Source organism: Protomyctophum parallelum (genome assembly GCF_964188405.1).
Source record: "Protomyctophum parallelum genome assembly, chromosome: 5".
NCBI lineage: Eukaryota > Metazoa > Chordata > Actinopteri > Myctophiformes > Myctophidae > Protomyctophum > Protomyctophum parallelum.
This window is the reverse complement of record NC_139702.1, coordinates 53,553,334-53,625,422: the sequence shown is the minus strand read 5'-3', so window position 1 is coordinate 53,625,422 and position 72,089 is coordinate 53,553,334. Positions and strand designations below refer to the sequence as shown.

General features: G+C 42.3%; 4 protein-coding genes across 5 annotated transcripts in view; 1 reads left to right on the top strand and 3 right to left on the bottom strand.

The window, feature by feature from the left end:
* Positions 1 to 18,551: 18,551 nt before the first annotated feature.
* Positions 18,552 to 20,283, top strand: foxe1 (forkhead box E1). The gene has a single exon (XM_083764751.1). It carries the CDS (start codon positions 18,956 to 18,958, stop codon positions 20,105 to 20,107), a length of 1,152 nt encoding a protein of 383 aa, XP_083620877.1. The 5' UTR covers positions 18,552 to 18,955; the 3' UTR covers positions 20,108 to 20,283.
* A 7,979-nt stretch (positions 20,284 to 28,262) lies between these two features.
* Positions 28,263 to 56,595, bottom strand: spag5 (sperm associated antigen 5). The gene is made up of 24 exons (XM_083764537.1): positions 56,505 to 56,595; positions 55,358 to 55,428; positions 55,151 to 55,270; positions 45,893 to 48,200; positions 45,068 to 45,203; positions 44,584 to 44,779; positions 42,895 to 43,011; positions 42,106 to 42,198; positions 40,992 to 41,126; positions 40,597 to 40,716; positions 40,277 to 40,369; positions 40,053 to 40,187; positions 39,854 to 39,947; positions 36,305 to 36,452; positions 34,215 to 34,265; positions 32,542 to 32,716; positions 32,152 to 32,285; positions 31,497 to 31,665; positions 31,157 to 31,307; positions 30,758 to 30,959; positions 30,265 to 30,397; positions 29,342 to 29,422; positions 28,986 to 29,135; positions 28,263 to 28,388 (listed from the first exon to the last, which is right to left on the bottom strand). Exons 2-24 carry the CDS (start codon positions 55,394 to 55,396, stop codon positions 28,305 to 28,307), a joined length of 5,064 nt encoding a protein of 1,687 aa, XP_083620663.1. The 5' UTR covers positions 55,397 to 55,428; positions 56,505 to 56,595; the 3' UTR covers positions 28,263 to 28,304.
* A 2,334-nt stretch (positions 56,596 to 58,929) lies between these two features.
* Positions 58,930 to 62,259, bottom strand: trmo (tRNA methyltransferase O). The gene is made up of 7 exons (XM_083765127.1): positions 62,020 to 62,259; positions 61,693 to 61,847; positions 61,312 to 61,486; positions 60,759 to 60,919; positions 60,060 to 60,556; positions 59,774 to 59,942; positions 58,930 to 59,205 (listed from the first exon to the last, which is right to left on the bottom strand). Exons 1-7 carry the CDS (start codon positions 62,106 to 62,108, stop codon positions 58,973 to 58,975), a joined length of 1,479 nt encoding a protein of 492 aa, XP_083621253.1. The 5' UTR covers positions 62,109 to 62,259; the 3' UTR covers positions 58,930 to 58,972.
* Positions 62,260 to 69,680: 7,421 nt separating this feature from the next.
* The window catches only part of hemgn (hemogen), a 5,619-nt gene continuing 3,210 nt past the window's right edge, over positions 69,681 to 72,089 (bottom strand). For both annotated transcript variants that reach the window (XM_083764811.1, XM_083764812.1), the window contains exons 4-5: positions 70,946 to 71,667; positions 69,681 to 70,777 (exon numbers count right to left, since the gene is read on the bottom strand). In XM_083764811.1, the coding sequence (XP_083620937.1) occupies positions 70,662 to 70,777; positions 70,946 to 71,667 (838 nt within the window). In that variant the 3' untranslated portion in view covers positions 69,681 to 70,661. The remainder of the gene's footprint in view (positions 70,778 to 70,945; positions 71,668 to 72,089) is intronic.

Genomic DNA, 72,089 nt, shown 5'->3' with positions numbered 1-72,089 from the left:
AGGATTTAAAAAAAATTGTCTCGAGTGATTTTTTCCGTATGCTGCCCGAGATGGCCTATAGCTCATGGTCAGAAATTATGAAAAACGAGGATTTGAAAAAAAGACGAAAATCACTCCGAGTCCATTGTCTCGAATGATTTTCGTCTTTTTTTCAAAAATGATGAAAAACGGCATGCTATAGTATGCCGTCCGAGATGGGCTATAGCCCATGGTATATAATGATGAAAAAATGACGGGGCTATAGTCCATTGTCTCGAGTGATTTTCGTCTCTTTTTAAATCCTCAAAAAATATAATAAACGGCGTGCTATAGTATGCTGTCCGATATGGGCTATAGCCCATGGTCAGAAATTATGAAAAACGAGGATTTGAAAAAAAGACGAAAATCACTCCGAGACCATGGGCTATAGTCCATTGTCTCGAGTGATTTTCGACTTTTTTTCAAAAATGATGAAAAACGGCATGCTATAGTATGCCGTCCGAGATGGGCTATAGCCCATGGTAAATAATGATGAAAAACAAGGATTTGAAAAAAAGACGGGGCTATAGTCCATTGTCTCGAGTGATTTTCGTCTCTTTTTAAATACTATTTTTTTTTTATAAACGGCGTGCTATAGTATGCTGTCCGATATGAGCTATAGCCCATGGTCAAAAATGATGAAAAACGAGGATTTGAAAAAAAGACAAAAATCACTCCGAGACCATGGGCTATAGTCCATTGTCTCGAGTGATTTTCGTCTCTTTTTAAATCATCAAAAATGTAAATAAACGCGTGCTATAGTATGCTGTCCGATATGGGCTATAGCCCATGGTCAAAAATGATGAAAAACAAGGATTTGAAATAAAGACGGGGTTATAGTCCATTGTCTCGAGTGATTTTCGTCTTTAGCAGTTCATGTAAGAATTTTACAATTTGATTAGATTCCAGCATTTGTTTTGTGGTGGTTAAGTAAACTTATATTTGAATTTATTTCAAGATTATAGCCCACTTTAAATAACTTTAAAGTGCTAATGCCATGCATTATTTTTGTATTATGTGCAATTCATGGGTGCCTGTGTCTGACCATTAGTTGCTCTCTGCTGCCATCTCCTGGTGACAGCATGGAATAAAGTGGTACCACCAAAGACGTGGTACCAGGGAGGCGCCAGGGAGGCACCACTAGTGACACTTTGGAGTGCTCACCACTGTATGCCAGCCAAGTCTATGCTGCTTGTTAATGTTGCTTTAGAGCACTTATGACGTGAATCGTATGTCAGCCAAGTCTATGGACTTTTAATGTTTGTTTATAACAAAAAAGCATCGCATGGATGCACCTGGGACGTATCCTCAGTGATGTATCCTGAGGTCAACGGGGTTTCGGGTCTCGCAACATCATACCCCTCACTCAGGCGACCCAGCCGGGAGTGATCAAGTCCCGACTTACGTCCCAGTAGCTACCCTCAATCAGCCCCATTAGGGAAAAACCAGGGGCACACAATCCGTTGGAACTACTCCAGAACTACTCTGCCAGGGCTGGGAGGTACACTTCTGGCACATGGAGGGACTAGACTCTGTGGGTTGTCTCCTGTCCGGGCCCCTCCTACGTCTCACCAGGTCCACTCCTCTCACCAGAGCGAGGACCTGTGCGTTGCACCAGAGTCCCAGCACCAGACAGTTCATTCAGGAGTGGTGGGCAATGGTTCCGCAGGGTCATGGTACTGCGGTTCCGCTTGCTGCTTGCATGGCCCTCCTAAAGGCCTCACCGAGGGTTGTTGGGCTTCCTCCTCGCGGAGGACACAGGCTGGGGCGCTAACCCATACTGCTCACCCGGTTGCCGTCTACAATTCCGGCTGTCACCCGTCTCTCCGGTGGTCACCAGACTATACCTGGTTGTCTATTCCTATGAGTCACTATAAATAGAAGAACTATAACAAAAAACATCGCATGGATGTACCTGGGACCTATCCTCAGTGATGTATCCTGAGGTCAACAGGGTTTCGGGTCTCGCAACATCATACCCCTCACTCAGGCGACCCAGCCGGGAGTGATCAAGTCCCGACTTACGTCCCAGTAGCTACCCTCAATCAGTCCCATTAGGGAAAAACCAGGGGCACACAATCCGTTGGAACTACTCCAGAACTACTCTGCCAGGGCTGGGAGGTACACTTCTGGCACATGTTTAGAGTACTTATGACGTGAATCGAATGTCGAATGTCAACCAAAACATCAACGTGAAACGTCATGTGGCCAATATCAATACAGTGGACACAACATACTTCACACAAGTTTGATTTTTGAGGAGCGCTAGCCCCTCCTATTTCCAGCTTTTAGTGTATGTTCACAAACATTTAATTCTCATTGACAATGAATGGACAATTTTATGTCATAGTGTCTATTTTACGTCATGATGATAAGAGTGCAGTGAAATGTCTGACTTATCAGTGATAAGTCAGAGGTTCTCAAACATTTTGATCTTTAAATTAAATTGATATGTATTTGGCTACGGACCTCCATATTTGATGCCAGGGATGCGCATAACAGGGGATTTGCCAAAACCTTTTGGACAATAGTAGATCTACAAGCTCACAACACGTCACATTGTGATACATTATGAACTTGTAGATCAGCTCGTTTCGAATTATGATTTGAAAAATCACAACCGTGTGAAATGAGGGGTACTTCATCATCAAGGACGGTGGTCCCTTATTGGCCAAGGGTTCCCACCGACATACCCAAGCCGATTTGCTTAGACACATATGACGTAAATTCTCCATTCATTGTCAATGAAAATTTTAATGTTTGTTCAGACAACACTAAACCCTATAGCTGTTTATAGGAGGTACTAGGCCCTCAAAAATGAAATAGACCATAACTGTTCCAAAATTGTCTGTGGACCCCCTAGAACATCTTTAACCCATTCTGAACGGGCACCCATTTTGGTGTCAGCATCGTGTCGTGCTTTAGCTATTTAAAAATAGCAGATCTACAAGCTCATATCGCGCCACCGAGTGGCGCGATACGAGCTTGTAGGTCTGCTATTTTTGAAAAAAATCGAAGAACGACTGACATTTCTAGAATCTGATCTCAGGTCAGAATGGGTTCATCAGACCAGTGTGTGTCCGGTGGAAACCTCGTATGAATCTGATCTCGGGTCAGAATGGGTTAACCCATTCTGAGAACCAGTGATCCAAAGAGTGCTCATACTGTTCTTCATTTTGCTAGGGAGCCCTCTGGAACCCCCTGAGGGATCCCTCTGGAACCCCCTGCCTCCATGCACGCACGCACACACGCACGAACGAACGAACGCACGCACACAAACACACACACACACACATGCACATCAACTGCAGTACAGTTGAGGTGCAGGGCGGAGGAGACGAGGACGGGTCTTGCAGACAAGACAAGCAATCTGGTAAAAAGCATTCCACAGCCCCTTCTGTCCTGGTGGGTGGCCTCCGCCATCAACACGGCAACTCCTTTTCTAAAAGTCTGTCTTGATCCCCATGCAGGTCTGCATGTGACATGGACAATAGGCACTCTCAGTCGTTGAAAAAGCCTAAAAACAGCCAAAACAGTTCATGAAACCATTGAACATATTTGTTCAGCACGTCTCCTTGAGACATATTCTCGGGACAAAGCGTCAATTAAATGTTTGCCAGTCAATGTAATGTGTACAATGTGTTGAAGTAATGATTATGCCTATTAGTCATAACAAAGAAATCTACTGAGATGAAGAGTAACGCTCATGTTGGCATCTTACAGAGGTTTAGGCTGAGGTTGCATCATTGATATCTATACAATATATTGTTTACAATATTTCCTTTTATTCAGACCAACAAATTAAATGTTCTGCAATGTGGTAAAACTAAAGTGGCTGCAGAGTTCATACACCATATATAGGCCTTTTGTCCACATCATGATTCGTTTGATTTGTATATGTACATGTATGTATATATTAAAAACAACACTCACTGAGCCAGTCAGTCAGTCATTCAGCCATCCAGCCATGGCAGGCTGAAGCTGGCACGGTACTGTAGGCCACTCCATCATTCTTGACACTTGAATCATCCACAGAACTGAATGCATGAATGGCAGTCTACTGGCCAAACCCACACAACGCTGCAGACCGCAAGATACCCAAACACATATTTCCACAGGTATAGGGCTGTTGGAATATTTTAGTAACATTCTACATAAGGTGGTTTGTAAGGCATTCTAAGTTCATTTTACTATGGATATTAGTAGGGTAATACAATAGTTCTCGTCTGAATATTTGCTACTACCACCAAGATCTGCACACACTGTTTTGACATAATCATAACAAGAGTTACAATATATGTTAGGTAAGTTATTGCCACAACTGACTAAAGCTGTGTTAAGTTTTGAGAATATACTGTACATAATAGGCTTTGTGTGTGCCCCCCGTGACGTCATGTGGCAGCTCAGTCTATGGACTTTACGGAACCTCCGTATGAACTTTTTAGGCCAAGTCAATGGCAAAATACAATTACTATTTGTGCCACAGTGGCTCCCACATGACCGTGACGTCACGTGGCAGCCAAGTCTATTGACTTTTTACGGAACTTTCTATTCCGCGATGTATGATGACTTCATCATCATATGACTTCATCATGATCATCATGATAAAAAAAGGTGCCGCTCACTTCACACAAGTGTGATTTTTATCATCATGATAATAATAGTAGGAATCAGCCTACTAGGGAACTATTCGAGAACGATGAAAATTGGAAACGGATGCCACATTGAGTTATGCCATACCCGTTAGTGAGCCTGTACCCGTATGTACCCGTCTGTCGAGGTCTATGTATTATAGATTATGAGTTCCCTGTCAAGCCTGCCCAAATACGGAGTCTAGGTCAGTCTATTAGTTCTATTGATAACTTGGAGATCTGCTGATCCGTCCAACTTGGTGGATTACGGCCTTGGGTCCGGGAAAACTACCGGTAAATGTTTGGAAGCGTTCGGAAAAAACTGTAAAAATACAATACATATGAACAATTCTATGCACATGATGAATGAATGAATGAATGAATGAATGAATGAATGACAGACCTTAGACTTACTTTAATGTGTACTTTGCAGCTTTGCATATTTCCACATGCTCCACAACACACACACACGCACGCACGCACGCACGCACGCACGCACGCACGCACGCACGCACGCACGCACGCACACACACACACACACACACACACACACACACGCTCATTCTCTCTCTCCGTCATTCTCACTGTATTACTCTGCTCTCTCTGTCAGTCACACACACACACGCACCCCCACACAACCCCCCCCCCCCCACACACACACACACACACACACACACACAAACACCCACACACACACACACACAGTATGAAAGGATCAGATAAAGTATGTGAAAATTCAGGTGGAGCGGAGAGAGAATTTAGAGCCATACAAAGAAAATTAATAAATCAAGATAATAGTTGAATTCACACACACACACACACACACACACGCACATTCAATGACGCACGCACAGCTGTTGCTGGGAGTGTGTCAGTGTGTGTCTTTACATGCTTTCCCGTGGCGTTCCTGCATAGTTTCTCTATTGAGCAGGAAGGCCCAGCTCTCAACACCAGACAGAGGCAGCTAATACCCCTGTCTGTCAGACACGCTCAAACACTAAGTGATTGGAGATGACAAACGAGGCAGCAAGACAGGTCAGACGGCTATAGGAAGGGCGGGAGAGGAGAGAGGGAAAGCCTGATTTATACACCATTTATAACTATCATACGACAGAGTATAAATTAATCATGGAAAGCTGTGGGGGGGGATCGCCAGGTAGAAGGCATATTGTGTAGCAGTAGACATGTGTCGAGGTTCAAGGTTCAAGGTCTTTATTAATGTCCCAGAAGGGCAATTAGGTTTACAGCAAGAGTAGTGGTTCAAAACATACAAACAATACAGGACAACAACAGACATGAGACACCATAGCATAAACAGATGTCTGGGCGCATCTAGGTATAGAATCAAAGATAGAAAATAAGAAAGGCTACATTCAGAAAAAGTGCTAGGATATAAAGTGCCGGCATAAAGTGGTTGTTTCAACATATCATCACCACATTACATGTAACTCGATTATCGTAAATCAATAAAAATGTATTCAAACTGGTGACGAATTAGATCGATTTAATAAGAACTTTATCGCGATGCAAAAAGCAGTGGGTGCGTAAAAAAGGAAAGAAAACTCAGTATCATTAAAAAAAATACTGGATTTGTGTAAAAAATATATATATATTTTGTTTTGTCTGGAAAACAAATTTGTGTTAAAATGGGGATAAAAACCATATGGTGAACCAAGTAGTGTTGTAGGCCTAGTACTTGAATCCTTGACGCGTCTCCAGTCCATATTTCCATTTACTCGGTCTCTTCTCGGTCTCGCCCATTCTGACCTGAGATCAGATTCTAAAAATGTTTTCTACATCTTGACAGTTTTCTGAAAAAGCTATGTTTCTGTCAGTGGTTCTTCGATCTTTCAAAAATAGCAGACCTACAAGCTCGTAGCGCGCCACTCGGTGGCGCGCTATGAGCTTGTAGATCTGCTATTTTTCAATAGCTAAAGCATAGCATGATGCTGACACCAAAAGGGGTTCCCCGCCCAAAATGGGTTAATTTGACTTGGACTTGACTCGATCTACAATTCTCTGACCAAGGGACTTGGGACTCTTCACCCCACGAGTCCACCCGAGTCACGACAATGCAATGAAATAAATGTATTATACCCATATTATGAGGAGCCGTCTGGCGCGTATAGACAGCTATCTTGACAGAGTAACAGAGTATATAGTCTTTCCAGTGTGACAAAGGCACGTACATGCGTGTGTGAATGTGTAGGTATTATGGTGAGGTCTGACGTCATGCTTGTCCATCAGAACGTCAGAGTGAACGGAAGGCTGAGTGTGTTTCCGGATCTGAGCTCCCATCTACTCTCTCCTTGGAGGGTCTCTGTCACTCAGGCTTATAATGCACCCGAGGGGGACAAGAGGAGTGTGTGTGTGTGTGTGTGTGTGTGTGTGTGTGTGTGTGTGTGTGTGTGTGTGTGTGTGTGTGTGTGTGTGTGTGTGTGTGTGTGTGTGTGTGTGTCCGTGTCCAGTGGCAAAGTACATCACAGTGAAGGACTGAACAGTGGGCAATGGGCATAGTATGTTAGTATGGTATTTTGAGCTGCAGCAGGCCCGTCCAAAATCACATATACTAACATATTAAGTGTGCCAAATAACTTTTTAGTATGTTCAATTTGTTCATATTTTGGCTTTTGAGGGATGTGTACTTTTATGTGTTAAAGATTGTTTAGAAACATTTCCGCTGCATTGTAACAAAAACTGCGCTAAAAAAACTTAAAATATTAGAATAGTTTCATTCAGCTTAAAGTGGATAAAATATTCAATATTTCATATTTTCATATGGTTTCCACATTTTTACATTTTCAGGCACATTCTATAATTTTCATTGTAAAAATGACAAATTATACTGTTTAGCACTGTTAAGAACCTTAACTATTCTACATGATACTGTTAAGCACTGTTAAGAACCTTAACTATTCTCAAGCATTGTACATTTGTGGTAACAATCCTTTACAGTGGTTTAGCACCCAATGGGTCTTTAAGTGTGAGCCAACAGTGAACCAAACACAGGGCTTTCATGACAAAGGGTGCTGGGTTAAGGAGCAGCCGCACAGCATGCAAAACAAGCAAAATGGACAACATTTGGTGTGCAAATCCACCAGTCCATTCAAATGTGCCCCCCTCCAACAAAAATAGATGCACAATACACGCACAAGTTATGTCTGACTTGCTAAAATGCACCTGGCATCAATTTAGGGTCATTAAGCTTATAAAGTATAGATCTGTGTGGCAGTGAAAACTTTGCATCAGGGGAGCAAAAACTCATGCATTAAACAAACACACTATCATCGTGAGGATACCATGAACAAGGCTGTCCACACACTTTAACTATATAACTCCCCACTGTCGTTGTTATAGTTGTGGTGTGGACTCTGACATCCAGATAATATATTTAAAAATATATATTTTTGTTATACTGTAAAAGCCCATTTAGTCCCACGTAAAACAAGTAAGTTTGTGTAAAATAAATAAATAAATAATAGTAATAGTAATAATAATAACTAGAAAAAGTGCCCTTCTGGGCACAGGTCTCCACCAGGATAGGAATGTAGGACATTGCAGCTTGCCTTCATCTGGTGGTTGGATAAAAGGGCAACAAAAGTAAATAATCCACAGATCCGTGCAGTTAGAGGTAAAAACACTTTTCGGCCAGTTATAGCGCCACCTTGAGGCTGAGTTGAAATTGTTCATGTGGCATTTCGTCCTCGGCCTAGTGGGAATGTGGGTGCACAATTTCACGGAAATCACGTGATGTGTTCATGATTTGCAGCATTTTGTTTGAAACTGAGCACCCCTGTGAACTTTGGAAGCCAATCTTAACCAATCAGGATGGAGTCTGAGAAATCTGAAAGACACGTTTCGTTGAATGGCTCTAGAGAGACTGGTGGAGACAATAACTAGAACTGCACTCTGTCGAGTGCATACTTGCTTGTTGCACACTAGTAGGCCATTTATGGCCTAGTATTACGCGTCCTTGGGTTTCTTGAAAGGCGCTATATAAATCCAAGTTATTATTATTATTATTATTACTAGTGCGCAAGCAGAGTGCGCAAGTACTTTCGACCGCTACAAACTGTCAAATCTCAGTTTCTCTGTGAAGGAACGTTTGAAATGTTGAATTATTATGTTTAACTATTTGCTACCTACCTACTTTATGCATGTAAAAAATTACTTTGCGCCACTTTTCATGCGTATGCACCGTCCCAGCATATTCGATGCGTATGCACCGTCCCAGCAAATCACGTGTGCCTGATACGGCAGTGGTGCCAGATTACATACATGTATGCATAAAACATTACCTTTAATCCTCCCAACACTAAAACATATTGTCATTACGTCACCATAAAAAAACAATTACACTCTGTCATTGGGTCCTTTAATCCACATCTTTATTACGTCATCATTGAGAGCTAATTATACCAGCTAGTTATACCAGTGCCGGGTGGATTAAAGGAACTGCCTCTATGTATATGTATTATGTAATTTGTAAGTTGATTAGCGGTATACTGTGGTTACTTTGCGCCGTATGCACCGTCCCAGCATTTTCGATGCGTATGCACCGTCCCAGCAAATGACTGCTGACTTTGACCGTGGTGGGATGTTTAATGCTGATGTTGTAGTGAAATGTCACAGGAATTTATAATGTTTAATTTCTCAGTATTTAGCTGATACTCTTACACCAAGCATGCAGATCTGAGTTAACTGACATACACATTTGGCTATAATTCTCTTAGAATTCACATAGAAACCTAAACGCAATGACCAGATGCACCCACAATGTTGTTGATAGATATCACGTCTGGGGGATCAAACCCGTAATCTTTTGGCTACAAGACGGGCATGGCTGATCACTAGGTGACCCTGCCTGTCATTCATCCCAGAGGAGAGGTTTCTGTGAACTGCTGCCATAGAAGCCAGTGGAACAGGTCTGTACATTCTGGATCTATTCTGACTGTAATCCCAGATACAGGCACACCCATGCAGAACCATTGTACTACTATAGCCTGTCTATGTGTGACAGGCACTGGATGCATGAGAGCTTATGCACGCGCCTGCAACTGAGCTGGCATAGTCCACGTCATCACACACACACACACACACACACACACACACACACACACACAGACAGACACACACACACACGTGCACGTACTCTCGCGCTCGCCCGCTCCCTAAAAAATACTAAGTACCAGCATACACATGCACCAGCATACACAAATGCATATTATGCTTAATTTGTTGTGCTTGCTGATCCCCTTCTACAATCTCCATTGTGAATGGTACATTATGTCGTTTGTAGTAAATATATACAGTGGATGGATGGATAATTTCCCTGAGAATTGTCACCTATATTGACATTCCAAAAATAGGGACTCCATGCTGGTTTAAAGTGGTTAAGGACACTATCTTCCATACCTCCTGCTGGCCCGGGATGAAATGCAGTTAAGAAAATAAATCACACCCGTGAGAAGTGAGGGGCGCTCATATCATCATCATACATCATCTCATTCCGGCTAATCACAATTTGCTTCACTTTTCTGCCCTCACGGTCCTTTTTATCCTCAATACGTACTTTGCTCAGCCAATCAAATCATCTCAATTCCGTGCTCAGCCAATCAAATCATCGCTATGATTCACACAAACACACAAAGCTGGGCATAGGAGAGGCTAGCGCCCCTCAAAAATAAAGTGGAGTGGACATTCTCCTAATGGCCCACCATCATGTCTGTGAGGATGTGTTTTAACATGTAGGATGTGCTTTAAATAAATTTGATTTGATTTGTTTATGTTTAGTTTACCTACCGGAACTTTTAAATCTTTTTGAACGCAGGCCTGTCAGTGGAGAGTGGAGACACTGCTGGAGTATGCCCATTTTCAAATAAACTCCCTGAGCTCCAAATTGTTCACTTTGTTCATGACAATAGAGCGATTATGCAAGTTAGTGCAAACATGCTTACATCATAAACCACAAACAGACCAGGACAAAAACCATAAAAGCCGAATAAAGAAAAGGGGGGGGTCATGAAAAAGGAAGTGTTCCCTTCGGATCAGAGTTCCACCTGCACCTGCAATAAAGAGTAATCCAGGTGAGTAGACATCTGTTGAGGGAGATTATCAACATTGTTCAGCATCATTTCCTGCTCTCTCTGGATATCATTTACTCTATACAGTATGCATATTGTTATGCACAATGTTTGTGTGTGTGCGAATGTGCGTTGTGTAGTGTACAGTATGTATGTATGTATGTATTTGGTTAAAAGGTTAGGGTTTAAAAAAAGGCAAAAGCATGCATGTGTATGTATGTATGTATGTATGTGTATACTATACATACAATATTGTGATACTGTGTGTATATATACAGTATCTCTACATCTCTACGTTCTCTCTATCCACCTCCTTTCTTTCAACTTTCAACTCACCTTTTAACCTGAATGCACCTGAGTTTGTAGCTGCCTACCAAGTACCAGCCTAGGGCACTGCATGGGCTCTGTCAACAAGCTACATGGCCAACTTACAGTGTCAGTGGAGTCAAGTATTATGTCACTGCATAACAATTCTTTTTTAACAACACTCTCACTTCTGTGTGTGTGCTCACATGTGGGCGTGTATATGTTCGTGGTCGTGTGTACAACTTTGTATTTTAGAACTTGTGTGATTTTAACACAAAAATTACAGGTGTAATTGCCACGATTGTAGCTGACGATCTCGACACAGATCTTTCTACAATGGAAGATATGTTGCATCTGAGTGCCTGATTGCTCGCGCACAAGATGTGGCTTGTATTGGCTCTTTGCCTTAAGAACAGGTAATCCGCATGTGTCAGTGATTGAGGAGGTACAAATCCCAGAGCAACAGACATGCAGGTGGCACTGGAAACAAATGGCATACCAGACTCCTTCCTCTTTCTCAGTGGCGTAAGGTATCAACATTATGTAGTAACTAATGTACTCAAGTACTGTACTTTTGAGGAGTATTTCTGATTTTCAGATAATTGTAGTGGAGTGGAATAATATATTTTATTTATTTATTTTATATAATTATTTAGTTAGGCTACTTTAGAGAATTTGATTATTATTACAAAACATACATTATTAACTCCAGCACTATACATTTCCAGCCATTTAAAAATAGCTGATCTACGAGCTCACAATAAATGCGTCGCTATGAGATGCATTGTGAGCTTGTAGATATGTTATTTTCAAAATACTTTCATACATTTGAAAACTTGTGAAATGATACATTCTGAGCACTTTCTATTTTTGGATACTTTTTTACTTTTATTTGTAACAGTATTTCTATAATGCAGTATTAGTACTATTTCTCTCATCACTTCCTCCTCCGTTGTGGGGCTGACAGAGAGAGAGAGAGAGACAAACTACAGTGCACAGCCCAGCTGGAGGTGTGGTTGACGTTTGTTGTTTTCGTTTGTTACTTTGGTTTGTTTGTTTTGAGGTTAAATTATTTTTATTTATTTCATTGCGCCTGTCATAGACATGCGCAGAGCATGTTCAGTCAGGAAACTCAGTGCCGTTGCTGCCGGCCGTTCATTGGGATACCTCAGCATCACGTTCTCATTCACATGATTCACTTCATCCAATCACGACACACTCATTCCATCTTCATACCGGCTATTTAAACTGGAAGTTTGCACTGCTCAATCTACTTGCTTGTTTGCTGCTGCTGCACACACTGATACTGCGTTGCTGTCTGCTTAAACTTTTGCTGCTCACCCTCCTCCACCCCAGCTACCACCTGTCGTTTTGGATCTGCTGTTTAAGTATGGGGGATTCGTAGTCCCTATGGTTGGGACTGATGCGCTTGATCTGAGTACCTAAAAAGCAGTTCCAATTCATCGCCAAATCATAATAAATATATATTTATATTCAATAAATATATATTCCATCCATTCATGAGTCCTGACTGAAGATTCATTATAGGTAGTGCAGAAGTCAAGCTGTTTATTTATGCTTTAGTTTAGAGTACTGTTTCCCAAACAATGGTTCAGTGCCCATGAGTGGCCATGGTAAGAAATGATCTTGATATTATCTAAGATATTATCTCGTTTGAACAAGATATTATCTCGTTCGAACAAGATATTAGCTAAGATATTATCTTGTTTGAATAACATATTATCTTGTTTAAACAAGATATTGTCTCGTTCGAACAAGATATTATCTCGTTCGAAAAAGATAATATCTCTTTTAAACAAAATAATATCTCATTCGAACGAGATAATATCTCGTTTAAACAAGATAAAAAAAAATCTTACCATGGCCACTCAGGGGCTCCGTCCCACTAGAGACAACATATTTATCTTTTGTGTTTCGAGCTAAAAGGTTTGGAAAAACTAGAGAATCTATTGCATACCAATCGACCGTAAAATAAAGAGTATACAATGACCCCATGGTTATTTTAGACAGCCTCTGAATCAGTCAGTAAAGTACAGGATTTTGTCTTGATGACATTGGTGGTGAAACATATCAACACTCAGGTGATGACATAAGAACATAAGAACATAAAATAGCCTATGGTGCATGAAATTCAGAACATAGTTTCTGCCAAACAACAAAGAATATTCTGATTCTACAGAGATGACACGTTTTAATAAGATGTATATATATACATGCATATTGCATGCTATGGTTGCAGAAACATATGGTTAACACACCAGGGATTATGCTAGAGGCCGGGTTGATATAACTAAATATCTAATCAACTTTGATGGTTCAGTTATGCACCAACTTATATGAACTAGAACTGCTAATGTATTCACCTTTAAGTGCCTGTTTGGATACTCACACAGTATTTACACTCAAACATGTTTTCATATCAAATAATTTAAACGGTTCAACATGGTATAATGACAGACAAGCACCTACAGGGCCACGCAAGGCAACTTTCCACCCCCTTCAAGAGAGAAAGAGAAAATAAAGACACATCAGGTCATTTGACAGCTGAGAAAACACATCACTGTGCTCCAGGCTTTCAGTGGAAGCTGGAAGAACGCCTGTGTCTTCCTGCTTAGGATTTAGACAGTGGTGATCATTCTATGACACTCAAAAAAGGGCCTTGTAGGATTGAACCCAGTGACAAACAGTTGCAACAGTCTTTAAGGGCACAGTAGCAATTACAATCAAATTAAAAAGGGATATCCTTGATTATAATGATAGTTTGAGTGATTGGTGTTTGTTTGCCTTTCCACAACGTTGCTATATCATTAATAGATCTGTATTTTGATCCATAGTAAAGATACAGCAGGTGGCTTGATTCATTTATTTTTTCTCTCCTTGATGCACTAGCACCTCACATGTGGCTTGAAGTGCGTGCCACGCCAAAACACGCCTACATCCACTGCATAGGTTCCATGCATGTGTAGCTGCACACAACAAAGGCCAGACTTCATGGGAAATACCTTGCCAAAACCACTCTCTCCTCCAACTAGGTCACCTCTAGCCCCCCCAACTCCTCCTCTGTCTCCCTTTCAGACATCCCACAGACACAGTGGGAGATGGAGAGAGAGAGGGGGAGAAACTGGGAGACAGATGAATCCTTGGTAATGAAGTAGAACAAAAATGCAGAGCGTAGCGCTTTAGCGCTGTAACCAATCTTATCGTGCCTTCCTATTGTGCAACACGGTGGCTCCATTCAGGTGCAGGTAAGGGTAAAAATGCTGAGGTGTGTAGCGGCCGTGGCCCTGGCAGGCTGAGACATCTGCGAGGTGTTGACACGCAGATCCTAGCAGAGCTTCATCTCACAGAGATGCACTGACATTTGCAGTCAGGCGTGGCTATAATTGTGGGCTACGGTTTGGTTAAGAGATACTGTCAGTTAAGGGTGGGGACGTTATACAGTGTGTATAGCTATATATATATATATATATATATATATATGGCTCAATATTTACAAATCACTGATTAAACATGGGCTGAAGATGCACAGTACAGGTACAGTGAGGTAAAACAAAACTTGTAAAAGACGAGCGCGCGCACACACACACAAACACACACACACACACACACACACACACACACACACACACACACACACACACACACACACACACACACACACACACACACACACACACACACACACACACACACACACACACACACAGTGATTTAACGGCAGCCCCCATGGGCAGTGCTTCAGTTATGTAAACTGGTCCAGGTTGGGAGCAAGTCAACCGTCAGGACTTTGCATCTTTACCAGGCTCCTGCAGCTGCTAATGCAAACAAGAGGCCTGTCTCTCTGGCTCTTACACTGGCCAACCAGAATTGCTGCCTGAGGAAGAGTTAACATTCAATAAATGCCACATTTTAAGGCTATTCAAGAATTCAGGTTTTGGGGTATTATGCATTCTAATATCTTTTGGGGCTTTTGGGCCAAAGTATGTTATTTAAAAAAAAGAATTTGCAGAAGATCCTAGTTTAATTCACAAACAGACAAACACACACACGCATGCGCGTGCACGCACGCGCACAACCAGCATGTCTCTGTGTGATGTGTTTAACCTGCAGCACTCCTGATGTGGCATCCCCCACCTGTCTGTCTGCCTGCGTGCAACAATAAAATGGTTAGTCAAGTGTTCAAATTCAAATCGCTCATTTGTTTGTCTTTGTTTGTATAGAGAGCCGTTTCTCTCAGGCACATCCAGAAGTGTATGCCTGACACAAATCAAAGTGCCCTTCATTTGCCTTGACTCCTGCTGCTCCTTTTGTAATGTGAGCAACTGCATGTTCCACACACACACATACACACACGCGCGCGCGCGCACACACACACGCACACACACACGCACACACACCAGTCTTGTCAATTTGTGTGTCTCAAGGCTACACAGGAGTGTGTAAAGACAGGCCTCTTGAACTGGCAGCAATGCATGGCTCCAGGGTCCTCACATCATAGGAGCACTAGTGTCACCAGTGATGCTGAACCAAGGAACATTTCAAAGAGGAGACTTAGCTTCATTTAAAGGGGTTCAGTCAGTCTACACTGAACTAGATCAACTGTGGCATAAAATGCATGTGTGCCATTCTTTCATCTTTGTTTCAAAGATGCCGATTTTTACACCCATCCCAGAAATAGTGGCATGAGACCGGGAATAATTGTTTTAGATTTTCCAATTTTGTAACTCTGGGCCGAATGACAACTTGTTCAACAACATAACTTAAAGTTGCACTATGTAACTTTCCTCTTCTACTCCAGATTAAACCTGGTTTCCTGCACAAGTGCTGAAATGTTTACTACCATTGAGCTAATAGAGCCTGCATGCCTGCTTGCTCAGGGGATACATTGAATCTAGACCATCAGGTCCAAATTAGTGTCAGATCCTGTCTAAAGCCTAAATACTAGAGACTAAATACAACCACCCAAACACAAAAATAAAATCTATCCAAAAAGAAGAAAGACAGCTATTACTTTGAGTCAGACCAGTAAGCGATAAAACATCAGATGAATGACAGCAACATTAGGGTTCAGCGATTTAAGAAAAGTAGCTAAAGTGACTACACATTTCATTTCACATTTAAGAGCTTGAGAGCATTAAAGATAATTTTCACAGAGCTAAACATTCTGGTATTATCCAAGAACTTGTTTCACCCTTTAACACCGCACAAGATTTCTTTAATCATTTCTCCATTTGATCCATGCTGGATCCTAGTTGATCACAGCTATCGTCATGCCACACAACATGTTGACAAAAGAATCCCTTTTCATCGAATTCAAATCCAGCAGCATAAACACAGCAATGAAGAGATCACAAGAAGCAAATATTAGACATATCAATGCTACTGTACAAAGGCAAAGCGATGATGCGTGAGCTTGAAGTTTGAGCTCTAGCAATGACAACTGCACATCTGAGCAATTAGTCAGCGTAATTGTTCTCAGCCATAAAGCATGACAAGCTGTCTTGCGCAGGGTGGGATTTCACAAAACCTTTGTGCCTAACACATCTGTCATCATCAGCAAGAGTCAACAGACGTTGTAATTAACCACTCAAATCATTGTGGGCAATTATAATTTGAATGCAATTATTAAATGCTTTCTTTTTTATTTACTTTGCATAATAAAAGGTGGAGGATTTAGCCATCCCGCAAACAAAGTGAATCCATAAAATCTAAAGAATAAATACTTATTTGTCACTCCTATTTTCTAAACCAAACTAGTGATAACACCAAAAATAATGTTAAGAATTAATCAGCAGCAAAGCCAAATTTGCAAACTAACTAAACAAGATAAGACATGCCTGGAAACATCCTTGGATCCAATGTCTGTGGTATTTGCATGTTCCAATCCCTTCCCACTGGAGACTATGGATGTCCAGACAGAGGTGTCCGCAGGTTTGCATTCAGAAGAAACACACAAACACATTCATACAGTCTACTGTATAGACTAGACAATGACGGCCAGAGACACAGTTGCAAAACTAATACTTACTAAGTGGCATATCACAACAACCTAGATTATCAGGCTCCCTGGAAGCCTGGTTTGCAGTCAAACTGACACAAGATTCTAAACAAATACAAATTTAATTTCGTCTCATTAATTTGTATCTATTACTGGTAAATAAACAGGGCACAGGGCATCTCATAGGTTCGAGAATCTCATTCTTAAAGTTTGAGGATTTCCACCTCAGTATGACACCTCGTGCCCCCCCCCCCCCCACACACACACACACACACACACACACACACAGCAGTAAACCTTTCATCAGGTTGTTTTCTGATGAACCCCACCTCCTCCTCCTCTCTCCTCTCCCGGTTTCCCTCACCACGGTGCTTTCTGCCCTAACGCTGGCCTCGCTGTGCTGTGTTTTACCCGATGTGGAGTGTTGAGCGCTGGGAGTGTGCTGCCGCATTTTCCCCCTGCTTCTGTGTTTGTTTAAGAGCTTAAACTAGTTAACCCTGGCCCTCTGGAGTGCAGACGACTCCCATTCCACAAGTTACCGCTGACAGGAGGGCTTCAGCTGAGCCTCAATCTCTGGCGCCCAAGGAATTCATTTCAGTTCACAACTCTGTCTCTGGAGGGGGGGGGGGGGGGGCAATTTAGAATACATGTGTTTTAGGTCTATTGTATATTGGGGACACAAGGTTATTATAACGACCTCTTTCCCATTATGGTTTGTCTTTTAGAAGTCACTCTGGTCCTGGTGATCAAGTGAAATGTCAGTAAACAATTCGTGACCCATATCTTCTAGTTTGCTATTCCTGTCTCTCTGGTTGTATCCAGGGATTGATGGTGATGGCCAATATTTTGCATGGTGCAAGCACAGGGACAAGCCCTCCTCTGGACAACATTTACATAGCTTAACACAGCTGGCTCCTCCAACCACTGGCACAAAACAAACAAGGAAGTGAGGTAGAAAAACAATCCACCACAGGTTACATTACCACTAAGGAGGCCTTTTAGTGTTAAACGTCAAAACAACCAGGCTCATTTTGGACATTTTAAAATAAGCTCGAGGTCGACTTTATAAGCAGATTTGAATAGTACAGTAAGACGAAAAGAGGTTTGTTTTGACTGTTCTGGTCAATGGAAACGATAAGTGTCTGAATAGAATAAATCAGATGGTACATTAGGTGTAACATGGTACATTAGGTGTAAGGTATAAGACATTGGTTAATGTAATGGCATTTTAGTCCATTTATTGATCATTTTCAATTCAAAGAACTAAAACAAAATCTTCTCAGAGAAGACATTATTTTTTATCCACTTGCAATCCACAGAGCAAAACATGTTAAGACACTTGAAATAGAAAATATCAATCACAAATAGCTTGTGCACTTTGTAGAACATGGAACAATAGACCCTTATAAGCGCTGCTGAGATGGTATGTCAAGAGCATGTGATGTTTTGGGGAGGTGTGGCCCTCAGGTGTGCTCCGCACAGCTATTACAGTCTTCAGGTAACTCAACATGAGTCATTATCACAGACACATACACCTCGGATACACATGGTGCATGTATTCTTACCTGAGCTCCTCGACCTGAGCTCCCTGACTTTACTGGAATAAATAAATAAGCATTAAATAGCTTGGAAATAGCATTACATTACGTGGAAAGGACTGCTGAATTTACAGCTCTCAAGGGACTGCTTTTTTTTGACTGAAAGACAGTGAGTTGATCATTTAAAAAAAGTACTGTAATCTGTCATTCTGTCTGTAGAATGATTGTTTGCTGGGCAGATCTCTTGTTTTGTTTATTTCCTTCCAGTCTAAAGTCTGTTTTCAAGGGCATTGTATCCTGCAGCACTTAGTGACTTTTATGTGATTGTCTTGTTTTTGGTCGGATATTTGAAACCATTCCATGATGACGCCAGTGGTCAAACTGGAGAAAGACTCTCCATCGGAGATCTCCTTGCCTGCCTCCGACCCTCCTCCACCTCCTCAGACCGATGAGCAGCCGCGTGCGGGTCGACGGAGGAAGAGACCACTCCAACGAGGTAAACCCCCCTACAGCTACATCGCTCTCATCTCCATGTCCATCGCCAACTCCCCCGACCGCAAGCTGACCCTGGGAGGCATCTACAAGTTCATCACAGAGCGCTTCCCGTTCTACAGGGACAACTCCAAGAAGTGGCAGAATTCCATTCGCCACAACCTGACTCTCAACGACTGCTTCATCAAGATCCCCAGAGAACCAGGGCGGCCAGGAAAAGGCAACTATTGGGCCCTTGACCCCAACGCCGAGGACATGTTTGAGAGCGGCAGTTTCCTGAGGCGCAGGAAAAGGTTCAAGCGCTGCGACTTCACCACCTACGCCGCATATGTCCATGAATCACCCGTTTTCACCCCCGTGCACATTGCTGCCGCCCGCTCAGCGGCCTATGCCAACTCTGTGTACCCGAACGTCACGGTCAGCTCTACCTACACTCAACAGCTGCCGCCCTCTGCCTACTACCACCCGTCTCCATCGCCTCCGGGCTTTGGTCCCGGACAGCCCCACATGTTTAGCATCAACACCCTCATAGGGCATTCGGCTCCATCCAATGTTCTAGGGAGTGGAGGTCAGGGAGCGGAGGCAATGCCGCAGCCTGGCCGGAACTTCAGTCCAGAGGGAGGTCCACCTGTATCAAGCCCGTGTAGCCTCGGAGGAACTCCAGGTTTCCAGAGCCAGGCTTGCGGAGGGGCAATTATTTCCCGCTCCTCTGCCCCCCATGTTGGGTTTGCCTACTCTGGGTCAAATGGACACCCACACCACCATCACCACCATCACGTGAGCCAGGGCTCCTATGGACAGCCAGGCCACGGCCAGGGGTACGGAATGACCGGACGTCTCCATTCCTCACCCCCAGGTTCCGCAGAGACAGCAGAACATTACGGCCGGGTTTCCCCAGCCCAGCTCGCTTCTTTCTCTCAATACAATGGATCCACGAGTCACATCAGTCACAATACAGGCAGTTACTTACGGCACCCCTCATACCCAGGGAATATGGAAAGGTTTGTGTCTGCTATCTAACCCCTGAGTGTGGAGAGAGGGGGGAGTGTGGGTACGATTTTGTTTTGGCCATTTATTGCAATGTTGCTGAGATGTCAGAGACTACAGCGAATGGACCAGTCAGTCCTGGACACCGCTGTTGCAGTGATGTCTCTTCTTTTGTCTTTGCTCTTTACATGATTAGGTAAAAAATAAAAGAGTTCTCCAGCTGTAATGGTAATGTAATCTGCATCAATAATATAATGGACTGCAAGACATATTAGTAAATATCCATACTAAATGTACATTCACCTTATACTGTATATAAAAGGTTTCAATGTGTTTTATTGCCACGTGCACTTCTAATACGGATGTAGCAACATTGCAGAAAGCGAATTAATAGACAAATGGTGATATTACAAAGCACGAGATTCACACAATGTCCTCTTTGCTTGTGCACAATGTAATTCTACATTATAGAGTTCAAACTGTTAGTATAAATTATTATCTTTTATGTTTATAGGCTACTTGACGATTGATTTCTTTTATTATTGTATTGCATGTTTTTCTTTTTTTTGCTGGCAAATGGTAAAATCTTCTTCGACTTCTTTGGAAATAAATGCAGAATTATGGAATTAATTTGTCATGCAAGTTTTAAACATTTTAATTTATTGAAGCATTAATGCTATTAGACATTCATGTGGCTGTGCTAAAATGAAATAAAAACTTGTTTTATTTGTATAAAGCTATTGTCTTTCCATTTGAAATATCAAATATCCCTCTTGGCAATTATCAACAATTCAAGAACAAATACTAATAATTTCCTATAATAGCACCCATGCACACTATCAAACGTGGATGTTGTTTGTCAATAGAAAGTTTACAAAAATCTGATTTAACTCAAAGACAAATTCTCCAAAACATCAAACACGTTTTTGTATTATCTCCTCTGAGACACCCCCCCCCCCCACTCAATTCCTTCCCTTTTGTGTCATTCTTCCCATTTTCTACTCATCTGTTTCAGCTCAGCTGCTTCTGAAGTGCCGTCTGGAGCCACCCTGAGCGGCCTTCAGTTATCATGTCCAGACATCGACACAGACACTTAACAAGCTGCAACTCCTCTAGCTCACACACATTTGTCACCCCAAGTAGGACAGACACATGGTAAAAACTGACATTTCCATCCCCCCTCTCAATTAATTTGAAGCTGAGGGGAGCAGAAATAATTGAATGAAATAACAAATTAATTCCTGTCCACTCAATGTAAGTAGATGAGTCTAAATTTGTCTATGCACTATGCAGTCTAATCGCCTTGGAACCTGATAGTTAAACTTGTGAAGCGTAGTAATGTGTGAGGATTTTAACCAAACACAAGAAGTCTCCACTCTGAGAGATTGGATTACATAGGAGACAGGATGAGACGCACGACGCACGAGGAGATAATGGCTTTATCAGTGAGTGCATTTGTTATTAGAAAGGAAAAGGAACTTTGACTGATGAGGTCAAATGAAAATACACAAAATAGTCTGAGTTCTAGTGAAGATGGCACATATAACCTCCAATTGTCAACTGAAGACCTAAAGCTGAGATATTATCCAAATCTGCGTACGATTGTGGATGAATCCCTGTGGGTGGATAGTTAGATTTGCCACTTGAGTGATGTCATCTATTATATTATTCCATACAGTTCTCATGTACTCATGATTTATTAATCCAGTTCAAAACACTAAAACTATAGGACAGTCATAAATCAATTAAAGGAGAATTCCATGCTAGAATGCTTTCTTATCTTTCTTACCTTTCTTTGTAGTTGTTACGTCCCCACCAAAGAGGTCCAGGTGTTTTTTTGTGCAAAAACTCCTTATTGGCTATTTTCCCTACCATAAGCCCTCAATGAATTGCATTGCATTGAATGGGAATTGTATGGGGCTATGGGGTGTTATGCTAATTCACTTATTTCCATCGAAAGAAGTAGTAAAGTGTGCCGCTTGGGATATTATTTACATTATGAAGAGAGGATATATACAAAGAAATTATAATTTTGAGCGATGGAAATAAGCAAATTAGCACAACACCCCATAGCCCCATTCAATTCCCATTCAATTCAATGCAATTCATTTAGGGCTTATGGTAGAGGAAATAGCCAATAAGGAGCTTTTGCACAAAATAACACCTGGACCTCTTTGGTGGGGACGTAACAACTACAAAGAAAGGTAAGAAAGCCTTTTAGTATGGAATTCTCCTTTAAGGCTTTCATGATAGTATAAATATGAGTGTAGTATGGTCTTTGAATAGCTTTGAATAAAAATGATGAGTACATAGTATAATACAGATTGAGCAAAAGGCATCATAAAGCTTCAAAGTACATCAAGTACAGCCTTGCTTGCATGGTATTTGGTACTTTGCTGCATTACATAAAAACTACAATAGACAAAAGATTTAGTGTATTTGGTTTGAAAAGGAAAAAGTCAAAGTTATTCTGTTACTGATACTATGTATACTGTTGTGCTTATGCACAAATCGCAGTTCACAGCATAGCCTACAATTGTACACATTTTTAAGGTAAACTTTTTAAACATGGCACTGACTGAATATATTGTATAAAGTGAGAGCAGCAATATGCTATGACAAATACTACATAGAGAAATTAAGTCAAAACTAAATAAAATGTCAGAAAACTCTGAGAAACAGAAACAGCAACTTCATGTTGTATTTTAAGGAATGATTCAAAAGAACATACAGCTGTTGATGGAGGCAAATATTTCGTAGAAACACTAATGCCACAGGTATTTCGACCAGCACATCACAAGCAATAGAGATACAGTATGATACAGTATGTCTTTCTATAAGAGAAAATGAACACGCATTGAGTAGCACTGAAGCAGAAATGAACGGACTTGACAAACAGAGAAAACGAGCAATGTTTTAGAGTAGCTCGAGTCCTGAAAATGTGCCTGCCAATGATGCCGTGATTCTGAACAAAGTCCTAAATATTATGAGCTTGTAATGTAGATTGACAATTTTTCCAAATATATTTTTTAAATTGTACAATACCGTGTGTTGTAGACACAGAGAAAGCCAGATGCACCATAATGGATTCGAACCCACAACCTCCGTGGTGGTGGATAGGGGCTTTACCACTGCACCACCCAAGCTCTACTGAATTAATAAGTCAATTAATGTTTCGGTCTATGAAAATATAAATTAGTGAGTCAAATTACAATGTCACCTCCCTTTGCAAACAATGCATTGTTTGACTAAAGCAGCAAATCGCATTGATGTGGTTCTACTACCTACGATAATGATTGAATTCCTGACCAATAGTGTAACAAGACCAATTTCCTGTTTGTTTGGTTGCAGATCTGGGGAGTGTCTAAAGGTGCGTTCAGAGACTTAAATATTCGCCTCGGTTCGTCCAGGTCGCGCCTCGCCTGTTTGCGGTGCTCGTGCAAGCTCTGCAGCAGGATCTACTAACAAGTCTGCGTGTGAGGAAGAAAGCTGTTAGTTGCTGTTAGACTACTTGTTATTTTAGAATGTGGCGAATGCAGTTCTTTGACACATGTTGCATAGTACAAAGGTTGAGGTTTTACCTCAAATGTTGCTAGATTTGTTTGGTGGTTATGGCAAACTAATTCAGGAAGATTTCAATCATAAAAATATAGATTAATATACATTTATATATAGAATATACAAAACAAAGTAACCTATAGTATTTAGATTTGCATTTTGTGCTCTCATTTGACAATTGTCAAACTGATTCTCAATCCTTGTTTAGTGTGGCCTTGACATCAAGAATGCAAGTGTTGTACAACAGAAACCCCATTACCAATACTTGGTGTTTTTGTTCAAACAAACCATTACCAATACTACATTTTCTTTTCCACCTATATTTCAAATGTGTGTGTCAGGCCTGCTCTGCTAAGTATCATAGAGAGTATAAGAGTTGCTTAAAATAAATAAGGCTCTCAGTCTCATACCTTCCCGTGATCATACATTCTGAAACATGCAAGAAAAGCAAAAATAACTAAAATCATGCCGAGATAAGAATCAAAGTTACTCTAAAAAAAAGGAACAAATTATCAGCAAAACAAAATACAGAGTAGGCTGCACCACTCAGTTTCTGGCTTTCTGCCATGACACAGAACAATAAAACAATTGAGTTCTTGCCCGAGACAAAATATATATATAATTTTGTAACAGTCTCCTGAAATGTGTTTAATCAACGCAATATGAATTATGCACTGAAGTTGTGTCTCAAACCATTCATTTACTGACACATGGGTAGACCAAAGGCAAGTCATGTCTTCTATTTTACATAATTTGTTCCAATCTTTTCAGGCGTGATTGTTTCACTTTAAACTCATTCTCAACACTTATTTATCGCATCAAATTAATTTAAGTGATCTTAGTTATTTATATAACCTTGACAACATTGTCAAGGTTATAAGACAATATACCTTGACAATAACATTACATTCAGTTTACAGTTAATCAGTAATGAACAGGATTACAGGTCCTTCAGTTCATTTAGAATAGACAATTATGTATTATCTAGTCAAATTAATTGCGTATGAATATTTTAGCATAATCTACATTTTATTGGCATTACCATTTTTTCCAGAATATAAATTGGCATTGTGTATTCTTCTATTGCAACCAGTTAGCCTAAGCATGTTAAGGTTGAACCAACTGCTCTACATGCATGCGATTAAATAAAAAAAAGAACTGTGTTTAAATAATGTTCAGATTCAGATCCTTTTAAATAGGTTAATATAATTTAATTTTACATTGATTTCTACATAGTTACAAAAAAAGTTACAAAATGTGTTGTTTAATTATCATTCAAGGAGCCGTTATAAGAAATTCTAACTTGAGGGAGGTGATGGAAGAGAATGTGTCATCTGAAGTCACACGATACCTGCTACTCACATATTGAGGGACCTCTAAACACAGAGCCATATTACGTCTATGTGGAAGTAATACCCAGTTATTGGATGTCATAAATTGTATCCCTTCTCCATGGTCAGCTGTGGCCTCTCCCACTGTGCAGTCTCTCGGGCACACAGGAGATATTTCATCTTCATCCTGGCCTATAAGTGCCATGTATTTGAGGAATGGTGTGAAACATCAGATTATTTCATTCCAAGCCTGAACTGTTCTCATTATCTTCTTTCTACAGGAGCCGTTAGATAAAGGTACAGGCTTTTCTACCATTAAGGTGCATCTGGCAGGTAGCTATATATCAGCCTGTCATGTAGGTTTTAAGGACATAACAGTGGCTCAACAACACCCCCTTGTGTCATTTTATGAGTGTATGGCCGTCTCGTTCCATCATGGGATTTAATCTTAGTAGCCTTACTAGCCTACTGGAGGCACTTTAACCTCCTCTCGAGAGCACCAGAGATTACATATGCTAAGGTCTGACCGATTGTTTTATTGGGTAAGCCTCAGTGACAAGCCCGTCAAAAAGTGACGTCTCTCGCACTCGATCGTGGATTGCTCTAGTCTAGTCTGCAGCCTCCTGCAGGGGTACGAGCACATTCCACCAGAATGGAAACATATTGTGCCATTTTAAGGGATTTACTATGAAAGATACTTGTGCTGCAGCAAGTAAACTTTTGCAAGAATGTATGTCACTGCACCATCACATCCACATACGATCCCGAGCTCTCGCAATAGACACGAAAGAAATATTTAAAAGAGAACTTTAATTAGATTACTTACGAAGTTACGTAACCCCGGTGTTTCACAAAAACACCCTCCTTCCCTAAAGCAAGGAAGTATGAGATATATTATTTGAAATATGAGATATCCCTCATCGAGCCTTACATTATAAGGGGGTGGGTGGGGGCCTTAACTTCAGGCAAATGACTAAAACAATGTTCAGGTTCCTAACGTGGTTGAGCAAAGAACAATGATCACAAAAAGTGTAATTTAATCGTATTTATTAAATACACAACACAAAATAACAGGATCAATTATTAGTTTATGTCTAAATTCAGCACAAATACAATAGCCATTACAGTACATACTATACATTTAGAAACAGGTCAGGGTGCCTGCCTGGTTGCTCACAGTGAGCGCAACAACTTGGGTTAAAGAAATCCAACTTTCTCTGCCCTTGGTGACTAGTCTCTACACTGACTAAAACAATCGTAAAAAGGTCATCAACCAACATATTTAAGAAGCTGTTTCAGGGGCTCACAACTGTCGACTACTTCTGGCACCGACAGCAAGGTCTGTAAAGGAAAAAAGAAAGCATTGTTCTCTAAAGTAGGGTTTCACTGATGTGAAAACACCTTGCAAACTGTCGGTACAATACTGTACAGTTATACAGTGTTCATTCACTGATACTTGTACGTGATAAACCGACTAACTAATTTACTTTCAAAAGTATATAGTATTTATTATTTGGTTATTATTAATCATTAACACTAGTTACAGCTGTCATGGGCAGGTTTGAAACCTGTAAAATCCCAGGTGTACACACGTTCACCTTCATTTGGAATCTTACAAATAATAAATGTAATGCATTTGCAGCATTAGTTGCCAAGTAGTGTAACTACTAACCATCCATTTAGGCAAGTGGTAAAATAGAAGTGGTGAAATAGAATAAAATAGAAAGAAAGGGCAGGGTACAACACCATTTTTGTTGTTTTTCTTCTTTGCAATTATTTGTTCGGCCCAAAATATTGTGTTTATTGTCATGATTAGTCACAATTAGAGATGGCTTTGTCCGAGGCTTAAAAATCTTTAAATAAATACTGTCATCGTCATGAAAGGGGTGCGACGCTCTATTGAGCATCACATTCCTTTCCTCCGTAGGGGATTTCATTATCAGCTCTAATGTTGTAATAGTCTAATGTAGACTTATCACCAGGATCATGGTGCTATATGCTCCTGTACAAGCCTTGCCTGTATGCAATCACTTTAGTTTTAAGAAAAACATGTTTAACTGCGATCTCACTGGGAAATACGCAAAATCGTAACACCGTATAACATCGACGTATCCGATTGGTGGGGCTCACGTACGTTACTATGGAAAGGTTTATGGTGGCACTGGTTGGGAAAAAGTCCTCTCCCTCCATCCACTACCGTTGGAAAAACATATTTATATGTTATGTTTATGTTATTTTCAGTTGCCTCATATTGATATTTAATGTATAATGATAATCGTTTTAAACTTGCGTCTTAGTCAAATGGAAACTCTCATGCAGTATAGTGACTGGGCATATGCTTTTTCCAAAAATGGGATATTTTGTTTAGCAAACTCAGCCAGAAGGAGGCGGCAAAAGATCACAAGGCTAACACAGGGTCAATCTCTCACCTTTCTGACTTTATTGAGCATGGTGTCCAACATTTGGAGCTCCTTCATCAACCTCTGATCGTTAGCTTGGTGGATAATTTGCTGCAGAAAACATGAAAAAGAACATATATTCAATGACACCAGTAATGAAACGTCAATGAGATACCAGTCACCATGCAAGAAGAGGAAGTGGGTGGTATACTGGATTTTTAAGTATACCTCGTTCATTTAAAATATCAGACAAAAAAAAAACCCCAGTACATAGTATCACTGTCAAAGGTACTATATATGTACAGTACTTAAGGGCTGTCCCTGACTAAGAACTAATTAATGTTTTAATTGGTAGGCTAAAAGGGCACTTCCAAACTGGCATGAATAATGGGTATTAGGGAGGGATGAGCCAACCTAATGGCCTCAAACCCATATATCTGCATATATGGAGCTGACCTGTTCTGACATTCCATATATGGAGCTGACCTGTTCTGACATTCCATATGTTGATCCTTCCCCATCCGTCCTCTTTGATGTCTGTCTTTTGACTGATACCTGTCCATTTAAACTCTAGACGGGCCCGCCCCAAAGTCATTAGTGCAGCCGGCGAAAACTAGAGTCAAACCCTGTACACTCAAGACACTGCCCCCGCTGCCACCCTTACATCTCCATATATGGTGCTGACCTATTCTGACATTCCATATGTTGATCTGACCTCATCAAACCCTGTACACTGAGTGCCGTCTCCCAGGCGGCTGCTTGCAAGACCTCAGGGTGTCTTACTGGTATATATTTCAATGATGATTTTGGCTTTTCTGCCTTTATTGATAGTATCAACTGAAGACAGACAGGAAAGAGGGAGAGACATGCAGCAAAGGTCGTCATGAACGGGACTCACTTGCCCAGCGGGCGCCCCTCAATGATGTGTATAATAATAATAATTTAACTTGCATGTCTTTGGGCTCTGTCCAGGAGCTTGGCTCTAGATTGCTCTGCCTCTTGCAGGCTTCTCTTCAGTCTCTCCACCTGAGGACAGAGTGAAAGACAGGTAGTGCATGTTAGACACAGTGAGTATGGAGACTGAAGTTCCTTATCAGGGTGGATTTGTGGTTACTGGGAATGCTCTGTATTTAACAAACAATGGGTTGGTCGCGGGGAAATATATATTTTCGTGTGCGTGTACATTTCCTACACTACTTTATTATTTACCCTTCTTTGTCCTTTGTGACAGGTTGACTGCAGATGCGGTGGTCTCAAAAACAGTTCTATATCACTGATATACTGAACGTCTTTTAACCTAACTTTGAGCACAAGAGCACTTAGCATTTAAGAGCATTTAAAAATAAATACATTCTATTTTCTTAAGTCTATAGTTTATGCAGCGAGTTAGTCTTTTTCTGCATGACAGTTTTCCTTTAAGTTGTGTATTTTCGTATTGTAACTTAAGTTCAGGAGACTGAATTTCTCTTTTGGGTCTCAAGCTGAAAACGTTTGGAGACCCCTGATATAAAACAGAGGGTCAGATGAGTCAGATGGGTCTCCCGAGAAGGAGAGGGGTAATTGCTAATCAATGCCGACTTGCTTTTGTAAAATATCTACAAACTAACAAATGAATAAGTGTACCTCTTGCAATAGGCCAATCTTCTCGTCCATGAAGTGTACCGGGTTTGCCGATAGGCTACTAGCTTTCTTTAGCTCCTCCCTCAGTGCACGAGACTCCACCTGGGACTGCTGGAGAGACTGGCGAAGATCAGTCACCTCCTTGCGCAACTCCTGCATGAAACAGAGAAAAGACAACTATTTTCAAACGACTGTCGCTGTGGTACACAATGTGGGCCAAATTAGATTCTAGTCTGTGTTACCCAGTGAATTTATCAATATGGGTATAACAATACATTCAACGCATTTGACATACTAATAATGTCTGCTCAAAGTAAAACAATGTGAAGACATTTGATACTACTGTATCAGTCACTTACAGTATTGTCAGTTTTGAATTGATTGAGAAGCTCCCTGGTTTCATTTATTTCTGTGCACAGCTGTGTTATCATCTTCTCATCCTGGTCAAAAGGGAGATAGAGGTATTTAGCACACATTTCTATGACATTTCTATGACTTTCCAAAACTTTTTCAAAATATTTAACCCAATTTCCAGGCATATATAACAAACAATCACCGCAATAATGATCGATTGTTATTTGCAATGCCCAAAGACAGGTTGTATAGCAAAAATAAAGCATAGAATGGTATAATTCCAGTCCAAATGTTGTGCCAAATCTTTATCACAAGGCACAGGATCACGCTGCACAAGCACGTTGTGAGCTTGTAGATCTGGGGTTTTTTTGCCACGCCTGGAACATATTAAGCTGCAATCACGCAGCCCGTTAAATCAATAACCAAAAACATGCATATCCATATTTTTTCCAGGACCCTTGATAAATTCCTGGACCCTTAATGAATTCCAAACCTTTTGAAAAGGACTGGAAAATGTTTTTTCTAATTCCAAATTATTTCATGTGGGAATCCTGTACAGTGTGCAGCATTAGCGAAAGCTCTATTTCCTGGATGATCAATAGCATTAACAACCATTATAGTAAGAAGAGCTAAGGCCAAAGCTGCAGTGCTGTATAAATGACCTCTACCTGTGCTTTGTGCTGCAGGGCCAGGCTGCAGTGCTGTATAAATGACCTCTACCTGTGCTTTGTGCTGCAGGGCCAGGCTGCAGTGCTGTATAAATGACCTCTACCTGTGCTTTGTGCTGCAGGGCCAGGCTGCAGTGCTGTATAAATGACCTCTACCTGTGCTTTGTGCTGCAGGGCCAGGCTGCAGTGCTGTATAAATGACCTCTACCTGTGCTTTGTGCTGCAGGGCCAGGCTGCAGTGCTGTATAAATGACCTCTACCTGTGCTTTGTGCTGCAGGGCCAGGCTGCCTTTCTCCAGCTGACTCTGCAGACGCCTCAGCTGTTCCTCAACCTCCTCAAGCTCAGACTGGTGTCTGCTGGTCTGGGTGTGGAGCTCCCCCTGCAGGCCACAGCTGGAACAACAACCATAATCTCAGCATTAAAGAAAATAAAAAATAAAAATACAATACTAATAAAACCTGTGACAGTGGGTGTTTAAATTTCTTTTCAAGTGACTGTAAAATGAGTACTAGTGATTTGAAATGTTCTCAAGACACATCCTCCTTTATTATTACCATAATCATTAGTCACAATTAGTCTTCTTGGAACAAAATCACAGTTTATTTCTAATTCTCATACAGTATCAAATACTGCCAAATGCAACAGCTTGTAAATGTGGAAACAATTTACACAACAATGGACTCATCAAGTAGGTGTATTGGCAGGAAATATCCCATCTCTGACAGAAAGATGCACAGGCAAGCAAAACCTACATGGTGTTGTCTAGTTCCAGCAGCCGTGTGTTCTTGTGGTGTTTGACCTGCTCGAGGGTGGACACCAATTCACCGACGGTGTTCTCCATGTCGGCCAACATCACCACCACGTTGCTCTGCTCCTCCACCTCCTCACGGGTCACGGGCACACGGGTGAAGGCGCTCGTCTCACTAAACAAACCTTCACTGACCTCCGGGGAGTCTGAGCAAAATGAATACAGTGCAAATCAGTTTATTATTTATTTCCATTTTTTTTTATAGACTCATCCATTTGTAGCAACTCATCCATATTGTATCAGTGGCACTAAGGGCAACACAGGACAAACAATGCCCACAGGATTTAAGAGGCAGAAACCATCTCATCCGACCGAAACATTGGTTAACGGTGTAGTACTGTACCTGCTGGGATATCAGGAGTTGCCATGTTTGTGTCTGTACCCATCTCTGTGGTCAATGCCTTCATAATGCTGTCCACAAAGGAAAGGGGGGGATGGCGACGTTCAGCAGTAGCAGATGACTGGGGTCCTTCATCCTTGCAGTGTTCTGGTTTCTGGAAAGTTAAAATCCATAATTTAAAATTTAGCAGAAAGAGGTAGAGGGGGAAATTCAAGTCAAAATGTCTATCACTAAATTCACTGAAAATAGCCAGCGGTAGCCGCTATTTAGAGTGACGACTCGAGTACAACCATTGTGTTTGTTTGGCCTTCATAGGCCTTAGTAGTAATGTTGTCTGCGTTACCATATCATGAAGCGCTGCATGGAGGTCATTGGTGACTCCTCTGAGTGTGTGGTGGAGCAGGGTGACATCATTGCCAGCCTGAGCCAACTGTCCCCCCAGTTCCTGTTGAACAGCAGCGGTTCTGGATCTCGCAGCCTCCATCTCTGTCTGCAACTCATCCCTCTCAAGCCTGTCGAAACACACAAATGATTAATTTCTCATTGAGAACCCAGGAGGTCATTTTAAGAACCCTAATTCAGTGCAATGTGACTACTCCCTCAGCAGCCACTGTCAAAGGTGCCACAGAACAGCGCAGGTAACCTCTAACTAAACTGTAGAAGACAGTGATTGCACTAGGCAGGTCCAGTGTGAGAATGTGTAATTATTTGATTTGAACAACAGAGAGAATACAACTGAACACACACACGTCACACGCAGACGAAAGATGACGGATAACTGTTGTACCGGTGAGGTAAGAAGCCCTAGGAGGGCTTATAAGAGAACCTCACCGTTCCCATTATATATATTAATATTTAAATAAATAAACAAACAGAAGTATAAGAAATATATATGTGCAATGTGCTGAAAGGAGCTTTTGTGCTCAAGTAAAAGAAAAAAGAAGGTTCATACAAACAATCCAGACTTGGCAGTCACAACGATGTTTAAGGTGCCTTACTGAAGATGACTGAGAGCTGCTTTCAGGTCCTCACACTGGATGTTCCTCTCCCTGAGGCCCTGCAGATGGCTCCGGAGGGAAGCTTCCGTCTCTGCAACCTGATCTCTGGTCAGCTGAGTCTCCATCTGCATGAACTGACCCAAACACGCAACAGCAGATTATAGCATAAAACAATCACCTTGACATTTAAATTAAATTGTGTGATTCCTCTGCCAGACAGAAGTGCTATAGAACTCAAATCAATCTGAATTCAAGAGACAAAGATTCCAGAGCAGCCAGTTTGGACTGAGATGTTGATGCCCATTTCTGCACTAATTGTTTTCAGTCAATTTCCATCTGGCAGATGACAGTGTAAAATAGATACTCTCTCAAAGATAGACACACTCCTACCTCGTTCTCCTCCTTGAACATTCTGAGCTGTGAGTGGACGTCTTTTAGCTCTTCAATCTGTAGGCTTTGTGTATGAGAGAAGGTCTGCAGCTGTCTTAGCTGCTCCTCACTGTTGGCCAGAGACTGACTCAACTCACACACACGCTGCTCTGACTGGGACAAAGATACCGCCAACCTACAAACAAACACCAAGGAAATAGCATTTAACAAAATTCTCAATATGTTGTTGCAGTAAGCCGTAAGGCAAAAACATATATATAGAGAAAATGAGAGCTCCTCGGAGCACAGATCTCCGGCTCTGCCAAGTCAGGTAGGTTGTTATTGTGGGCCAGCGATGTTTATGGAATATGAAAAATATTACAAATACAATGTATACAATGTATACAATACAAAACAAAAACAAAAATCGGGTAGATCCGGCTTGATCACATGACTAGAGAGATAATATGTACCGATTTGCTAGCCAACGTCAAAAATGTTTTGCAAAAATCTGGTGGCACTAGGGGTCGGCGATATGGTGATAAATATCATTGAGACAATACAATGTCTCCACGGTATGCCTTTTCAGAGATATTGTATATATCGTGATACAGGAAAGAAAATTCTATGATTTGGAGTTCTATACCTTAATTTATACTTTATATTTATACTGGTGGTTTTGTTTTCCGTATTTTGGTCTAAATGTTCAGTTACTCCTTTTTTTGTTACCTTGTAGGTGGTTGTACTGAAAAATAACCATGGAAATCAACATGAAAAAGAATTGTGATAACATTGTGCATTGTGGGGTTGAAACTGACTGATATTATATTTTTCCATATCGCCCACCCCTAGGTGGCACTGTAACAGGCCGATCTGAACAATTTGGGGCAGTTCTGTTCTGGCATCCAGGGAGTCTCATGTCGATCGGCCACAATGAGACCTAAAGTACATTTGATGAGATCCTCTTCGATTGATTGATTGATTGAAATATTTATTAACAGTTTGCAGAATTACAGTACATTTCAAGCACAAACTCAATACAAAGACTGTTAACTGTGAGTGGACGACCCAATTAAGCATTACACTTGTTTACAACAGGGTCCACATTGTTCAATTCATCAAAACATTTAGAGACGTACAAATAGACACTTCTATGTAGTTAAAGAACAGAACAGGAATTCATCATAAAGGAAGCAAAAAGGGAAAAGAAACATATACAGTGAGGGGAAAAGGGGTGGGATTCAGATTTTACAGGGGCCAGTTTCAAATTGCAGCTGTCCGTAGGTGCCCTTTGAGAGCGGTCTTGAAGGAGTCAAGGGATTCACATGTCTTAATGACTGTTGGTAGGGCGTTCCACATCTTTGTGGCATAGGAGCGAAAATAATTTAGTCCCTTGTTTGTGCCGAATCTGGGTTGTACATGGTTTGTTGCACACCCTCTGGTGTTGTGGGTGTGGACTTCGTTTACATTAAGGAAGTATCTAGACAGGTACATGGGTATCTTGGTGGTGTATCGAATCTTGTGGACCAGACCCATGATGCTGTACTCTGTCGTCGACCCTAAGCCATCCCAGCCTGTCAAAGTGGGCAGGGGTTCGGTGGGTTCGGGGGGTGAGGCCAAGTAGGAGCTTGACCAGTTTGACCAATAGTAATGGTTAGGAATTGCATTCTGAGAGAAACGGAATCATTACTCACTCATCTGCTCTTGCGTTGGCTTGCTTGACGTCCTCCCATGACTTCTGCAACCTGACACAAAACTAGTGCTTAAAAAACACAAGTAAACAAACGCATTGCAAAGGAACAGTAATCTGTGTTCCCAAGGCCAGAACTAAATGCTGTGACTGAGTGACACACCAAGCAATCATCGTCTGTAGAATTTCTCAAGGTGCACAACAGTGTCATCAGCTGACCATTGGTGCAGTGTGTCAACAGTCTCCACACAGCTACTTATTAAACACATTTCACATCTGACACAACTAGGGATGCTCCAATCACGTTTTTGGGGGCCGATCCCGATCACCGATCTTTTTTTTTTAAGATCGGCCGATTCCGATTCCGATCTATAATATTTTTATTAACTTTTTTTTACTTAAAACCTGGCAACCCGCGCCCCGCGGTCATTTTCCGCTAACCTGAGCGGGGCTCCCTAGCCTGCTGGAGGGGCTCCCATCATCCCATGCACCCTCGAGAGAAAAAAAAAGGGAAAAAATGCAGCCTTGAGCCTACCAATGTAACGTTGTGGTCTTGTGGAGCTGCTTGATCACCTCCTCCTCCTGTCCTTAAATTGCCAATACCAATAAATCCACACTAAAGTAGTGAATACTTCCACAGCCTAATCAATCTGTCAATCTTTGTCAACTCAGCATGTGTTGACAACCAGTGGCGGAACAACATTGGGCCGGGCCGGGGGGTGAGACAGCACGACCGGGCCTCACCGAACCTGACTCCTCCTCCTCCTCCTCCCCCCCCCCCCCCCCCCCCCCAACGGAAAAAAATAAGAATTTACGCAAACAGTTGCTGCTAATTTGAGCAGGCGTGCATACACTGCATGAACGAGAGAGGAGTTATGTGTGTGACTCTGTGAGGAGCTGATCAGTCACAGGGAAAGTGTTATATTTTGACTATTATTTATGCTACATATTATTGATTGCGTCTGTGTCTGTGACATTGCGCAGCAGTGCACACACACGGAGAGAGAGAGAGAGAGAGAGAGAGAGAGAGAGAGAGAGAGAGAGAGAGAGAGAGAGAGAGACGTAGAGAGAGAGAGAGAGAGACGTAGAGAGAGAGAGGTGCTGCGTTGTTTTGTGTCTCCAGCAGAGTTTGTAGTGTCTCCATCTCTCTCTGGAAGAGGTTGACCATGAACTCTTTCACCGAGCTGAGGCGCTCCAACACAAACAAATCTGACGCTAAGCTCCACACTACAAACACTGTGTAAAAAATAAATAGGCTACTCATCTTTGTGTTCTGTTTCACCGTATTGCTGAGTGACGCACACAGGGAAAAGCAACAAGAAGGGGTTTAGTAGCGAAAAAGTCAGTTGTGGAGAAAAGGAAGTCCACACAAGTCCTCACAGAGTGATTAGCCTATGAGTGCTGCCACTTTAGGAGCGTGGCTGAGGATGTCTGTTGGAGAGTGTGAGACAGACTCCACGGTGCTTGTACAGTCCAGCGCAGTACATTCTCATCAGACATGATATTTTGCTAAAGTGTAGGCTATTATAGGCTATATAAGCTCTGTATCTGGTTAATTGCGGGATTCGCGGGGGCCCGCTGGGTGAAGACGTGAGTGCTCTCTCGCTCTGTCTCTCTTTTCTCTCCCTCTCCCTGGTTTGTGTGGGGGGGAGATTTTAGTTGCGCTGCCTTCGACAGCGCTATATTTCTCCAGTAGCGGTGCCGAACCGAGAAAGTGACACAATATTTTGGATGTAAAACTGCGCAGATTTTTGCTTTGTTGATCGGTTTCGCGGATCGGTGGATTTTGCACGGCCGATCCGATACGATCGATCGGTGATCGGCCACGATCGATCGGCCACGGATTGATCGGAGCATCCCTAGACACAACTGATATCCCAAAGTTAGTCTGTTGTAGTTAGGACAAGTCAGTTTGGTATGTACTGTAGGGGCCTTAAGAGAGTTTGGTGTAGGGGCCTTTAGATTGGCCGTGCTAAGTCTACTAGTTAGATCAATTTGCATGGCATCTAAATAATTATTTTCCTAAATAGTGAATGGAAACATCCCAAGCATAATAACAGTTGTCAAAACAGCATCCACTCAAGGTGATCTTACTTGGCAACATGTTCATCAAGTCCTTTCTCCAGGAAGGCAAAGGACTCCATGTAAGAGGAGACCGTGTCATTGAGATCAGTAACCTTCCTCTCCAACATGGCTCGCTTCTCTTCTCCCCCACTCAGTTTCTCATGCAGCACGCCCATCTCTGAAAGTAAAGTAAGTAGACAAGTTAGGTGTACCGTCGTCTCAAAACTCTTTGGGAAAAGACAGTTACTTAGTACTGCTAGCTCATTCCAAGTTCTTTTTCAGCCTAATTATCTGGCTCAATATGATAACAATTATTTCAGTAGATTTATTATCATCATCATCATCCATGATTATTTTCATCTGAAAGGTTGCATCACTGTTGTGTTCAAGAAAGGTCACAAATTATACTGTAAATTAGTCCACCTCCTCTCCATCGCCAAAATCAAACCATTTCTTTCCACACACAACCTCGAAATAGTCATCCATTATAGGACGCCCTCTAAAACGAGATGCTGCATCTCAAGGGGCCATCCTCTCAATCAAAGTCTGACAAATTCCATGCACTCATATCATCCCGTCTAGATTATTGTAAATCTACACCGGAATTAGTCAGTCATCCTTATCCCGTCTCCAAACTGGTGCAAAACACGACTGCCAAGACTCCTGACTGGCATCAGGAGGATCATATCACCTGTCCTGTTCTCACATGTCTCCCCCCTGCTCCGCTCCCTCCACTGGCTCCCGGTCGCTGCCCGCACAGAATACAAAACTCTGATGCTGGCATTCAAAGCAACCAAAGGTATGGCTCCCCCATATCTTACAAGTATGATTGAACCCTACAAACCCTCCCGCGCACTCAGATCAGCCAACGCAGGGAAGCTGGAAGTACCCTCACTAAAAACGCCGGGACAACGCTCCACACGTCCCAAACTCTTCTCCCTTCTGGCTCCAAAACTGTGGAATGCACTTCCCATTGCAGTCAGAACTGCAGCATCACTCCCAATCTTCCGCCGTAGCCTGAAAACCCACCTTTTCAGACTCCATCATGGCCCATAGCACTTACCCTAACCCTTTAGATAGCATTTCTGTTGGCTTAGATAGCATTTGACACAGACTTATAGCATGTTATGTAGACAGCACTATAATTGTATTGTATATAGTCATAGCACGCCATAGTACATATTAGGCATGTGAATCTCGTCTCATCTCACGATTCGATACGCATCTCGATGCACTGCCAGCGATACGATACTTTAGCGATACATGGAATCTCCTGGCGATACGATGCGATACGATTCTCCCTCTTCCCGATGCGATGCGATTTGATGGCGATTCAATTCTGGACATTGCGATACGATACGATTCACCCCTCTACCGATATGATGCGATTTGATGGCGATTCAATTCGGATTTATATTAAAGCTCTATTAATTTCCCAAAACATGTAAAAACTATAAATGCATTACATTTAAATTCAAAGCAATTTATTGTTTTACTGTAGGTTAGTATTATAGCTCTGCATCTTATAGAATTCTGTAAGTAAACAAAGGGTCTGCTCGTTATTGTGGAATTGTTAGATTACTAATAATCATAGGCTATAGTATAATTATTATATCTCAAAGGTCAATTTGAGGTTTTGAGTATAGAGGGTTCAAGAGATTAAAATGTAATAGCCTATTGTTCATCAATTAATGTTACCAACATATAAATAGAAAAGAAACAAATAAACAAAACAAAAATTACAGGTCACACTTGTAGTGCTGTCAAACAAGTCTATGTCTAGTTTAATCTGCAACAGTGTTATAATATAATTGCCTATGTATAGTGGGGGTCCCTACTTGATCTCTCACTCTAAGCTAAGTGGTCCTTGGCTTGACCTGAAAAACATTGAAGACCCTGGCCTGCATGTATTATTAACGTTATAAATACATAGCAGATGTACAAGCTCACAACGCGTCTCATCCACGCCCGCTGTGAGCTTGTGGATCTGCAATTGTAGGCGTGCGACACCGTCTTGCTGCAGAATATAAATAAGGCTTCTATCCCAGAGAATAGCAGGGGAAAGCTGGACAGTGTAAAGTTGTGCAGCAAGCAGTACACCCTGCTGTGGCGGCGTTGTTGTTGTTCTACACGTGTGTGCAGACTGCAGAAGCTTTCTTTAATTACAAATTGATGATGATCGCGACGCAGATTTCAGATTTGCGTCGGATAATCAGCTGTGGAGTGTGGATCATTACCAGCAGTCCAGCACGCAGCGCTACAGTGAAAAGTCAACTGATCGACGGACAAAGCTACTCGGACAGCTATTTTATAAAGCTAAAGGTGGTGCTTCTTGTTTAATGCGTGGGGCTCACTTCTGTTAGTCGCGGGTGCTATAGCCTTGTCTCAACGTGTCTACTTCACCGTCGTACGGTAGCTTCTGTTCACTGACTGTGGGCACGTTCGGAAATACCACACCGGAGCACACTCTCCTATTAGTTTGCATTGCACAGTGGGCTCAGTGCGCTATTTCCGAACGTGCCCTGTGTGTGCGCTGCGAGAGACCTTTTTTTCTCTTCCTTTTCTGATGGGCCGTTGAATGCGCCTCGGAAACACAGGATAGGGTGAAATTTACCATGAAAAAACGGTGCAACCACGGATTTTACCGATGCAAGCACTCCGCGAACGATGCATCGAGATTTCACCCGTCAATTTTACCGATACACAGTGAATGAACCGATTCACTCGCATCGCGCACGTCATAATCGATGTATCGATAGGTATCGATTATTTTCCACATGCCTAGTACATATGTATAGCATAGTAGTGAATATGTATAGTTTATTATGTATAGTGTATGTATAGTTTCATCATATAGATATTCCACTGTTACCTTCTTAGCTTACGCATGTCTCATGATAAATGCTTTTATGTGATGTATTCCCATGCTTTTGTTCTTGCTTAAATGTAAGTCGCTCTGGATTAAGAGCGTCTTCTAAATGCCTAAATTGTAAATTGTAAATTGTCCTGGCCTCTCTCCACTGGCTGCCGGTCCGGTTCAGAATTAAATTCAAAACCATTCTTTTTACATACAAAGCAGCACTAAACGGACTGGCACCATCCTACATCTCTGACCTCCCATCATATCCCTCCTCCATTAGGACCCTCAGGTCAGCAGACGGGCAACTCCTAGAAATTATAGCGACAAAGAAGATGCTCAGGGGCGACCATGCCTTTGCCGTCACAGCTCCTACATTATGGAACAGCGTTCCTCTTGCTGTCAGATCTTCCCCCTCCGTTGAGAGCTTTAAGTCCAGGCTCAAAACATTCTTATATTCACAAGTCTTTTAGTCCCCCTGATGCTCTTGCACTTTTATACATAGGATATGATTGCCGTGTTGCGTTTAAACTGCACTCAACGTTTTTATTTCTACTGTACCATATGCATTGTTTTTATTGCTTTATTTTACACTGGTGAATTGCATTGCACTGTATTGTATTGTTTTTCTCTAACCGGTGAAGCACTTTGGTACGATGAGTCGTTTTTAAATGTGCTATACAAATCAAATTGATTTGATTTAGTCTTTTTCAATACTGTACCTGAGGTCATGATGGTCAACTGGAGTTTCAGATCTCCAATCTCCTGAGTGGCATCATGAAGATTCAAATGAAACTGGTCCAGCTCCTCTTGAACCTGTGGATTTAATCAACATTTTAAAGACATTTTTTATCCTTGCTTAAGAGCTCTCCTAGGAAGCTCTTCATAGAGTATCCCACATGATTGAGAAAACATCCTGACCTGTTCCCGTGCCTCTTCAGCTTGGTATCTCTCGGTCAGACTCTGGTCTCTCTCACTCAGGGCAGCTGCTGCCTTCTCATTCAACTTCACAAGCATTGGAATGCTCTTCTGGAGAAGGCTTCTGGCTGCTTGGAGCTAGTATCAAATACAAATGTTATGTTGGTTTTATATTATGAACAACAATAATAATTAATAATAATCATAATATTAAAATGTAGCCCTACCTCTCCAGTGAGAGTGGTGTGATCACTGGTGGTTCTAGTTAAAAGCTCAGATGCTGAATTGAGGGACTCCACATAGGCCTTGTTTAGTGCAACCTGCATAGATAATGGATAACACACTCACAGCTAGGCTAGGGGCTCACAATGTGCCGTGATTCCGTGAAGTGATTGCACAATGGTTGTGTAAAATATCTAAAATATTCCATCTACAAGCTCGCAAAAAGAAAATACAGGGTTATGCGATTAATGAGTCCAATCAATTACAAATAAAAATATGTAATAAATAAAAAACGATGAAAGTAAGATAGAAGCAGAATCTTCACCTGCTCTGGGTAAGTCTTGGTCAAAGCAGCCATGAGGTCTTTTTGAGAGCCCAAACTCTCCTCCAGCTGGGAGATCTGCTTTGCACTGTGTTCTCTCAGTTGCTCCATCACACTGAAGGCCTGGAAAGAAAACCACAGCACACTTTAGATTTTAATGCACCTCAAAGAATGTGTTAAACCATGAAATTAATACTCATCTATTCTCCACCAGGAACGGCATCTTACAAAATACATCCTTTGTGCGGAATCTGATGGCAATTTCACATTCAGGTACTGTCATTTCTATACCATACACAACAAGGAGATTTTCTTAGAGATTTAGAAGTTGTAGTAGTCTGTATAGGTAGTCTTGCAAGTAGTCAAAGTCAAACGGGTTGTGGTGTTTTGGGACTTGCCACATCTTTGGCTGTGAAAGCGTCCTCCATTTGCTGCCTCATGTCCTCCCTCTCCTGCAGTGTGTCACGGACCTTCTGAATCATCCGTGTCTGGGACTCCTTCACTTTGGCACACAGGGATCTCATCTGACCATACTGCGCAAAAGGCAATATACAAGTCAATTAGACTCACCTAATACAAGCCAAGTACTACAATTTACAATAACAGTACTAACTAGAAAAAGTGCCCTTCTGGGCACAGGTCTCCACCAGGTTATCCACAGATCCGTGCAGTTAGAGGTAAAAACACTTTTCGGCCAGTTATAGCGCCACCTTGAGGCTGAGTTGAAATTGTTCATGTGGCATTTCGTCCTCGGCCTAGTGGGAATGTGCATGCACAATTTCACGGAAATCACGCGATGTGTTCATGATTTGCAGCATTTTGTTTGAAACTGAGCACTCCTGTGAACTTTGGAAGCCAATCTTAACCAATCAGGATGGAGTCTGAGAAATCTGAAAGACCCGTTTCGTTGAATGGCTCTAGAGAGACTGTGTACTAATTTGCGTGATGTTTGGACAAAATCTGTAGGTGTACTGTGAAAAAACTTGTTTTGCACAAAGCGGCCTCCTGGTGGCGCTATAACAGGCCGTTCTGGAAAGTTTGGGGCAGAGGTTCATGGTTGGCATCCAGGGAGTGTGTGTGCAAAATTTGGCATCGACCGGGTTAACGGTGGCCGAGATTAGCTGTTCACGGACGGACACACGGACGGACACACGGACGGACGGACACACGGACGAAGTGCAAAACATACTCTCCCCACATGCCTTCGGCCTGGTGGAGACAATAAGTCATGTCTAGTGTGCAGGTTAATTTTTTTATTTACTATACCATCTATTCTTCTGCAATATTTCCCCACCCTCTTTATAGAAACAGGAGATAGGCTCCTGCTCTATGGGTCTCATGGCTCGGCAAGGCTTTTACCATGCAGAAATGATATACTTTTATTGTTCATTAAGGAATTTACGGATAAGAATCATTCAGTTTGTCGTTTCTCCTCCAAGATCTTTTCCATCTATCAATTACACAAATTTAGGAACAATATTCCACCAGAAGTGATAGTTAATTTATCCTTACCTGTGTGACAAGGCTTTGGTGGTCCTCTCTGACCACATCCCCCGTGTGTTTCATGTTGGCAAGAGCTGCTTCTGTGTCCGTTGTTAAAGAGGTCTTGCAGCACACAAACAAACAAAAGGAGATTTCATACTTTTCATAATGCAATGTTGTAAACATAAGATATGTTACAACATAACTTTCATCATGCATATGTTCCAAACGGCTTTGTTTTTATCCCACGATTTTGTAACCCATTATTTCACCCAGTGTCAACCTTATCCTGGGCTCTACACACCCTCTGCCAACCTGGGGAGAGCAACGGGCTGACCTCATGCTTCCTTCAATGCATGAGGAGTCCAAGCTGCTCCAGTACATTATCATTCATTTTGTAGTTTATTTTACTGCAATTAAATATTTTAGATTAAATTGAATAATAAGAGACAATCAGCAGCTAAATCAATTAGGAAAATAATCATGTTTTGATGGTTTATGAGTGCATTATGAATAGGCCAATTAATGTTTATTTTTATTTCCCAATTATAGCAATAATATTATGAGCTTGACTGAGACTAACTCAGTCTCAACATATTTTATTACTAAATAAATAAACAAGTGAAAATATATTCCATTTTAAGTCATAAGTCTACTTGTAGCTTAAGCTAGATTTATTTATATGGTTGACTATGAATTTGATTTTGTGTGAACATTTATTGAAGGCAAAAAAATCCCTGGTTGACATAAAGCACTGTCCAACTGCCCCATTGGACCTCCATTCGCAGCAGCCCTACATGTTAAATGTGTGTTTCTCACCATGGTACGCCTGGTGTCATGTATAGACTGAATGAGCTTCTGTAAAGAAGACTCATCCAACTCCAACTCGCCAATCTTGCCCAAAGCCGTAATATACAGGTCTCTGTATGTGGTGGTCTGTTGAAAATGAAAGAAAATGTCCATTTAACTACCGTTAAACAACAGATAAACAAGACAACGTAAGTGACGACCGTTACACAAGTCAGATCTGACTTCAATCAACAAACTGCTGTAGTTGTCTGGCAGATTCCAGATCTTTTAATTGAAGACATTTAGACGATTCAATGTCTAATTAAAATTACTTTTAAACACCAATTTATCAATATAGTTTGACAAATTGTTAAAGTAACCATTTTAAATTAAACACTTCAAATTAACCATTTAAATGGAATACCGGTAGATAAATGTTTCTAATTAAGTAACCATTAAGCACTCTAAATGGAATAAAGAATGATAAATAGCTGATCCTTGAGCCTTGTAGATCAGCTCTTTTCCAACTAGGCATTTAAACCTTTAACATGGAGAACCTAGCCCTACAAGCAGAACCCAATGGTACTGAAGTTTCTGACATTTTTGAGACCCAGACCATGGGGTTTTATTCCACCTCCACCCTGCCACCGGGTACGCACACTAAATAAACGTAAATACCTTTGGATAAGTCCTTCTGCACTCTTTGACGGCTTTTGTTCGTTTGAGGGCTTCTGAATTTGTGAACTATAAGTACCTATAAATACCGCTGCGAATATCTTCCTTCCTTGTTTATTGACACGTCATTGTACCGCCTATCTGGCTAGCTAGTGGCTATAGCTATGACAGAGCAGATCAGAGGCAGGAATGTAGCCATGCACAAGCCAACCGCACATCGGGAGGCGGTACAATAAACGGTAAACAAACAAGAAGAATCAAAGCGACCAAATCGGTCAAACAAAAAAAATAAAAATACTTAACGGCTTCCGCGACACAAGAGAATTCGCAGCGGTATGTATAGGTACTTATAGTTCACAAAATCAGAAGCCCTCAAACAAAAAGAAGCAGTCAAAGGGCGCAGACACGACGTTATGACGATATTTATGTCCGCGTTCTATCATTTCAATACGGAAATATAGATACGCACAGGGACCCTACGCAAAGTGACATCCAAATTTCTGAAAATCTTTACGGAGGGTTCCGAGAGGGGCTATGGAGAACCATGAATTGTCCATATTTCAGTAGTCTTTTAAATTCTTAAAGTAATTTTCAATAAACTTAACATTTCTAACTTTGTCTAATAATTTTGTAATTTATACTTTAAACACAAATGAATTAATTTCCCCCAAACACTGTCAAGTGTGTTCTTTTGGGATGCCAAGCAAAAGCTCCACTACCGAGTTTTGACTGCACAATGACACATGTATATACAGTGTATCATTGTTGTTGAGTAGAAACCTTGTATGTCCAAAACCCTTTTAACCTCGTTTAAAAATATGTTTTAAAATTGTGAAAATAGCCGATCTTCAAGCTAACGCATCGCATAGTGACACGTTGAGCTTGTAAATGTGCCATTTATTATTTCTGTGCAACACTGTTGTACAGTAGGGCATTATTTATGAAAAAACTAAAAGTTGAAAAATGGAGATGATACAAGGTTTCTGTCCCACACACACACACACACACACACACACTAGTTACTCTAATCACTATGCAACAAACCTGGCTGAATTCAGTGTGTTCAGTCTGGACCATTTGGTCCCTGAGGTCAGAGGGCGCAGGGCCTGTACTGGCAGCGGAGCCGTGTAGCCTGGCTGATGTCAGCTGTTGCACCAGGGCCTCCACCATGATCATAGAGGACCTTAGCCTCTGTTCTAGCTCTTGTTTTGACTGAGACTCCAGGCTGCCGGGGGGTACACTGAGACCAAGGAATGAAAGAGACCGGCAGAAACAGTAAGTTGTCGCAAAACAAGTTGTGACATGCGACATTTACATAAGCCTACAGTAGGAACTCAATTTTGATCAAGCCTTCGTCAAGTTGAGAAATGTTCTCATCTCTAGTAAAGTTCCTTAGATATTTAGCTTTTGACTTGATGGCATTACATTTTTCTGCATTTCATACAAATTAACATATTTTAATCAAATAACATTAGTCCATTATGTACCATTACCTAGATTTAACTCTACATGGGGGAATAATACTCACTTCCATAGGAGAGAATCTGTGATAGTGCAGTTATCAACCATGGAGAATTCCCGCTTTCTTTCAAACTGGCCTGATGTATTTAGACTGTGGTCGACCAGCTTCACAGGACTGGTGCCCACACACATACTGTGGCTCGCTGTGGGAGTGAGTGTGATTGATCAGATTTAAACGATTATCCCCAATCTTATACACCAGTGATTGACATTTAGACTTTGACATAATACTTTAACTACTTAAATATTATCTTGTTGCTCAACTTGAATGCCTGTGCATTAATGTTTGCATGTTTACATTTATATTTGTGTTCCACGCCTGGATGCCAAAGCAAAAAAAAATTGGATAATTGAACACGGCACCTGAATAATTTTGGTTAAAAACATCGTGTGCATTATATCCCTATAGAGCGTCGCAGTCCCGCCCCCTTTCATGACGACGCCAGGCTCAGGAAATGAATCCCAATGCATTTTTCCCATAGACATTTCAAAAGGTATTTATTTAAAGACCTTTTAAGCGTCGTACGAAGCCAACTCGAGTCGTGACAAATCATGACAATAAACACAATATTTTGGACCAAACTAATAATTACAAAGAAGAAAAACAACAAAAAAAGTGTTGTAACCTGCCATTTCTTTCTACTTTCTAATTCTTTGTTTGGCCCAAAACATTGTGTTTATTGTCATGATTTGTCACGACAAGAGTTGGCTTTGTCCGCAGCGTAAACGTCTTTAAATAAATACTTTCTGAAAATGAACTGAGATTTCTTTTCTGGGTCTCTCGAGGGGGGGCGGGACTGCGACGCTCTATAACGGTCGCGGACAGCAGTACCTGGTGCTGCAGATGGAGCCTGAGCTGAGATGGCAGTTGTGGAGGCACCCAGCTTCCCTGATGCCATGATGAGGAACTCTGCCATCTGCCTGAGCTGCTGCTGCAGGGGACCATTAGTAATAGATGGAATATCCACCAACACTACCGGTTCATTCTCTGATTGAGCAGCTGCCGCTACACCGGGCTTCTCCTTTGTATCTCTGACTATGTCTTTGATTGGTGCCATCAGGAGCTTAAAACTGACCCTTTTACCAATTGCTGTGGAGTTAAGTAATGGTCGTGGCATTGGGCTCTCCAAAGGCCCAGGCCAGGGCCCTGAAGGGGGGAACGGAGACAAAACGCTATTTTCCCATTCCACTGCAGACTCTTCAGCCAAGGCTTGAACTAAGGCTGATTCTCTGCTAATCAGTACTCTGGCTTGCGGGGACCCCTTGATGACTGGACTCATGAGCTCAAACTGCAAGGTATGTGCTACAGAGAGAATCTCTGGCAGTGACATCAGAACATCAGAGTCATTTTCAGCACACAGCTTTTCGAAAGAGTTGGGGAGAAACTGCCCATCATTTCCAGACAATCCCAGAGCACTGTCATATGCACCGCTGGACTCCAGAGCTACACTTCTTGAAGGCATAGTAATGCCATGTTTTAGATCATTCTCTTGCACCAGTGATGGTGTTGAACTCCCTGGAGCTCCAAGTTCACTGCAGTTCAACTCTCTGTTGTCAAGCAGGTTAACAACTGCATGTAAAGAAGCTTGTTTAGGGGTTACTTGAATTGGACAGTTGACATTTACATTATTCACCGACTCATTGAATAATGCTTTTTCCAGTGGAGGTGCACGGGCAGCTAATAGGTTGGAATCTAGTACACCGCCATCATTTTCAAAATGACAGTGGCCTGAGTGCAACATGCTGCTGTCCACATGTAGTTTGGGGGTTTCTTGAATTTGACACTTAAGATCATGATCATTAACAAACTTAAGTGACATGTTTGCCAATGACGTCAAACTGATAGCTCCCGGATCTAGTGCAGCACCATCTCTATTCACTTGACAGTGCAGGTTTTCAGATTTGTCATGTATAGGATCCATTGGTATAGCAATAAGTGCACCGTCATTGCATGGGAGCTGCTGTAAAATGACCAGCGGTGATGGGAAACCAGATAAAGGGTCATTCCCGTGTGTCAGGTGTGGCACTTCAACATCTCCTTCTGCACACGTGACCGGTTTGAATGGGACATCTTCCTGACTGTCAATTTGGCCATTAGCCAATTGCATATTACCAATTGGTTCTACCTCATTCAGCTCATCATGACAGCCTGGTAATGGCTCCTTGAATTGGGAAAGATCACAACTTGGAGAGGATAAGCAGTAGGGGTGATCTTTATGGTTATCGCTGGACTGTAGATTAGGGTCGGTCACAAAAATGCTAAAATTCACACTGCAGTCATTTGGCTGGTCACTGCCGTTCATAACCTCATCAATCACTACAGGAACTGTCTCATCTGCTTGCACAGTGTAATCTGCAACCTCAATTTCACCTCCTGTGCAGACAAATGATTTTAAAGTGATATCACATATTCCACTAACAGGTTCTTCAGTACAAGCTGATTCTCCAGAGAACACATCAAGGGGGGCAGTAGAAGTCAGCTCAAGACCTTCACTGTTCCAGTAAGGATGATCTGCATGCTCACCACAGTCATCTACAATGAGGCTTGGAACAACACTGTCATGCAGTAAGCTGCATTCTCCAAGCTCTGGCACAGGTAGAGGAATAGTTTCATCCGATAGCCTGGTGGTGATGTCTGAAACTACAACCTCAACTGACTCGCAGATGACAGATGTAAGCATGTCTTCTACAAAGCCACTGCAGGCAGTGGGGGAAATTCTCGGAGAATTATCCAAGTTCTCGGAGACTTCACTTGTGCTTGAAGGCTCACTGAGAGGTCCCGTGTTGACGGACGCAGAATTTCCATCATTAGAACAATAGGGGTGTTCCATGTGGTTGTCACTTGAATGAGACATCATGCTGTCCGTCATGACTGTATCTTCTGGATCAGATGGGTTCATTGAAGGCTGATCATGGGGTAGAATAATACTATCTTGTGCCACTGTTGAAGGAAGGTCTGAAATCTCCACTTCAACACCAGAGCAGATGAAGGATTTGAATGTTACATCAAGTCCTACAGCTGTCTCAGTGGCAGCGGTACCAATGGTGGGTACTCTGTCAACAGTTGGGTTGGGAGAACAGACATCTGTGATGTTGTGTGGTGGAGAGCTGGTGTGGTGGTCTGGATCATAGAGTACACTCTGTTGGTTAGGAAAGAAAATGGGTGGGAAAATAATTAAAATGTGAGGGTGGCCAGGTGGATCACAGAGCAAGAGCCCATAACACATATACAAGGCTATTGTCCTTCTGGCAGATAACCCCGATTCGTATCTGACCCGAGGCTCTTTACTACATTTAAAGGTTTTATGACATTCATTTTCATTTATTTTTCTTTTTTCTTTTAGGTTTTATGACCTCAATTACACCCAAAAATCCTGAACTTTGAACATTCAGTGGATTTTCTGTGGTCTGAAGTTTTCTTTGGGGTTTGGAAGCCTTTTGAGCTACAATGAAAACAGGCAACACAGTGAAAACAGTGACATCTGCTGGCAAATCCCATTGACATATATGGGATTTGCAGGGTCTTACTCTTACATCACTTATAGTGGAGGATATTAAGTCAATATTTCATGAGAATCGTTCACTTTATGGTACAAGCACCAAAATTGGCACACGAGTGCTTCGGAACCTACTCTCTCAGAAAAGTACGTTGTCCACTTGAAAAAACAAAATGGACACCATTTTTCAAGATGGCCGCCAAATGCAATTTGTGGCGGTTCTGGACAACCGTGGGTCCGACCGACTCGAGACCGGGCACTGCACTCCCTGTGGGTGTGTGGAACGTGTGTGTCGAATTTGAAGTCGGTGGGGCGAACGGTTCTCGAGTTACGTGGATTACAGACGTACACACACACAGAATTTGTGCAATTAGCAGATCATTGGAACGGTTGTTCGCTTGGTGATACAAGCGTACATTTGCCGTGAACATTCCTTTGGTCAACTCTTTAACTTTTTAAACCGAGCCATCCAAAAATCCAATATGGCGGTGATATTTCAAGATGGCCACCAAAATTAGACTGGTTTAGCATTTCAGCATATATTTGGCTATACCTTTGTGATGTACTATACCATACTACTGTATAATACTGTACAGCACTGTAGGGCATCATACTGTACCATACTGTACCATACTGTACTGTACTGTACAGTACAGTACAGTACAGTACAGTACAGTACAGTACAGTACAGTACAGTACAGTACCGTACCGTACCGTACTGCATGGTACCATACTGTACCGTACTGTACCATACTGTACCGTACCTTACTGTATGGTATCATACTGTACCATACTGTACCGTACTGTACTGTACTGTACCATACTGTACCATACTGCATGGTACCATACTGTACCGTACTGTACCTTACTGTATGGTATCATACTGTACCATACTGTACCGTACTGTACTGTACTGTACCGTACTGCATGGTACCATACTGTACCGTACTGTACTGTACTGTACCGTGCCGTACTGTACTGTACGGCATCATACTGTACTGTACCATACTTTATGGTATCATACTGTACCATGCCGTACCGCACGTTACTGTACCGTACATACTTTACCATACTGTACTGTAACATACTATAGTGTACTGTACAGTACCGTGTGTGTGTGTGTGTGTGTGTGTGTGTGTGTGTGTGTGCACGTGCAGGGAAAAGGGGAGGGGTCGGTTAATGTGGAAATTGTAATGTAATTTGTGTCACAGTGAAATGTTGTGCAATAACAGTATGTAATACAAAAGCAATATTTGTACAGTAAATATGACATGGATGCAATGTAGTGCAGATGGATTTCTGTGGCATGCATCATTTTTTGTGCATAGAGAGATGTGTGCTAACAGAGTGATTTGGTAGGAGAAGTCGGACGGATAAACGGACATATTGCTTTGCATCCCCTATAGTAGTAGGAGCTTGGATGAGCATCAAAACTATATATTTTAAATACTTTTCATTAGCACAATTTTACATTCCATAGGGCTGGACCACACATGGACCCCATTTGGTTTTGTTTTCTGCATCTTCCTCTGTGACCTGCCACCTTCATGTCATCTCTCACAGCATCCTTAAACCTCGTCTTTGTCCATCCTCTTACCTGGCAGCTACATCTTCAGCATCCTTCTCCCAATGTACTTTTCACATGTCTAAACCATCTCAACCTCACCTCTCTTGCTTTATCCCCAAACCTTCTAACCTGGGCTGATCCTCTAATTCAGTAATTTCTGATAATGTCCTTCCTTTTCACTCCTAATGAGAACCATAGCATCCTTAATTCTGCCACCTCCAGCTGTGCCTCCTTTTCATCAGTGCCACCGTTTCCAACCGTACGGCATGGCTGGTCTCACTACCATCGTATACATCTTCCCTCTCACTGGTAGCCTTCTGTCACAAATAACTCCTGACACATACATAATATGTCCCATATTCTCAATACATTGGCTTCCCTTGCTAGAACATTTCCATCTCTATACTCACCTTAACCTGTTACACTACTGTCTACTGTCTGGTCAATTGGTACAAATAATTTTCTCCCTCCCTCACCATCTCTCTTTGCACTTACTGTACATCTCATATAGCCCTGACCACTTCTTAGCCCACACCACCTGACATCACATCTCTCTCTTCTTACCCATCATCTAAAAAAAAAACCCAATGGGCATTGCCCATTGACATATATTCAAGTCTGTGTGTGTGTGTCTGTACATCTGTAATCCACATAACCCGAGAACCGTTCGCCCCACCGACTTCAAATTCGGTCGGACCCACGGTTGTCCAGAACCGCCACAAAAGGCCCTTTTCATTTGGCGGCCATCTTGAAAAATGGTGGTCATTTAGTTTTTTCAAGTGGACAACGTACTTTTCTGAGAGAGTAGGTTCTGAAGCACTTGTGTACCAAATTTGGTGCTTGTACCATAAAGTGAACGATCGTGTCATTAATATCCTCCACTATTACTGCCGGCAAATCAGAGCACCTGTTTGAGCCAGAAAACCCCAGATCACAGAAAATCTACTGAATGTTAAAAGTTCATGTTTTTTGGGTGCAATTGAGATTAGAAAACCTAAAAAAAATAAGAACAATTCCAAAACCTTTTTTTTTAATGTCACAATCCCTTTAACAGAATCAGAAGAGAGATACCGGAACAAGTTAGGCAAATTCAAACTTCAGAAATGCCAATACTCCCTGTAGCTGAGGGTTACTGAAAGGACTGTATACTGGTCGGAATTAGCAATCGCCCCTGAATGTCGATCAGAACAAACACAATGGACCACCACCTTGCTTCTAGACTTGAGTTTACTTCACTTTGACAAGACAGTATGACACTGACCAGTGACAGTATGGTCTGAAAATAAAAATAAATTACACACTCATCATGACTAATACAGAGCCTAAATTGCAAATTGTTAACTATATAGTGTGAAACACTGCTGAACATGTCTCATGCTAAATTGGCCATGGGGGGCGCTAGTGAGCGTATCATGGAGTAGACGTGTTTCTGTGTAGCTCTGTCAATTCCTCACTAAACTAAGTTAAAGAATATGCACTTGCCTCTTCCAAACAAAAAATGAGCGACCCAGATAAGCAGACCAACAAAGGGAAAACCTACAACACCAGAAGAACCTTCAAATTAAAGGTATATTCAGTGATTTCACTTAATTCAAATATCACTTATTTTTTTGTTTTGTTGTGATAATCCTCCCTACTATAGAGTGTGCTGGCCATATAAGGAGTTCCTCCCTGTCCCCAGTTAACCCCTGGGGGTCAAAAAACCTTAGGTTTCGTTTTTGACTCTCTATCCTGATTGGACGAAAGGCTGGGTCCCACAGCCAAAAACGAAACCTAAGGTTTTTTGAGTGAAATCACTGAATATACCTTTAACCTCCAGTCCAACTATTTCTACCGGCGGAGATTCAGACGACGACACTGCTAGCCAGTTAGCCGCATCTGCTAGCCCCAACAAGATGGATCCAGAACCGACCCTTTCCACCATCCTGACGATGGAAGGGGACATAAACACACGTTTCAACACCCTGGACTCTAAACTAAGCCTTGTTCAAACCTCTCTGGTTGACCACGCTACTCGTATTTCTGATTTGGAGCAGAGTGGAAACGACTATGAGACACGCATGGCAGAGCTCGAGAAAGGCTATAAACAACTGGCGGAGTCCAATACAGCTATGCTAAATTAGCCATGAACTAATTAACTTAATTATATAAACCATGAATACACCATAGCAACATATACTATATATATATATATTAGTTAACAAGAAAGGTATTGTAACTTGACTGAATTCAGCAAACATGACCGCAAACATTGTTGGCAAACTTGGCTTAATGTGTACAGAAACTATCAAATAAAATGCAGGCAATTAAGCTGCATGTATGTCAAATAACAGCACTCACTTTTAGTCATTTACACATATTCAAACAGTGAAAGAAAGCATGTTCTGGAACACTCGCATAAATAAAGCACAAACAAACCAAGATGGCACACTACTGAATTAACTAAACAAATAATCACAAAAAACCCACAACTAATGCTACTCGCATATCAGGAAAGACACACTGCACAGGTCCTTACTGTTGGCCAAACTGAACTAAAATGAAGCTCTGTGGCACATCAAGCTGATTGCAGTGTGCAGGCCTAAATTACTATTTGACCAATAAGACCATACAGCCTGTTAAGGAGCTAGTCTTTGATCAGTTAACTTAAGTCAAATAGCTGAGTGATCAGCACCCAAAACACCTGTGGCAATCAGGGCCTCACCACTGTGTATGCGTGTGTGTGTGTATGTTTGTGTGTGAGCACTGTCCAGGGCCTTTCTTACATCCCCACTACCCCATGCCTGTGTGCTGAACAAAGCCAAAGAAAACTGCACAGGTCAATTGCCATCTATTGTATATTGAATAGACTTTTGCTTGCATATTTGTTGTCTCTATCACTTTTACTGCACTGCTACATTGTCCAAAGATCTGAACAAAAGTATTTCAGGTCCGCTAGCCCCTCCTATATTCAGCTTTGGTGTAGATTTCCGTCTTAAACAAACATTAAATTCCCATTGACAATGAATGAGTGGAATTTACGTCATATGTAGACGCGCAAATCGGCTATTTTTGTCCCACACAAAATTGACAATGAATGGATGATGTACAATGATAAGAGCGCCCCTCACACGTATGTACCTGTACACAAGCGATAACAATAAAGAACCTTAATTGGCTTGAACATAATACCCTGTCTACCCCACCTTTCTTGTCCAATCTGAATTAAGCATAAAATGACTAATATTGAAGGCTGGGGGTATAAAGAATGCTAGCCGCAATTTGCAACTCTAGATTTTTTTTTACAATGGGTTGAATCTACAGTTGCAACAACCTCCATCCACTTCCTATTCATCTTTTTTGGTTTGTGATCTGCTTGTCTTAAATGACGTTAAACTCACCAACATTGCAGCTGCAGTCCAAGCTTGAATTATCCTCTTTCAATCTGCCGAGCTTGTTTTTCATAAAAATCCCCCGTAGACATGTTATGAGCTACTTTGGCCCAATCCCAATCCACTCCCTTGCTGACTCAATGAGCCCTCACTGACTTAGCTGCGCGTTCATGTGAAGTCTGCGAGGGCTTGAGGGATGTCCCATTTGAAATCGGTAAGTCAGTGAGGGCTCAGCCCCGCCCCTTTATGTGCCCTTTGCCAAAGTCAGCGTCGATGCTGACTTTGGCAAAGAAATTACCCACAGTTCATAGCGTTACCAGTGGAATGAGGGGGATCTTCCAAATGTCAATCATTTAGCTATGCAAATTAGTTATGTATCGCGATTAGAATGTCAACAAACACAATAGTGCTTTTTCACTGTTCTCAAAAGCAGACGGAATGGAAGGATATAGGCTATATATTTAATAACAATAATAAGGGAAACATGATGAGAAATGACTAATGAGCAAAGTAAAAGAATATGGAAATGGGATGTATAATGCATATTATTATATATGAATATTACAACTCATATCACACAGGAAAGTGTATTTATTAAACTAATAATAAAACGATCAGCTTAAATACTAAAATAGACATGATAGACATGTGTAAATAGGCCAAGCATGTAGGTATAGGTACTGGCTGTGAAGGACAGTTTTTATAAAGTGATGGAAAGTGTCATGAATGGCGGACTCATCTTCAAAGTGCTGTCCCATTTCTTTCACAACAATTTGGAGCCCTTGCAGCCTCTCACCCTCAAGCACTTACAGCTGACGTCATTAAAGTCAATGAGGGTCCAGGGCTCAGGGCTTGAGGGAGGCAATTGGGATTGGGCCTTTCTGTCCAAAATATTCCAAGAGTCACATTCCGAGCCGCCATTTTGTATTTTTTCAACGTGCCATAAAACAAGACGTGAGGGGGAGCGCTTGTTTAATATAATCTTACCTGCGCAGGTAAGACACCCAAAGAAGAGGCCAACGCCCTAGGGAGGGAGGGACGCTATTAAACAAGCGCTCCCCTTCACGTCTTGTTTTATGGCACGTTGAAAAAATACAAAATGGCGGCTGACTCTTGGAATATTTTGGACAGAAAGTAGCTCATAACATGTCTACGGGGGATTTTTATGAAAAACAAGCTCAGCAGATTGAAAGAGGATAATTCAAGCTTGGACTGCAGCTGCAATGTTGGTGAGTTTAACGTCATTTAAGACAAGCAGATCACAAACCAAAAAAGATGAATAGGAAGTGGATGGAGGTTGTTGCAACGGGAACTGCCCATAGATCCGAAGTCCCGTTAGTCCGAACATGCACTGCTCCCTTGCTTGCGGTTAGGTTTAGGTTAGGGTTAGAGATAGGGATAGTAATTTCGGAACAATGAACCTTCTGACTAATGACACGGCACCGTTGCAACTCTAGATTCAACCCATTGTAAAAAAATCTAGAGTTGCAAATTGCGGCTAAAAGAATGCATATGCTGTAATTTGGTTTACATTTATAAAAATTGATTCATAGCATTTGAATGGAACTGTACATACATGTGTATCCAAAACACAATGCCAAGCTCATAATATGGCAAGTAAACCTTCTGACATATGAACTTTCTAAACACCTTACCTTTGTTGTTTTAAAAACATTTGACAGTGATCTTGGTTTGAACCTGGAAGACGGCGTTGAGAGGTCCATTTCATTCTGCACGCTTCGAAGAGGAGTACGCCCTCCTGGTATGGCGGAAGACTAATGACAGAAAAAGAGAATGAAAATATTATTAGCTCATTTATTATAATTAAATATTGTGTCATAAAAAAACAGAAGACATCCTACCAATCCTTCCCCAGCTGTGCAGGATTTCCTGAATGACATTTTGTCCCAGACAAACTAATAAGCAGTGGCACCTGCAGGAGAAAATACAGAAAGTGATTCATAAATATAATACAGATTGTGTAAACAGAAAACACGTGTATATGCCCATTATGCCGCTGCCACAGTAATTGTGTTTCCTTTGCTTGGTGTTCTGTGTAAAGTACATTGACATTGCCTTGTTGTTGAAACCCAGACTTCCCAAACAACTTCCCTAAACAAACTGGTCAGGCTACTACTTGGCCTCACTCCCAGAACCCACATCACCCCTGCCCATTTTGCTAGGGTTGATGACAGAGTACAGCAACTTGCAATGGGTCTGGTCTACGAAATTCGCTACACCACCAAGATATTGATTGATTGAAGTATTTATTAACAGTTTGCAGAATTACAGTACAACTATTAACTGTGAGTGGACAACCCAATAAAGCACTACACTTGTTTACAAGAGGGTCCATCTTGTTCAATTCATGAATCATCATAACATTTAGAGACATACAAATATACATTTCTATATAGCAAAAATAAAACGTATACAGTGAGGGAAAAAATGGGTGGGTGGGGGGATTCAGATTTTTCGGGGGGCAGTTTCGAATTGCAGCCGTCCATAGGTGCCCTTTGAGGGCGGTTTTGAAGGAGTCAAGGGATTCACATGTCTTAATGACTGTTGGTAGGGCGTTCCATATTTTGGTGGAGCGAAAATAATTTAGTCCCTTCCCTTGTTTGTGCCGAATCTGGGTTGCACATGGTAAACAGATTTTTTTTCCAGATCAGATTAACCAATGCAATAGTGGTAGTTTAAATACGTTCATTGCGTTGATACATTTGTGCTACGCATAAACTAGGCGATCTACAAGCTCACATCGCGTCCCTTTCAACACGCGATGTGAGCTTGTAGATCGGCGATATTCGGCACGCGATATCGTCGTACGACGAAGTATATATCGGGCAGAAAATGAAGCCCGATTTGATCTCACACTCACTCATCACTCACCGCCGGACGGTACGTTACTTAGACTAACGTTAAAGTCTAGCGTAACTTCTTGATAAAAGCTTCACATACACACGAATATGGTCGCCATTGATTTACAGAATAATATGGTAAACAAACCTCGGGTTCACTTCAGAACTCCTGCTGCAGCCTCATCAACTTCAACCGCTTTTCGTTCAAAACACAAACGGCAGCGCTAGTGCGCTACTATTGGTCCATTACATTTCCTTTTCCTGTTGAAACCCAATTCTATGGTTGAAATAAACGCTTCGGTTTAAAATATATACTACAGTGCCACCTGCTGTCAAATGTCTTTACTGCAAGTGGTCTTGGTTCATTTCAATGTATCAAAGATATTCAGTCAACAATCAGACAGATCAATATTTATTCAGTCCACTCAGTGGGATTTCTACTGGTACAGCCCGGAGCCAAATATACCTTTATATTCAAAACCTATTATTATTTTTGCATCAAAAGTGAGCTGCTTTGCATGAAACAATAAAATAAAAATAAATCAATAATCAAATAACCAAAGGACACCAAAAAAACAGCAATAACAATTAATAACTGGTCAATGATTTAAGACAAACAAACTACAATATGCTCGTCTCACGGGTCTCACAACATCATACCCCTCACTCGGGTGACCCAGTCGGGGGGATCAAGTCCCGATTTACGTCCCAGTAGCTACCCTCGATCAGTCCCATTAGGGAAAAATCAGGGACACACAATCTGCTGCTCCAGAACTACTCTGCCGGTATTGGGCGAGCCATCCGGTGCGTGGAGGGACTAGGCACTGTGGGTTGACTCCTGGCCGGGCACCTCCTACGCCTCACCAGGTCCACTCCTGCTCTCACCAGTTGCAGCCAGGACCTGTGCGTTGCACCAGATTTCCAGCACCAGACACTTCATTCAGGAGTGGTGGATTCTGCAGGCTCCACAGGCAGGGAAACGGTGGTGCCGCAGGCTCCACTTGCGGCTTGAATGGCCCTCCTAAAGGCCTCACGTGGGCTTTTTGGGCTTCCTTCTCACGGCGGACACAGGCTGGGGCGCTAACCCACCCAGGTGCCGTCTACATTCCGGCTGTCAACCATCCCTTGGGTGGTTTTGATTTTGAATTATAGATTATATCTTACAGAAGAAAATGAACTTTTGCACATTGTTAAGGGTCTACTCTGTATGTAGGGCTTGTCTGGCACTGCAGTGTCTCCATCAGGCTCCTCAAATACACCTTTGTCTTTTGAAAGAGGGGATTGTTTTATCCCCCTCTTTTCTCTCTCCCTCATCCCCATGTTTGGGTGTCCATTTATGTCTGCTTTTGTCTTCGGTTTTGCTTTTGGTGACTGGGTTCAGTCTTTTGTACCCCTTAGGCCATAAATTTGCAGCCAGAGGCTGGTAGGGTAAATTCTTCCTGAACAATGGAGGCAAACTTTTCCCTGGCTGTGCAAGAAGTGCCCTTTGTCCTTGATGACAGAGCAACAGCGGTGGTGACGTTGTGCTTGACTGCCCTCCGCTGTCAACCATGACCCTGCTCCTCACTTTGACCTCCAAATCTGTCAACAGTTGTGGTGAGAAGCTGGGGCATTTTCAGACTGTACTAAATGGTAAATGGTAAATGGTGCATTTATATAGCGCATTACATTCACCCATTCACACACACATTCATACACCGATGGCAGCGGAAACCATGCAAGGCACCAACTAGCACATCGGGAGAAATTAGGGGTTCAGTGTCTTGCTCAAGGACACTGCGACAGTAACTCTGGGGGAGCCCGGGTTCGAACTGGCAACCTTACGGTTACCATCCAGGCACTCTACCCCTGAGCCACCGCCGCCCTGCATCAGTGCTTGGCGTACCAGTTGATGGATGGACCTGTTGTCGCTCTGAGTTGCATACCACAAAACATTACGACCACACTCATCAGTAAAATTGGGTCAAAATCCAGACCTTGAAGGTACAGCTCTGTGAGGCAGAGGCGCTCATACAGGACTGCATAGACAAGAGAAGTTCAGTCACATAAGCCCACATGGGTCCTGTGAACAAGAAGCATGCGAGCCACTCCCAGTCAGAGCCCAGGAGTTCTCTGCTCCTTGTCCCTGGAGTTGACAACTTGATCCAGATTCAATCAGCACCCTGACCTTCCAGAAATCATCCTTCAGGATAGCCTGGTGGAGGATCCACCTTGGTAGATTTATGAACAGCTTAAAGGTTCAAATCGACATTTCAGTACATCTAAACTAAAGGCTCCGTTGGCACCTCTATCTCTCTCACACACACACACACACACACACACACACACACACATCCCTAGTTTAAGATTGGTGGAGGGGGAGTGGTAGCAGTAATAAATTAAGAAGACCAAAGAATAAATGTCTCCATTCATTCAACAATGATAAAGCCATTGAATTTGCTATCTACGTATAAAACCACTTTCCCAAATCAAAATTACAGCTTTTCCCAGTAGAGAATTGGAAGTGACAACACCCAAGATCTTCACAGTTTATTTTTTTTATGGATTCACCCTTCACAGAACTTGTGAACAGAATGTTGCTGTCCAATGCGGTCTTCCTAAGGGACTCCTCCACAGTCAAACTGAGTCATGTTCTTCAATATGTCGGACCCGCAGCACCTCAGCAAAGCCTTGTCCGAACCAGCAAGTGATGTCAGCCGTATCCAGAGTGAAGTAGAATAGTCTGTCTTTGCAACGTGTTCTTCTGTGCACCGACCGGGGGTCTGCTGAAAGCACCCCCCTAATGGCTGCAGCTGCCTCTTCTGAACTGCACAGAAACCTGAACTTGGGTCTGCCGCCTTCAGAAGGTTCTATAGGGTAAAAGAAAAACTGTCAGTAGCCTGTACTGTGTTTAGCTGTATTTATTAGTATCTCAGTCACAAGAGACTGAGATACCCTCTTCCCCTATGGGGAAGCGGTGGGGGAACTAGGATTCTAGGGGTAGTGGAACTATGGTTTAGTATCTTTAGTAAGTTATTTCAACAGCAGTGATGTATTCTAGTATTATAGCATTGATGTGCATTACTCTTTCAATGGCCCCCTCTAGTGGACACAAAACTCAATTCTAAAAACAGTTTCCATTCCATTTTTCACAGCTCATTCAATGAGTTGTATGTTTTCTTTGACATCATGTTCATTTTGAACTAAATAGCGTATTATGTTGTGTCATTTGTTATGTGACTTGTGTACTGAACTGTGTCTACATCAGGGGTTTAATGTGTTTTCAGGCCAAGCTTAGCTGAGAAAAACGAGGCAGGGAACCTACATATCTTCTGTCAAGAATGACAGAATAAACCCGGAAGGTGTGCTGCTCAATATTTTGTCTAGTACGATGAAAAAAAAAATCGTATAATGCGTCGAGGCCACATGTTGGCTCACCTGAGGGGCAAGGCGGTAGGAACTCCTCCAATTCCTTCTGGGCATGGGGGGTGAAGCGCACCACCAGACTGGCAACAGGGGGTTCCCTGATCCAGGCTGCTATGGTGCTGTAGGCCTCCTCTCCATAGAAAGGCCCATGACTGTCCTCGACTGAGTCAGGCAGCATGGGCTTAGAAGAGTCTGAAACTCTGCACTATAGAACAAAACACAACAATATATTGATAACTAATGTATACATTTGGAAATACTGAAAATATATAGGACAAATAACTAAAGAGAAATTAACACACACACACACCTGGGAAAGGTCATCATGTCGAGTCACAAAGGCCTTGATCTCCTCCAGTGTAGTATGTATGTCTTTGGGCAAGGAGGAAAGAGGGGCATTGCAATCGGGAGCAAATGAGTACAAGACATCATGCTCAGTTTGAACATTAACATTGGATTTGTCACTTGAGATCGAGTCATCACGGCAGTGACTGCCCTTTCTTTCTCCCTCTAAATTCTGCTCCGCTACTATCCAAGACAAATTCTTATTCTTATCTTTAGAAAGATTTGGGGAGGTTGTCACATTGTCCAATGAAACAGCAGCTTCTTCAGGCTGGCCAGTGTCTGATGTCTCTATGTCCACTCTACTGTGTGGGGAGACATAAGGCTGGTGAGTGTTTGATGTTTCCATGTCCACTCTACTGTGGGGAGAGTCATAATCTGGGATGTAGGGTTTGATGTCCAGGACAGGGGTGCCAGAAATCATGTCGATGTTTGACAGGTATATTGTGTCACCTAAATAAAAAAGTTCAGATGAAGTGTCTTTCCAAGCAACCCTCAATCATGAAGTGTGTGTGGACAAACATACAGAAACATATAAGCATTTAAAAAGCAGTCAAAGAAACGCACGTCGATCCGCAAAAGGTGCGCGCACACACACACACACACACACACACGCGCGCAACATTTTAGAAATTGTTGTGTCTGTGATACGTACCTACAATTGTTTCCAGTTTAGCTAGTGTTAGACCCAGGGCATTAGGCCTGTGAGGACTGCGTGTGGAGTACACACCAACCCTCTGACCGTTCAGCCTGGGAGGCTTCACTTTGGCTTTGTAACTAGTAAGGGGTCCATTTTTGTGAAACAAGAAGATGACCCTGAGAAAAAAAGGGGAAAAAACAGAATAGAAAATAGACAGATCTGATTCTTCTTGGAATGTCCTCCTTTATGGCCAAGATGTTCAAATTCAAATTTAACCCATTAAAACCAGGAAAGCAACTGTGTCATTTTAGATTTTAACCACATTATTATTTTATACATTGGCAATTCAGAAAATAACAGTTATACACGCTATGAGCTTGTACATTTGCACAAATGCATAACATGAAAATGTTTCAGATTTGAGAACCACAGGCTCAGATAAAGCAACATACGTTTTTTCAGAAAACCGTTTTAGAAGACATTTGTAGAATCGGTGTCAGAATAATCACAATGTTTTTTGTGTGATCAATATTGTGTAGCCCTTAGGTAGTAAACTGGCACCACATACCAGACATGGGAGTAGTGTTCCAGACCGCCCAAAGCATGCTCTGGATTATTGAACACACTCTGTTGGATCCGAAGTGTGGCTCTGGAGGGCCCACAGATGGTGGGCTGTCTAGGGGTCCCATTCTTCACAGAGAAACATGAACTAATGTGACCGATAGGTACTGTCAGGATGTTTCCTATGATGACACACGACACAATCAAGATTAGTTACACGTGATATAAACTTTCTAGTACTTCCAACATCAATTTGACTAGTATTTAACACAAATAAGGCAAAGGTGACATTGACAATGATATAATAATTAGACGTTTATCAAAATACAACTGGAGTTAGAAGTAGCTCATCATCACAGTTAAGTGAATACCGTACGTTTATACGTACCTTGTTCTAGTGCACCCAGTGCATCTCCACCAATGTGTGGTTTTAGTGGTGAAGAATGACATTTAGCAATCCCACCTTGATCAATCTTTGAAACAGCATACTGGAGGGATGTCATGTGTTTGCGATTGGCTCTTACTGCATTTTCCAGCATCTGCCTGTGAAATAATGTGAAAACAGATAGATCCGTTCAGAACCTCATAATGTATGACTATGAGCGAGGTTCCAAACGGAGCTTGAAAACAGAGTGATCCACTGATCCTGCCGTTGGTCGATATTTATGTACAACTAAACTATCATAGTCATACCCTGGCATAGATACAAACATACCTGAGATTCTTGATTTCTTTTCGCATCACAGAAACTTGTTCACTTAGTCTCTGGACATGTTCATTACAACAATTGCACATAGAAGACATCCTAGCAGTATTTATAAAACCAACGTGCTTTAGCTTGTTATGTGCGAAGCTAAAAGCAAACACATGTGGTCAGTTGTTCAATGCGGAAGCACATTGCCCTGCAGTAATCTCGCATCGTCACCAGTTTTCCTGTCTTTGGTGCTCAGATCTGGTCTAGAGCCCGCCCTACTGTATCCGGTACTTTCCACACCTACATGTACTTTTCGCAGATTGGGACCGAGGCTAATGTGTACACCATTTGTTTCCGTATCTGCTCTAGACGGGATATGCAAATTGACAAGCAGGCCTGGGCGGCTGGGCCGGTTTAGAGGTCCAGTCACTTTGGCTGGTAATCCAGCATGACAGTGTGACTGTGGGTTCGAGACTTCGAGTCCCAATCCCGACGAATTGTACTGTGTGTCTTCCCCATAGAGTTATTATGGTCTTCCCCCCCATCTCTCTCCCTCCCTGTTTCCCTGTTTCCTTTATCTATCAATAAAGGGGGGGGGGGGATCACACCTGTGTGAAGTGAGCGGTGGAACTATACTGAACTGACAAGAAAATTGATTCAAGGCTTGCTTGTAGTACTGCGGACAGCCTGACGCATGGATGTTGGCCAAAATGTAACAGACCATCAAAATAGCGGCTCCGTCTAATGAGCAAATTTAAGACTTCCGGTCTGAGAGCTAGCAGATTTAAGACATCCGGTTGCCTTCAGAATAAAATAAGTTTTTTTAATTCGTTAATTAAATAACTATTACATTACATTATTAGTGTAAAAGTGTGTTCTTTTCGTTAAGAATCACCCAGCAAGGATTGTAGTTTAGCCCAGCCGGGCAATAGTTTATTATAAAGTCCCGTGCTCAGAGTAGTAATAAACAACCTGTCAGCTCAGTCTAGTGCAACCAACAACAGGTACCGTGCGTACCGTGCGTCACGCACCTGTATAAGTAAGGTTCCTATCTAAGCAATAAAGGTTCCTACTTCAGCAAGCAATAATACACCTATTATAACAATTAGTATTATTATTACATTACAGTTATTGTAAAGACACACATTATGTTTCTGTGTAAAAATAAGTAATTAAATAACTAATAAGTAATTCAATAATAATAAAAGTTATCTAAATGGATAAATGCTATTCACTGGAGTGCATGGACTTTATAAAGTGGACACTGGACAAAAGAGGCCTCCGCGAGGCAACTATCTGGACATACCCACGCGTTCGGGGAGATGTCCTCTACCACACCCCACTCTCCGCTAAGCGGGAGAGGTGTAAAATTCACAGCAGCAGACCTTCTACTGGGGTCAATGCTGAAAAAAGTACCGTTTCCGGACCCAGAATGGACACTGGACAAAGAGGCCTCCGCGAGGCAACTATCTGGACATACCCACGCGTTCGGGGAGATGTCCTCTACCACACCCCACTCTCCGCTAAGCGGGAGAGGTGTAAAATTCACAGCAGCAGACCTTCTACTGGGGTCAATGCTGAAAAAAGTACCGTTTCCGGACCCAGAATGGACACTGGACAAAGAGGCCTCCGCGAGGCAACTATCTGGACATACCCACGCGTTAGGGGGGATGTCCTCTACCACACCCCACTCTCCGCTAAGCGGGAGAGGTGTAAAATTCACAGCAGCAGACCTTCTACTGGGGTCAATGCTGAAAAAAGTACCGTTTCCGGACCCAGAATGGACACTGGACAAAGAGGCCTCCGCGAGGCAACTATCTGGACATACCCACGCGTTCGGGGAGATGTCCTCTACCACAACCCACTCTCCGCTAAGCGGGAGAGGTGTACAATTCACAGCAGCAGACCTTCTACTGGGGTCAATGCTGAAAAAAGTACCGTTTCCGGACCCAGAATGGACACTGGACAAAGAGGCCTCCGCGAGGCAACTATCTGGACATACCCACGCGTTCGGGGAGATGTCCTCTACCACACCCCACTCTCCGCTAAGCGGGAGAGGTGTAAAATTCACAGCAGCAGACCTTCTACTGTGGTCAATGCTCAAAAAAGTACCGTTTCCGGACCCAGAATGGACACTGGACAATAGACGGCTCCTCGAGGCAACTATCTGGACACACCCACGCGTTCAGGGAGATGTCCTCTACCACACCCCACTCTCCGCTAAGCGGGAGAGGTGTAAAATTCACAGCAGCAGACCTTCTACTGTGGTCAATGCTCAAAAAAGTACCGTTTCCGGACCCAGAATGGACACTGGACAAAGAGGCCTCCGCGAGGCAACTATCTGGACATACCCACGCGTTCGGGGAGATGTCCTCTACCACACCCCACTCTCCGCTAAGCGGGAGAGGTGTAAAATTCACAGCAGCAGACCTTCTACTGGGGTCAATGCTGAAAAAAGTACCGTTTCCGGACCCAGAATGGACACTGGACAAAGAGGCCTCCGCGAGGCAACTATCTGGACATACCCACGCGTTCGGGGAGATGTCCTCTACCACACCCCACTCTCCGCTAAGCGGGAGAGGTGTAAAATTCACAGCAGCAGACCTTCTACTGTGGTCAATGCTCAAAAAAGTACCGTTTCCGGACCCAGAATGGACACTGGACAAAAGACGGCTCCGCGAGGCAACTATCTGGACACACCCACGCGTTCAGGGAGATGTCCTCTACCACACCCCACTCTCCGCTAAGCGGGAGAGGTGTAAAATTCACAGCAGCAGACCTTCTACTGTGGTCAATGCTCAAAAAAGTACCGTTTCCGGACCCAGAATGGACACTGGACAAAGAGGCCTCCGCGAGGCAACTATCTGGACATACCCACGCGTTCGGGGAGATGTCCTCTACCACACCCCACTCTCCGCTAAGCGGGAGAGGTGTAAAATTCACAGCAGCAGACCTTCTACTGGGGTCAATGCTGAAAAAAGTACCGTTTCCGGACCCAGAATGGACACTGGACAAAGAGGCCTCCGCGAGGCAACTATCTGGACATACCCACGCGTTCGGGGAGATGTCCTCTACCACACCCCACTCTCCGCTAAGCGGGAGAGGTGTAAAATTCACAGCAGCAGACCTTCTACTGTGGTCAATGCTCAAAAAAGTACCGTTTCCGGACCCAGAATGGACACTGGACAAAAGACGGCTCCGCGAGGCAACTATCTGGACACACCCACGCGTTCAGGGAGATGTCCTCTACCACACCCCACTCTCCGCTAAGCGGGAGAGGTGTAAAATTCACAGCAGCAGACCTTCTACTGGGGTCAATGCTCAAAAAAGTATCGTTTCCGGACCCAGAATGGACACCGCGAGGCAACTATTTGGACAAAATAAAATATAATTATTGGATAAATGCAACTCTACAATCTTGCGTAGAGAAAGCTAACGGGTGGCTGTGTGATAAGACAATCGATCAGTACCATCAGCTCTTGCTATCTGTTGTTGTTGACAAAAGGGCATATATTTGTCCCAGCATTTTTGTAAGCCAACAGTTAATGAGTCTTTATTGTGGTGACTTCAGCATACTACCAGATGTACCAAGAACATCACAGAATTGGTGGAGCTATGAGTTGGTAATATTGCCAGTCAACCTCCAAAAGACTCATTGGGGAGCAATTGTCGTAGATTTCTCAAAAAAGACAGTGGAGGGTGATAGCATAATCTTAGATGTTGTTCTAATGGATTCAGTCCATAGCTATGAACAAGACCTGGTTAATGTATTTGGTCCACTGCAAAAATACTTAGCCTTACAGTACTTTGCAATTCATGGTAGAGGTATGGCTATCACATTTAGATATGAGTGTTATGACAGTTGCCCTCATTTCATAACAGGAAAAAAAGTATTGCTCTGAGTACATAGTTTAAGTACTGCACTGCACTAAAAGGCTCTGTTTTATCTATGTTGTAGGAGAACTTCGCCAGCCAATGGAGGATGCGAGGGACGCCAAATGACACGTCCACACGTGATTTAATCCAATAGTGCTTACTGTGATCATCTAAAAACAAACGTTTAAAAATGTTTGGACTGAGCTGGTTTTGCTTTAAAAGTACATCTAACTTTTGATCAATTTATGTGTGTGGTAGAGGACATCTCCCCGAACGCGTGGGTATGTCCAGATAGTTGCCTCGCGGAGCCGTCTTTTGTCCAGTGTCCATTCTGGGTCTGGAAACGGTACTTTTTTCAGCATTGATCCCAGTAGGTCTGCTGCTGTGAATTTTACACCTCTCCCGCTTAGCGGAGAGTGGGGTGTGGTAGAGGACATCTCCCCGAACGCGTGGGTATGTCCAGATAGTTGCCTCGCGTAGGCCTCTTTGTCCAGTGTCCATTCTGGGTCCGGAAACGGTACTTTTTTCAGCATTGACCCCAGTAGAAGGTCTGCTGCTGTGAATTTTACACCTCTCCCGCTTAGCGGAGAGTGGGGTGTGGTAGAGGACATCTCCCCGAACGTGTGGGTATGTCCAGATAGTTGCCTCGCGGAGGCCTCTTTGTCCAGTGTCCATTCTGGGTCCGGAAACTGTACTTTTTTCAGCATTGACCCCAGTAGAAGGTCTGCTGCTGTGAATTTTACACCTCTCCCGCTTAGCGGAGAGTGGGGTGTGGTAGAGGACATCTCCCCGAACGCGTGGGTATGTCCAGATAGTTGCCTCGCGGAGGCCTCTTTGTCCAGTGTCCATTCTGGGTCCGGAAACGGTACTTTTTTGAGCATTGACCACAGTAGAAGGTCTGCTGCTGTGAATTTTACACCTCTCCCGCTTAGCGGAGAGTGGGGTGTGGTACAGGACATCTCCCCGAACGCGTGGGTATGTCCAGATAGTTGCCTCGCGGAGCCGTCTTTTGTCCAGTGTCCATTCTGGGTCCGGAAACGGTACTTTTTTCAGCATTGACCCCAGTAGAAGGTCTGCTGCTGTAAATTTTACACCTCTCCCGCTTAGCGGAGAGTGGGGTGTGGTAGAGGACATCTCCCCGAACATGTGGGTATGTCCAGATAGTTGCCTCGCGGAGCCGTCTTTTGTCCAGTGTCCATTCTGGGTCCGGAAACGGTACTTTTTTCAGCATTGACCACAGTAGAAGGTCTGCTGCTGTGAATGTTACACCTCTCCCGCTTAGCGGAGAGTGGGGTGTGGTAGAGGACATCTCCCCGAACGCTTGGGTATGTCCAGATAGTTGCCTCGCGGAGCCGTCTTTTGTCCAGTGTCCACTTTATAAAGTCCATGCACTCCAGTGAATAGCATTTATCCATTTAGATAACTTTATTATTATTATTATTATAATGATTTAATTACTTATTTTTACACAGAAACATAATGTGTGTCTTATAGCATCATATAGCATCATTTAAATGCTTAATTTGTAGTTTTAATGTGCAAATTAAACTTTTTTTCAATACTCTAGAGGGTACTCTAGAAGCCGGAAGCCGGAAGCCTTAAATCTGTTCATTAGATCTGCTCACTAGACGCTGCCCAAAATGGCTAGGCATAGGCTATATAGACTACAGTAGGCTACAGCAATTTCTTCATCAATTTACAGAGGCTAATTATTTTATTTCATCAATAATATAATGAGCAATAATAACCTGCGGTTGCAAAAAAGAATAACGCAGCTGTTGCAAAATTTGCATTGCATCACGACTGTAATGTTTAGTGTACTTACAGTTGACAGGGGAGAAGTGGGAGTGCATGAGTGGTTAGGTGACCACAGAACTACAACATGACGTCACGAGCCGCGGTGAAGAGCAAACCACCGCTCCAGCCCTTCTCTCTGTTTTTACTCACCACCGCTCAACGTTATTGCAGCTCCGGTGGTCAGCTCACCATCACCAGTCACCACCGGAGCGGTGGTCAGTTGGTCACCTCATCACGGCCATTTGAATTCTAATTTCGTATTTGACAAACAGTATTCAGAATACGGTTTGGTGTTCTGAAAACTGTTTGTCAAATATAGGACCCTGAATGTATTTTCTGTTTACTTAAAGAGCTGGAGTGACAGGGAGATCAAGTTACTGACTAAGCAGCCAGGGGCGGGCAACTTTAATGAGTATTTTCTAACCTGAATCCGACAGATTGAAAAAGCTTGCTTCACTCGTTTCACTGTTGTGAATTTACCGCCCCCATCTGGCGCAGTCAGGTTACTATTTCCACACTCAAAACCTCTTATCTCAATATTTTACCTTTTTTCATAAATTAATGGCCTACTTCGTCATTCTATGTCACACAAGAGTAGCATAAATAGCCGGTCTACAAGCTCAAAACGTGTCGCACTTCATTTTGAGTTGTAGATCTGCTGTTTTTGCTAAATTTCAATTGGAACTTTTTAATTGGAATCCTGAAAAGTAATGTTTTTTATTTAATTTCAAATGCATTTAGTACTTATGTTAACTTTATTAACTTGAATACAAATAGGACATAAAAAGACAATATAAATGTAAGTCATTAAGCTGAAGTAGATAAAGCGGGTTATGTTTGCAATGTGTTTGAAATTGTAGCTGAAATCAATAATATATCAGTATTCCGATATTAACCTACAGGACGCATCAGACAGCCAGTTGGCAGTTGCCCATGTATGCTCTGTATTCTTAGATGATTTATATATGAGAATATATAACACTTATTTTTAGCAAGAAATATCAATTTACATCACCTTTAATAGTGGGTGACAATATTATCACACGAAAAGATCAAATTACCTACCTAGGTTCCATCCTGGAGGCCAATCTTTCCGGTGATAAAATGGCCACCAACGTAATCAAAAAAGTCAATCAAAGAACAAGATTCCTTTACAGGATCTCCTCACTGGTCAGCAAAAACACCTTGAAGACCTTAACAGGAGCCCTCGTACAAGGTTTCTTTGACTATGCATCCACCTCTTGGTACCACAGCACCTCAAAGGCCCTTAAAACAAGGCTCCAGACCTCCCAAAACAAACTGGTCAGGCTCCTACTTGGCCTCACCCCCCAAACCCACCTCACCCCTGCCCACTTTGACAGGCTGGGATGGCTTAGGGTCGACGACAGAGTACAGCATCTTGCAATGGGTCTGGTCCACAAGATTCGATACACCACCAAGATACCCATGTACCTGTCTAAATACTTCCTTAATGTAAACGAAGTCCACACCCACAACACCAGAGGGAGTGCAACAAACCATGTACAACCCAGATTCGGCACAAACAAGGGACTAAATTCTTTTCGCTCCTATGCCACCAAAATGTGGAACGCCCTACCAACAGTCATTAAGACATGTGAATCCCTTGACTCCTTCAAAACCGCTCTCAAAGGGCACCTACGGATGGCTGCAATTCGAAACTGGCCTCTGTAAAATCTGAATCCCCCCACCCCCCCCCCATTTTCCCTCACTGTATATTGTATCTTTTCCCTTTTTTGCTTCCCATATGATGAATTCCTGTTCTGTACTTTAGCTACATAGAAATGTCTATTTGTATGTCTCTAAATGTTTGTATGTCTTTAAATGTTTTGATGAATTGAACAATGTGGACCCTGTTGTAAACAAGTGTAATGCTTAATTGGGTCGTCCACTCACAGTTGACAGTCTTTGTATTGAGTTTGTGCTTAAAATGTACTGTAAATTCTACAAACTGTTAATAAATATTTCAATCAATCAATCAATCAATGAGGATGACAATTAAGACATGTCAAAAAAAGATTGTTTCAATAAAAATGCAAATAAATAATATTTCTTTTTACAAATTTTAATAAAATACAATAAAACCAATTTTTTTATATCAAACAAGTTAACTATGATTTCAAATTTCCTTTTGAATACATGCATTCACAAATTCTATGCTATAGCCTACTTAAAGGACCACTTCACCACTTTTCAACATCTCTTCATATAATTGGTCCTCACCAATGTTCATGATAAAATACAAAAAAGAAATTCTACTCGTCTCATAGGAGGGCTGTGGGCAGTTCAGACACCCGTCCACCAGTGACATTAAGATTTGTATTATTGTGAGAGCGATGGCTTCCATTATCGCATTGCAACTTTTCAGGAAAAGAAAGCCTGCAGTTTCTATTAGCATGGATTCCCCATTGATGATGTCACTGGTGGACGGGTTTCTGAACTGCCCACAGCCCTCCTATGAGACAGACTGAGTAGAAAGAAATTGTGGTATTTAAGTATTTTATCATGAACATTAGTGAGGACCAATTATAGGAAGAGGAGTTGAAAAGTGGTGAAGTGGTCCTTTAAAGGGATATTTCACTTTGAAAAAAACCTAATTTCAGGTTTATGTGACACTCCAGACAGTTTTTAAGTTGCTTGATTACGTATTTAGATATTTGGCATTCATTTTAGCTGCCCCTTTCTATACAAACCGATTGTAACTTGGTGTTCGCATAAGACTGAGTAGATTATGTTTTTGTGAAATATCCCTTTCACTTTCAGGAAAAAAGCATGAAATAAAATGTATAAAGCTACACAATAAAGAAAAACAAGAATAAATATGTATACATGTTTAGCTTGAATTCATATTATGAAGTTTGCTCAATCCAACAGACTCTAATTATCAGATGCAATTGCAATGAATGACTAATGGGCCTATCTCTAAAGTGTGGCATGTATCCTTTCCCAAACAAAGGCAATATCTGAAAGATTTAGAATTGATATCCAGGACGATATTCTTGTGGGGGAGTTGGAGAGTTTAAAGGTAGCGTTGAGAATGTTCCATTTTCATCAGGCCTGCTGCTCAGAAATGGTTCTTGGCTTGTATCTACAAACAATAAAAAAGAGGAAAATTGTTACAAGATGAGAAAATGACACTTATTATTAAAAAAAAAAAAAACTCTCTGCCAACACATCTAGCTGAGAAACATTACTCTCAGCATTGGCTATAGGGGCAGTTTATAAATCCACAGTGTCATAGCAACATCCTCAATACCTTGGTCAATTGCTCTCTTGTCCTGCGGAAAAGAGATGTCTTCCTTCTCATCTGGGCCCAGATCTTCAATCAGGACCTGGTCAAGGGCACCCTTACCCTGTGACTCTGTGGCGACAGCCTCAGCCAGGGAAGGAAGGGCAAGGATGGGGGCTTGGGCTGAATCGAGGGTTGAAACATGTGTAGGTGCAGGGGGTGGGGCTGAAACGGGGCCTGCATCTAAAGCATCAGGGGTCAGACTTGGTCTTGAGAATGAAACTGAAGATAGGACTGAGGTTGACATAAGGAATGGGGCTGAAATAGTGGCTGGAGACGTTTCTTGTGCTGGTGCTGAAACGAGGCCTGGGATTGAAGCCACAGGTGAGACTGAGGCTGACACAGGGGCTGGCATAGGGGCTAGGGCCGGCATGGGTGGGATTAGGGCTGGACCTGCATAATTATTGGATGAAGCTGGAACAGGAATTGGGGCAGGGCCAGCAGGGACATTCTCCGGCTGGGATTCCAGTGGGTCAGGGAACACAGGCAGTAACGGCATTAGAGCGGGTGATGGAATCACCAGTGTGGGTTCAGGCACCACCACTACCGCTGGAGCCTCAGGAGGAAGCTGTCCTGGTTCTTCCTGAAGGACAGGAAGCTCTAGTGGAGGCTCAGTCTTCCTTGGCCTCCCCTTCCTTCCTGTACCGCTCTTCTCCTCTCTTCTTGCTCTCTTCCTTGTGCTCTCGAGCCTGAATGAAATATAATGAACCTCAGCATTGGACACTGATACAGTTCTTTGTGATGTTTTTTATTTTTCTGTGCTGGTACAAAGTCCTTGACCTGGATCTGGGTAGTCAAGTCAATAATCACAAACAAGCGCAGCAACCTTTGTTTTCTTATTGCTCCATATTGAATAATGAACTGACTGATAAGCAAACAGACTGCTGATAGTACTGTAAACTATTTCACCCGTCACAGTTATACAATGTGTGCTGTAATGCAAGATCATGTTGAATAAAAGGAAAATATTTTACCCATCCAAAAGCTCCTCATTGTCAATGTTCTAATAGGCAAGTTGCACATTTGCAATGTCACAAGTCCCCTCATTATTTAAGCTCCAGTCTTTACTTTGCAAAACTGTGTAGGTGGCCGCTACATTAGAAAGCTGTCG

What these genes read in the sequence shown, in the direction of transcription:
- spag5 (XM_083764537.1), bottom strand. Translation starts at nt 55,396, where the DNA reads ATGTCATTCAGGAAATCCTGCACAGCTGGGGAAGGATTG. An exon ending in ACAGATTCTCTCCTATGGAA is followed by an intron (nt 44,780 to 45,067) that starts GTGAGTATTATT and finishes CCTTGGTCTCAG; the next exon opens with TGTACCCCCCGGCAGCCTGG. An exon ending in CTTTCACAGCCAAAGATGTG is followed by an intron (nt 40,717 to 40,991) that starts GCAAGTCCCAAA and finishes TTTTCTTTCCAG; the next exon opens with GCCTTCAGTGTGATGGAGCA.
- trmo (XM_083765127.1), bottom strand. Translation starts at nt 62,108, where the DNA reads ATGTCTTCTATGTGCAATTGTTGTAATGAACATGTCCAGAGACTAAGT. An exon ending in AAAGAAATCAAGAATCTCAG is followed by an intron (nt 61,848 to 62,019) that starts GTATGTTTGTAT and finishes ATTATTTCACAG; the next exon opens with GCAGATGCTGGAAAATGCAG. An exon ending in GAACACTACTCCCATGTCTG is followed by an intron (nt 60,920 to 61,311) that starts GTATGTGGTGCC and finishes TTTTTTTCTCAG; the next exon opens with GGTCATCTTCTTGTTTCACA.
- foxe1 (XM_083764751.1), top strand. Translation starts at nt 18,956, where the DNA reads ATGATGACGCCAGTGGTCAAACTGGAGAAAGACTCTCCATCGGAGATC.